General features: G+C 38.0%; 2 protein-coding genes and 5 pseudogenes across 2 annotated transcripts; 5 read left to right on the top strand and 2 right to left on the bottom strand.

The window, feature by feature from the left end:
• The first annotated feature begins 16,467 nt into the window (after positions 1 to 16,467).
• Positions 16,468 to 19,417, top strand: LOC133065740 (TP53-binding protein 1-like; annotated as a pseudogene).
• A 4,684-nt stretch (positions 19,418 to 24,101) lies between these two features.
• Positions 24,102 to 25,034, top strand: LOC133055754 (olfactory receptor 4C16-like). Its single transcript, XM_061140874.1, has one exon. It carries the CDS (start codon positions 24,102 to 24,104, stop codon positions 25,032 to 25,034), a length of 933 nt encoding a protein of 310 aa, XP_060996857.1.
• A 7,733-nt stretch (positions 25,035 to 32,767) lies between these two features.
• LOC133055745 (olfactory receptor 4C46-like) lies at positions 32,768 to 42,102 on the bottom strand. Its single transcript, XM_061140862.1, has 2 exons — positions 41,202 to 42,102; positions 32,768 to 32,796 (listed from the first exon to the last, which is right to left on the bottom strand). The coding sequence occupies exons 1-2, from the start codon at positions 42,100 to 42,102 to the stop codon at positions 32,768 to 32,770; spliced, it is 930 nt and encodes a 309-aa protein (XP_060996845.1).
• Positions 34,210 to 35,173, top strand: LOC133064555 (olfactory receptor 4P4-like; annotated as a pseudogene).
• A 6,178-nt stretch (positions 42,103 to 48,280) lies between the features above and the next one.
• LOC133055735 (olfactory receptor 4C11-like) lies at positions 48,281 to 49,196 on the bottom strand (annotated as a pseudogene).
• An 11,675-nt stretch (positions 49,197 to 60,871) lies between these two features.
• Positions 60,872 to 61,841, top strand: LOC133065604 (olfactory receptor 4C16-like; annotated as a pseudogene).
• Positions 61,842 to 68,616: 6,775 nt separating this feature from the next.
• On the top strand, positions 68,617 to 69,545 carry LOC133065500 (olfactory receptor 4C46-like; annotated as a pseudogene).
• The last annotated feature ends 2,544 nt before the right edge of the window (positions 69,546 to 72,089 follow it).

Here is a 72,089-nt window from a genome sequence, read left to right as displayed (position 1 = left end):
CCTGTCCATCACCAACTCCCAGAGTTCACTCAAACTCATGCCCATCAAGTCGGTGATGCCATCCGGCCATCTCATCCTCTGTCATCCCCTTCTCCTCCTGCCCCCAATCTCTCCCAGCATCAGGATTTTTTCCAATGAGTCAAGTCTTCGCATCAGGTGGCCAAAGTACTGGAGTTTCAGCTTCAGCATCAGTCCTTCCAGTGAACACCCAGGACTGATCTCCTTTAGGATGGACTGGTTGGATGACCTTGCAGTCCAAGGGACTCTCAAGAGTCTTCTCCAACACCACAGTTCAAAAGCATCAATTTTTCGCCCCTCAGCTTTCTTCACAGTCTAACTCTCACATCCATACATGACCACTGGAAAAACCATAGCCTTGACCAGACGGACCTTGGTTGGCAAAGTAATGTCCCTGCTTTTTAATATGCTATCTAGGTTGGTCATAACTTTTATTCCAAGGAGTAAGCATCTTTTAATTTCATGGCTGCAGTCACCATCAGCAGTGATTTTGGAGCCCCAAAAAATGAAGTCTGACACTGTTTTCCACTGTTTCCCCACATCTATTTCCCATGAAGTGATGGGACCAGATGCCATGATCTTAGTTTTCTGAATGTTGAGCTTTAAGCCAACATTTTCACTCTCCTCTTTCACTTTCATCAAGAGGCTTTTTAGTTCCTCTTCACTCTCTGCCATAAGGGTGGTGTCATCTGCATATCTGAGGTTATTGATCATTCTCCCAGCAATCTTGATCCCAGCTTGTGCTTCTTCCAGCCCAGCGTTTCTCATGATGTACTCTGCATAGAAGTTAAATAAGCAGGGTGAGAATATATAGCCTTGATGTACGCCTTTTGCTATTTGGAACCAGTCTGTTGTTCCGTGTCCAGTTCTAACTATTGCTTCCTGACCTGCATCCAGGTTTCTCAAGAGGCAGGTCAGGTGGTCTGGTATTTCCATTTCTTTCAGAATTTTCCACAGTTTATTGTGATTCACGCAGTCAAAGGCTTTCGCATAGTTAATTAAGCAGAAATAGATGTTTTTCTGGAACATCTTTTTTCTGAAACATGTTTTTTCTTGCTTTTTCGATGATCGAGCCGATGTTGACAATTTGATCTCTGGTTCCTCTGCCTTTTCTAAAACCAGCTTGAACATCTGGAAGTTCTCGGTTCATGTATTGCTGAAGCCTGGCTTGGAGTATTTTGAGCATTACTTTACTAGCGTGTGAGATGAGTGCAATTGTGTGGTAGTTTGAGCATTCTTTGGGATTGCCTTTCTTAGGGATTGGAATGAAAACTGACCTTTTCCAGTCCTGTGGCCACTGCTGAGTTTTCCAAATTTGCTGGCATATTGAGTGCAGCACTTTCACAGCATCATCTTTCAGGATTTGAAATAGCTCAACTGGAATTCCATCACCTTCACTAGCTTTGTTTGTTGTAATGCTTTCTAAGGCCCACTTGACTTCACTTTCCAGGTGGTCTGGCTCTAGGTGAGTGATCACACCATTGTGATTATCTGGCTCATGAAGATCTTTTTTGTACAGTTCCTCTGTGTATTCTTGCTACCTCTTCTTAATATCTTCTGCTTCTGTTGGGTCCATCATCAAAGAAACTCCTCGTAACTATTTTCAGTACATTACCCACTCCTTTCTTGTTACCTACAACTGCTGTTTTTTGAAACGCATTTTAGTTTGTTTAGCAAGTTTCATTTCTAAGAGAGACACTCATTTAATTTTCAAGCTTGCTCTAAAGGATACAAAAGCAGATCAAGCAAAATAACTTATTCTAACTCAAGTGAAAACTGAAGTCCCTAAACCAGAAAATAAATATTGCTTATAGATAAAGAAAAGAGATATTGAATGTGAATTATTTATGTACTTTAAGAGTGATAGATATCTATCTACTTTTTCACTGCAATTCATTTAATTAATGATTGCCATATGTTGAAAGTAATTTCTATGCTATAATTCTATGAAATAACTAAAACTCTACATATGAAATACTTAATAAATAAAGATGATTCTTAGGGCTTAGTTACAACAGTTGGTCAAAAAAGGAAAATTCTGTAAATAAAAGTTATAAGGTCATCTGAGATCTAACCTAAGATCTTACCAACTCAAGGTCCATTCACAAAAGGTAACTTTAGGGAGTCCAAGAACCAAGAGAAATTATTCCAACTTGATTTTTTTTTTTTCACAGTGAAGACAAGCTGTCTGGGATATAGGTGAAGTAAATATCATCCATTTATTACTTCTTTGTCAAATTTGCACAATTATACTTTTTATTTCTTTCAAAGAGAGATTTAAAAGAGAAGTCTTAAATATTTATGGTCTTAATGAAGAAATAAACTTTTTGGATTTACCAGGCTAGAATACTACAGTGGGTTGCTATTTCCTTCTCCACTTCTGGTTTACAAAAGGATTTACATTCTCTCTAATTAGGGATGACTGCTAAAAGTCACCCAGGTACAGTGCTTACAAAATCATTTAGATCCTTGTTTGCATCCTAGTTGAGTGTAGTCTGAGGTCAAAGTAGAAATATTTCTCTTTCAGCTTCTTAGAAATTATATTATGAATGTACTGTTCTCCTTGGGGAGATGAACCTGGACTACAAGAGTTCAGTGCCTGTTTGAGCAGCTGTGACGTGAAACAGACTAACTTCATTCTAGTTGACCCCTTGAGGCTGATTCTCCTCTGGTGGTGATGCTAATCCCTAACCCAGTGAATTTCCACCCACCTACCTTAATAACAGGTGTTCCCTGGGGCAAGGACATCACTGGGGCCCGATCAGCAAGCAGCTGTGCAAGCAGAAATATAGATCACAGCATTAAATGTTCAATCATCTGTTCCTGCACTGTCATCTCAATTACAGAGTGGCCACGCGTGATATCATCTAACAGAGTCATATGCTTCTTAGCATGCATTTTTCCCCTCCTTTCAGAACCCGCTTAATCTTTTATTTGGCGGTATTAAATTGATACCCTTGAGCAGTTTCTCAACAAAACTGGAAAGCAAAACATGGATCTTTCAAATAATTCCTAAGTATCAAGATTCTCTATTCTGAGATATTCAAACTGACTTACATTACCTCCGAGATTTCCAATAGATACTTCTTAATTTGCAATTACCATTTTTTCCCTTTTATCTCTCAATCATAATTATTTTAGCAACTCCCCCACTGAGCTCCAGATTTCTTGTAGGCTCCCATTCATTAGTTTGATACTATAAGGGGAGCATGTAATTTCCTCGGTTCTGTCCTGCCACGGCAAAAACTTGAAGCAACGGATGGACCAGTGTTACAGCTCAGTTTATTTGGCAAGCAAAGGAAAATACATCCTTGAGGAGTGAGGGCGGCCCAACTCAAAAGAAGTGAAGAGAAGAGACAAGAAGCCAGAGGCTCAATTTTGGCTCCTCTTTTTATGTTTTTGCTCTTGCCCCTGAGCCTGCCCTATATAAATTGGGCTAGCCAGGAGGGCTGTTTGCTTCACCTGAGGTTCTCACTCTGGTCCTCACACCTTCCTTTGTTCTATTTTCACAGGCTTTTTCCTTTCTTTGTCTTTTAGCCACTGCTATTTTAGACTCCTTTTTCCTATTCTAACTACCTAACAATACCATTTAAATATTTTCTTATGCCCTGCTGTGTGTGTTAGTTTCAGGGTCATGTCTGACTCTTTGAGACCCAAGGACTGTAGCCTGCCAGGTTCCTCTGTTTATGGAATTCTCCAGGCAAGAATACTTGGAGTGGGTAGCCATTTCCTTCTCAAGGGAATCTTCCTGACCCAGGGATTGAACCCTGGTCTCCTGCATTGGCAGGCAGATTCTTTACTATCTGAGCCACAAGGGAAGCCCCTAAGGCCAAGGAACCATAGACTGTAGCCTACCAGACTCCTCTGTTTATGGAATTCTCTAGGCCATAATACTGGAGTGAGTAGCCGTTCCCTTCTCCAGAGGATCTTCCCAACCCAGTGCTCAAACCCAGATCTCCCGCATTGCAGGCGGATTCTTTACTGACTGAGACATGATTTGCTTTTATGTTTGCTATTATGAGACATAATCTGCTTTATGTCCTGGTGTAAATGATATTACTTCAATGCTTCTCCAGTGCTGACCCTGACTTGTCCATGGTTATATTCTAGCCTCCCAGGTAGGAAATGACTATCAGATGATTTGCCAGAAATTTTACATTTTCACAGAAGAACATGATTGCCAAAATAGACAAATGATTAAGTACTTTGGTAACTTTGTGATGATTTTCTAACTAGTTAGTCAAATTAATTTTAATAGCTGAAGGTGTAATTGAAGTCTGATAATCAAATATTATCTACAGAAACTTATACACTAAGAAAGCTAAATTTTAGCACCCAGAGCATTGAGTTGAAGTTTAAAGATATGAATTGAAATACTTTAATGCTGCTCCTTACCAGCTGTGGAACTTTGGGCATAAAGCAAATTACTTATTTCTTGTTAGTATTTTCTGTGCATATACTGCCAAGAGTTGAATGCAGATGGACACTGCAGTATCACCATCCAAATTCCTCAACAGTGCATGTAAAGGGAAGGATATTATTTACAGATATCAAGATCTAGGGAGTGAAAGGAACAGGGCTTTTAGCATTCCAAAGACTCCCAAAGTGAAGGTAGGTGGAATAGAGGTCTAGAGAGCCAATGCAAAGTGTTAAGTACAAGTTTAAAAAATAGACTAGAATTATTCACAAGAATAAGTTTTTCATAAAGGAGTTATTTAATTTTTTTAAAAGTATTAAAGGGAAAAAAAGAAGGCAGAATAAGAAGTCCTTGATAACCAGAATTGTTTGCATCCTTAGTGTCTAGCATTGAATTCTGAGACATTTGGCTAAACATACAGTAACAAACTGATCATTTTCTCTAACTGTCAATTTTTCAAATTTATTAAATAACCAGTATTTTAAAAATGCATATGGTTTACAACTATTTATATACAATGGGCTGTTTTGAAAATATTTTGAAAAGTTTTGCAAATGTTTTGGTGACTCTTTGAAGTCTAGTAGATTTGTTTCCGTTTATTTTCACTGTGTTTGACTAAAGATCTGAGCCTACCGAATTTTTAAATGTTTTGGTTCTATACATTTTAGAAAAAAAATCAAAATCTTCCCACAAATATTTATTTATTAACTACTGTGTGCCAGACATATTTTAGGCGTTTGAGCTAAAACAGTGAACAGAACAGGGAAGATTCCTTCACCTTTGTGAATTTAGATTCTAGAAAAGGAGAGAGAAATTGTTAATTACAATTACAAACATGTAAGTGGATATTGGCAAATCCCCTGTAGGAGAAAGTGGCAACCCACTCCCATATTCTTGCCTGAAAAATCCCATGGACAGTCCATAGGGTCGCCAAGAGTCAGGCACGACTGAGTGACTAAACACACACACAAACAAGTGGATATCATGTTTCATTCCATTTATATGTATTATAGAAAAACAAAAAGCAGAATATTGTAAGGAAAATCATTAGTGCTAGGGAACAGTCAGCAATTTTAAATGCATGATCAAGATAGTCTCCATGAGGGGCATCTTAATTGAATAAATATTGCAAGAGGATAAGAGAGTCAGCCATGAGGACAACCACATGCAGTCATGTGTCCGGTGGGTTCAGGAGACAGTAAGCTGGCCAGTGAGGGGGAACTCAGGAAGTAGCAAGAGATGCAGTCCCTTCACATGCTGCCCGACAGGCTGCATTAATGACTCGTTGTTGATGAGAGTGAAACTGAGAACCATTAGAGCGCTCTGGTCATAGAGAAGAGCAAGCCTTGACTTATCTGTGACGGGATCACTCTGACTGCTCCAAAGGGCGTGACTGGGGTGAAGTAGGGGCAGAAATTACAGAATTAGGGAGACGGGTCAGGGAGTGAATTTCAGTGATCTAGGTGAGAACTAAATGTGACTTACTCGAATTAGTGTTGATAAAGAGCATGAGATGTTGAGCTCTGGATATATAGTGAAAGTAGAACCAACATAATTTTGTGTTAAACTGGATGCGGGTATGAAGAGAAAATTGCAGAGTTACTTAAAGTTTTTGGCCTAAGATATCAAATTCGTAAGACAGGACTTCCCTGGTGTCTCAGACAATAAAGGATCTTCCTGCAATGTGAGAGACCCAGGTTTGATTCTTGGGTCTGGAAGATACCCTGGAGAAGGGAATGGCTACCTATCCTGTATTCTTGCCTGGAGAATTCCATGGACAGAGGAGCCCTGGGGCTACGGTCCATGGGGTCACAGAGAGTCGGACATGACTGAGAGACTAACACTTTGACTTTTCACATGGATAGGATGGAGTCACCATCAGTTGAGAAGAGGCGTCCTTCTCTAAGAGTATAGCATGGTGGTGAGGATGGGGTGATGGTGAGTGGAAGTGGAAACAGGACTTCATTTCTTACATTTAAAATTTGAGATGATTATTAAACAGCAAAGTGGAGATTCGGACAGACAGGTACATATATGAGACTCAAATTAGGGACCATGGTCTGGGATGCTGATATATATATGTGAACAATTAGCAGTTAGATGACATTTAAAGCTATAGGGCTGGATGCATTTATTGAGGTAGTATACATTGACAGAGGGGAAAGGAGGACTTGGACTAAGCCCTAGGTAACTGAGAACTTATGTAGAGAAGAAAGACAGAATCAATAAAGGAGAATGAAGAGTGACCTGTTAAGTAGGAGGAACATCAAGAAAGGCAAGTCAATTGAAAACCAATGAAATAACTGTATCAAGAAAACAGCAATTAACTTAGCAATGGATTTAGCAAGGTAAAGGTCATTTGCAATATTACCAAAGAAAGTTTGTTAAGGTGGAGTGTTGGGAAAACCTGCTTAGGTTTGGTTTGAGATGGAGTGAGAGAAAATGAATAATATAGAGGAAGTATAAAAACTGTCCTGATACATTTCACTAGGAAGGGAAAGAAATGGATGGAAAAAGTATTTGGAAAGAGAGCAGAGTTTTAAAACGTGATATTTTGCAATGAAAAAAACAAAACAAAACAAGATGTTTCATGCCTACGGAAATGATCCTGCAAAGAGCAAATGTTGCTAAGGGGGAATGTTAGTCATTCAGTCATGTCCGACTCTTTGCAATCCCATGGACTGTAACCTGCCGGACACCTCGCTCCATTGAATTCTCCAGGCAAGAATACTGGATTGGTTGCAAGAGGAGAAATATCAGACCATTGCTCTTACATGGCAGGAGGAAATGAGGTCTGGTACACAAATGGGGGTATTGGCTTGAGAGAGTAGAGCTGGGAGTTCACAGGGAGCTGAATTCTGTAACAGGCAGGGAGGCTGACTATGTGGGTGCAGACACAGGAGGCGAGCAGACAGAGTGACGTAAATCTGCAAAACTTATTTCTAATTGTGTCAAGTTTTCCCTGAACTAAAAGGTAAAGCCACTGACTGGGACTCAAGAAAGGGAAGAAGGTTTTGGGGTTTTAAAGACAGAGGAAAAGGTGGGAATATTGCTCTAGCACATATAGCCCTTTATCACGACAGTCCTAATAGTCCTGTAAGCACTTTAGAACAGTGAGAGAAGAGATGGGTAGTGAAACTGCCGTGTGACGGTTTAGCAGCTTCGACTTACTTGACATCCAGGTCAAGAATTTAAAGAGAGATTGGTCAGTGTGGTCTGAAATACTACTCACAAGATGAACCACAATTCAGTGAAAAATCCATGCAGTCTGCTAGCATTTATCTGAAGACAGGCAAATCTACAAAATTTCTAGGTGAAGTCTGCAGTTGGATTTAGCTCACTATTTGAGTTGAGCACCACCCTGTGGGCAGATAGCGTAGGTGTCAGATTAACCGAAGGGCTGTAGAAGCTGCAGAAACATCAGTGAACAGGTTACCCTAGTCTGTGCAGAGCTCGGATTGTGTGATTTGTCCCCCTGTCTGTTTAGGAAATAATGCTGGGAACTGATCTTTATCTGAGCATTTAGCATAGTATTGTCTTAGCTTATTTGTCCTCAGGTGTGACAAGTTCTCCACTTAAAAAATTGTGTAGAGAACTCTGTAGTAATAAGCCTTTCCTTTTCCCTCCAGGTTAAAAGTCTTTGTCTCTATTTTTTTTCCCTAAAGAGTCTGAACAGAAATGTTGTGCTTCAGTTAACAATTCTGTGAATACTGTATCTGGCAAATTCTCCAGATTTCAAAACAACTTACATTTGGCAGAAAGCTATTATTACTCCCCTGATAATAAATAATAAATAAACACTATGTATTCCTGATTTTATCCCACATATGTGTTGCTAACTATTCTTATAATGGCGGGGTGGGGGAGCTTCCTTGGTGGATCAGATGGTAGAGAATCTGCCTGCAATGCAGGAAACCAGGGTTCCATCCCTGGGTCGGGAAGATCCCTTGGAGAAGGGAAAGGCTACCCACTCCAGTATTCTGGCCTGGAGAATTCCATGGACTGTGTAGTCCAGGGGTCGCAAAGCATCAGACACGACTGAGCAACTTTCGCTTTCACTTCACTTTAGGACCCCACTTGCATCAATGGACAGATCATCCAGAATTTATGGTTAGATTATGGTGAACTTTTCCTCACTACAGAAACAACACATTTCTGGACACTGTACCCGGTGCCCAGTGACAGGCAGCTTTCTATTCTGATGGGGAACCCAGAACTATTACAGGTCCTGTGTGAGTTCTGAGGATTACTTCCTCTGGGAACTAAGCTTGCCTGATATCCTAAAGATACTCAACATCCTTAGGATCTTAGCTCTCCACAGTGTTACTCACACATTAAAGTGTTGTTCTCCAGTAAAATAATTAATAATAAATTTTTTAGTCAAATAAGTTTATTCATGTTGAAAAATAAATATCCAAAATATAGGCTGGTAACTTTGGACAAAAAATGAGGGGAAAACCTACCAGATATCAAAAATATAGCAGACAGCTACAACGACTATAAAAATGTGGTATTAACAATAGAATAGGCATATCATTTAAACTGAAGACAAACCCCTGAAATTGAACATAATGGATAAAGGACTTACCTGATGGCTCTGAGGTTAAGACTTCACTTTCCCATGCAGGGGGTGTGAGTTTAATCCCTGGTTGGAGAGCTGAGATCCCATATACCTTACAGCCAAAACAAACGAACAAACAAAAAAACCAAACATAAAACAGAAGAAATACTGGAACAAGGTTCAATAAAGACTTTAGAAAATGGTCTGTATCAAAAAAAAAAAAAAAAAAAACCTTAAAAAAAAAAGGGACACAGTCGATAAGAGATTTTGGAATAAGGTTAAAGTGGTATCTAAAATTACTGGAAAAATATAAACTATTCAAAAAAATTGCCAGGACAATGTGTAGCTATCTGAAACACATTCTTTTTTACCATGGTAAACAAAAATAGATAAAACTTTATTTATTTATTTATTTGAAAATAGATAAAACTTTAAATGAAAAGTATCTGGAAAAGTAGCAGAGAAAACTATGGCAAAATTATTTTATGACTGTGCAGTCTAGAAAGTTTTCCTAATAATGATGAAAAGGAAGGTGGTATTGTAAGGGTTACTTATCAGTTTTCATTCCAACCCAAAGAAAAGCAATGCCAAAGAATGCTCAAACTACCACACAATTGCACTCATCTCACACGCTAGTAAAGTAATGCTCAAAATTCTCCAAGTGAGGCTTCAGCAGTACGTGAACCGTGAACTTCCACATGTTCAAGCTGGTTTTAGAAAAGGCAGAGGAACCAGAGATCAAATTGACAACATCTGCTGGATCATCAAAACAGCAAGAGAGTTTCAGAAAAACATCTGTTTCTGCTCTATTGACTATGCCAAAGCCTTTGCCTGTGTGGATCACAATAAACTCTGGAAAATTCTGAAGGAGATGGGAATACTGGACCACCTGACCTGCCTCTTGAGAAATCTATATGCAGGTCAGGAAGCAATGGTTAGAACTGGACATGAAACAACAGACTGGTTCCAGATAGGAAAAGGAGTATGTCAGGCTGTATATTGTCACCCTGCTTATTTAACTTATTTGCAGAGTACATCATGAGAAATGCTGGGCTGGAGGAAGCACAAACTGGAATCAAGATTGCCGGGAGAAATATCAATAACCTCAGATATACAGATGACACCACCCTTATGGCAGAAAGTGAAGAAGAACTAAAGAGCCTCTTGATGAAAGTGAAAGAGGAGAGTGAAAAAGTTGGCTTAAAGCTCAACATTCAGAAAACTAAGATCATGGTATCTGGTCCCATCACTTCATGGCAAATAGATGGGGAAACAGTGTCAGACTTCATTTTTTGGGGCTCCAAAATCACTGCAGATGGTGATTGCAGCTATGAAATTAAAAGACAGTTACTTCTTGGAAGGAAAGTTATGACCAACCTAGATGGCAGATTATAAAGCAGAGACATTACTTTGTCCACAAAGGTCCATCTAGTCAAGGCCATGGTTTTTCCAGTAGTCATGTATGGATGTGAGCATTGGACTATAAAGAAAGCTGAGTGCTGAAGAATTGATGCTTTTGAACTGTGGTGTTGGAGAAGAGTCTTGAAAGTCCCTTGGACTGCAAGGAGATCAAACCAATCAATCCTCAAGGAAATTAGTGCTGAATATTCATTTGAAGGACTGATGCTCAAGCTGAAACTCCAATACTTTGGCCACCTGATGAGAAGAACTGACTCATTGGAAAAGACCCTGATGCTGGGAAAGATTGAAGGTGGGAGGAGAAGGGGACGACAGGGGATGAGATGGTTGGATGGTATCACTGACTTGGTGGACGTGAGTTTGACCAAGCTCCAGGAGTTGGTGATGGACAGGTAAGCCTGGAAAGCTGCAGCTCATGGGGTCACAATGAGTCAGACTCAACTGAGTGACTGAACTGAACCTATCAAGAACAGTAATTTTAACAACTTATCCTATGAATACTGACTTGAACCACATTTTCAATTATAAGTCCTGAATCTAGCTATTCAGTAGAATCTGGCTATTGTAGGAATGAAAGTGAAAGTGTTAGTTGCTCATTTTTGTCCGACTCCTTGCAACCTCACAGATTGTAGCCCGCCAGGCTCCTCTATCTATGGAATTTTCCAGGCAAGAATACTGGAGTGAGTTGCCATTCTCCTCTCCAGGGCATCTTCCCAACCCAAGGATCAAACCCTGGTATCTTGCATTGCAGGCAGATTCTTTACCATCTGGTCTACCAAGAAATCCCTCATTATAAGAATAGTTAGCAACAAATATTTGGGATAAAATCAGGAATAAATAGTGTTCTTGGGACTGCTTTTAGGGGAGAAATTCTGCCATATTTAAGTTGTTTCGAAATCTGGAGATACACAAAATGGAAAAGTTTAAGCAATGAGAACAAGTGAGAAGGAAAGAAGAATGGTAAATGTAGTCATTTTCTTAAACCTATAGTGAGAAGAAGGACCTGTGCCTTATATTTAGGGAACTCCTAGCTGTGTGAGTATTCAGGGAAAGGTGTGGATGATCAAGGATCCTAGCCTCATGCTCGCAGGAGTGCTCAGCTCCCTATGGTCCAATGTTATGAGGATTTCACGGAGCACAGAAGCTCTTCTTGTCTTAGCTTGTTCAAAGCGGGGTAGGGTGGTGGATGGAGATGGGGACATTTGTGGCAATTGCTGCTCTGATTTCCCATTAGGTTTGTTACATTCAGCAAGTAGAGAAAGACAGCAATTGGGAAAGTTTTGGGAAAATGAGCCTTCGTGCATCTTCTGTGTGGTTGTTTTATTTGCAGTATCCATCATGAAAATGCTAGTCACTCAGTTGTGTCCGACTCTTTGCTACCCCAGGGACTGTAGCCCACCAGGCTCCTCTGTCCATGGAATTCTCCAGGCACGAATATTGGAGTGAATAGCCGTTTCCTTCTCCAGGGGATCTTCCTGACACAGGGATTGAGCTGGGGTCCCCCAGGTTCCTCCACAGACAGAGTAGCTTGACAGGCTACAGTGCATGGTAAAAAGTCAGCCGGGACTGAGCGACTGACACTTTCACTTTGGGGTAGATGTGTGTATTTATCTTTGCAAGAGCAAAATTCTCCAAGATGAGTGGCAGTCATGAAAACACTGAGAATTAAATAGCTCAAAGAAAATTATGATCTTCCAAATAATTAAATAAATTGGAAAATAGACTGATCATTCATATGAATATTTAGAGAGTTTGCTGTTATTGCTTTTTTGAGGTAAGCAATGTTCTCAAAAATTTAAATCATTTTAAAATCAGGAAGAATATTAATGGTTAGAGTATGTCAGAATTCTAGTCATATGAGAGTTTGATTTCTAGCATTTACAACAGCGACACAAGTAAGTTTTAAGAACATTAACTCGTTTAAATCAGGGATCCTTCAAGAAAAAACAAACAGAAAAAGCACTCTGGAAATTCTTCACTTGGATAGCAGCAAATTAAACAGCAACAAAAAGAAATGTCTTCTGGGCCAGCTCAAATATCAGGAGGAGGAAATTTCCCAAAATGTACAATAGCATACATGGTAAACCATAGTTTTAAAAATGAAGACACAGTAAATAATACAAAGAGTATAAGAAAAAGATGTTAAAGAAAATAAGGTAGCTAAGGTCATTGATCAGATTTACGTCCAGCCAGCCTTTGACAACTGATATGGGAACAGAAATGCCAAAATATGTTGAACTTGCAGACCCTGAGGTTAGAGTTTGCTGGGGATAACATTGAAATGACCAAAAGTCAACTCCGGAAGACTTCAAATCTAATCAAAAGCCACTATAATCTGAGGGCACACTTTACTGGATTTTTATGACCCAGTTCGGGGAAGGAGCTCTCATCACATGTTCCCAGAAGGCTGGGTCACCACCAAATGTTCCTCAGTTCTGGTTCAGATGATCACCCATGATGAGTTAGCTTTACTGCACACCACTGATATTACAGTGGTCTCCCTGCATACTCAGATGGGCCAGCATCCCTCTCCAACACCCCACAGCAAGAATGGAAATCTTGGCAGCTGTCAGTTCTTCAGTCACATTTCAGTAGCTGGGAACACCAGGCCAATTTCTGTTACAGAATGCCCTGGTGAGAAACAGTGCAGAAAGATCATTCTCAAAATATTTGTAGGTACCAGATGTTGTACCTAGAGCATCTGCCATCCTCAGTTAGTTCCAAGAAGAACTTATTTTCCTTCCCTGTTAAAGGCCATGCATTTTTAACCTGATCAATCCTATATCCTAGGTTTTCTTTCTCCTCTTCCTGCCTAATTCTGGTAGCTATTTTCCAATATCTCAATAGAAGAATTCACAGACACCCCTTCCAATGATCATCATTATATAAAAATCTCCAAACCAAACAAAAAGTAAATTTTTAGAGATAAATGTCATATATTTTAGAGGATTTTCTGTGTGTGTGTGTGTGTGTGTGTGTGTATGCACACACACCCAATTAAGTATCACAGAACTGTGAAAGTCGTATTGAGTAATTTTGTTGATTAATTTGCAGCAAGAAACTGAAGTGAAAAAAAATGAAATGAATAAGGAGATATTGTCTCCGAGTCATACCTAAAATATTCACCAATATTTGAGAGTAAATGTTCTCTTAGGGCTTCCTGGGAGCACAGTGATAAAGAATCTGCCTGCTTATGAAGGAGACAAGAGACACGGTTCTGATCCCTGGGTCAGGAGAACCCCTGAGGTAGAACATGGCAGCTCACTCTAGTATTTTTGCCCGAAGAATTCCACGGACAGAGGAGTCTGGTGGACTGGAGTCCATGGGGGCAAAGAGTCGGACATGCCTGACAGACTGAGCACCCATACGTGTGTATAACAATAAATCTGAATCCCGTGACTGGGTTGTGGACGCATCATTACGGAGATTGTACGTGGCAGTAAATTATGCTGTCATGTCCCAGAGGGGCAGAGAGGTCACAAATGATACTAATGTAGGCATTTAGCTCTTCTACCTTTCAAATGCTGAATTCTAAGGTGATAAATAGTTTTGGCTGAAAACCAAGCATGAAACTGAAGTTCATAAAGTCCCTATTTAACAATCTTTTGAAAGATACTCAAATATGAGAAATAATTGACTACACATTGAAAAGGTACCTTTAGGTGCCATGTATGTAGACAGAGAACACTTCACAAAGGGACACCATGTCTTGAAGGTGAAGATGGCTCTGTGCCCATGCCCTGAGGGACAGGAAGTGGGAGAAGAGTGATCTTAGGAAGATGCGCTGCGTGAAAGCAGAGAGTTGGCATGAACTTATAGATGGGGAGAAAGGAAAGGGGGCTTGGGCTCCATCCCTGACTGCGCAGGGCATTAGAGACAGAGGCACCATTCAAGGTGGCTGATGTAATGTCTTCAGAGAACCTTTTATCATGTTGGGGGAATTGCAGCCTGCTAACGGGAGCCATTTTCAGTAGCTTGATAGTAGGATTCAGCTCTAAAGCTTTTTTCCAAGAAACCACTGTTGCTAAAAGAAGTTGTCATTGGGGAGTTGATAAACCAAAGTGTCTATTAGTGTGGTTAAAGTTTTGGCACCAAGTGTTCTGAATAATTAAAGCACTGCATCATCCATGGACACCGAGAGACTGCATTGGAAGGGGGCAGTGACCGCAGTTTGCCATATACCTCAGAGAATGCACTATTTCCTGACCTGCTTCATGAGCCAAAGGCAGGAACTGGAGCCCCAAGGCATCTCTAAGTAAGGCAGATCTAAAGAATATGTCATAGTCCTTGCCTCAATGTAGCTCATGACTTCAAGAAATTACACTCTAGAGAAACACCTGGTATTTTCATGTAGAAGTCTCTACATCAGAGAGTAAATACATTGGATTAAATTTAATAAACACTTTTTTTTAAAAGCAGTTTTAGGTTCACAGTTTAGTTGGAAGGAATGCACAGGTTTCTCATATACCCCTACCCTTACTCATATATAGTATCTCCCATTATCAACTAGAGTTGATTGTTCCAAATTTATTACAAATGATGAACTTACACATAATAACCCAAAATCTATAGTTTATCTTAGGGTTCTCTCCTGTTGTTGTACATTTCATGAATTTGGAGAAAAGTATAATGATATACTTTTGATATACATCCATCATTATATCAATAGTGTCATAAAGAGTGTTTTCACTGCCCTAAAGAGCCTCTACACTTCACCTATTCATCTCCCTCCCACTGATTCATGTTGAATTTCTGATTTATGTAACAGAATAAAGGTAATCTATCTTTCTGAGTCCTTCACTCATTGTAAGGAATCTGTCATAGGTTAAAGTACTTGCAGACAGTGCTCGCCATTATATGGTACCAGGTACTGGGTTTACTTAGGACTCAAGGTCCTGGAAGTTAATCTATTATAGATCTCTTTAACAAATCAACGGGAAAGTAAATATGATACATCTCATCATTTAAACAACAGAATATATTATTCTACTTGGTTAGGGTTTTGAATCCAGGCCATATTCAGTTGAACAAAGAACTATGATATCATGCAATACTCTAATAAAGATCCTTCATTATAATGCCTCTTCTCCTGAATTCTAAAGTGGTCTTTAACTGAGGTATGCACGCAGGAGTATGGAAATACTTTTATAAGTATTTTCCATATTGATAGAAACATCATAAACCTCTAATCTAATTGTATAGATCACATATTTTAATGATATTTAATAAATAAGAATAAGTCTTTCTACCTCAAAGAGATTTTCTTTCCTTCACGGAACTCTGGTCCACATTAGTGTTGAAAAAATTGTCTTACAAATGACAAGGAAAAAGAGGTTAAGAATTGACATTTGTAAACTGACATTGAAAGCTATGAACTCAGGTTTTTTTGAGGATTATAATTTTATCCATGTTCTTAACTGAAACAACAACAACAAAAGAGAACATACTTTTCTTTAATTCTTTGCTAATCTTGTGAAAGTTTTCAGCTCTGGTCACAAATACACTATTTGTGTTCTTTTTTGGCAGATAACTAGATTGCATCTCCTTACTCCTTATTGAAATTTATGATATTATTTTGTAAATCTGAATACTGGCACATCCTGAAACCTATCAATTACACTCTTAGGAAACATATTTTTATGTTCATAATTGCTGTTCATAGTAGTCAAATATCTATTGACTGGATATTGAATAAACACATTTTGAAATAATCCCATAATGGAGTGTGATATAGCCATGGAAATGAATTTACAACTAAATTCAACAACCAAAATGAAATACAGTAAGGTTGGATGAAAAAAATGAAAGCAATTCCAAGAAGTCTGCATATAGAATGATAAGCTCTGTAAAATTCAAAGCCAGGGAAAATATATGTAGATAAAAATGTTTTATTTTTAGGACAAAATTAAAATATTTGTTACTTTTAAGAAGAGGTGGACAACAGATAGGAAAGTGTTTAAAATGTTTAATTATGGGTAATACTTTAGTTCTTGAGATGGTAGTAAGTTTACTAGAATTTATTTTATTATTTACATGAATGCCAAAAAGCAGTATGGAGTAGGAAATGGCAACCCACTCCAGTATTCTTGCTTGGAAAATTCTATGGACAGAAGAGTGGCAGGCTACAGTCCACAGGGGTTGCAAAGAATCAGACATGTCTGAGTAGACACACCTGAGCAACTGTGCATGCACAAAAAGGCAATAATATAAAATGAACAAATGAAAGATGGTCAAATTTTTTGGAAATGGATGAATTCTACTGTTGAAAATTTATTATAAAAATGGGTCTCTTCTATTGGTTGGATCTGCTTCCTTTTTTGTTGACTTCATTTTTAATCAGGCTGTCTCCATTATGGTAAAATTAGGCAGGAGTTCCCAGTCTCCATTTTTGGTAATTCTATTAGGAAAAAAAAAAAAAGATAGTGACTTTTCTCAATAGTGAAGAAAAATTATTTTAATAAGATGTTTTCCTTAATAAGTGTCTCTTTATTAGTTATCAAAACAAATGGAAATGAATTAGAAAAAGATGAGATTTCTACTCATTGTTCGTATACATTTTAATCCTCAGACTACTTGTTGCAAATCTGTGGTTTCTTGGTGAAGGAAAGCTCTAGCACACAAAACAAAATCTTGTTTGAAGCACCCTGGTGCCTTCCCTAGACTGTAATTACAGATTACAAGAGATAGCGAGTAAGAACAAAGGGGCACCCTCCGGATCGTAGAGAGTCAGGAGTGCGAACCGGAAGTCTCCCCTTCACAGACTGGCGGCTCCTGAGGTGACCTGGGGGACACCAGCTCCTTCTCCTCCAAGGCCTCCAGCTCACACGCACGTCAAGCGGGCCGAGCCTGTCCGCCACGCACAGCAGCGGCAGCTCCGGGAGAGGAGCCGCACAACCCAGAGGGAAAACCAGCGGGACAGAACCTGCCGAGTTTGCCTTGCCCAGCTCCCGAGGAGGCCCAGGAAAGCTGAGTCCTAGAAAAGGGGTCAGTCAGACAGGGACGCCAGTGTGTGAGGGGGATGGTGATGCGGGCCTTGGCATCAGACAGGCAGGCAAGGCTCCAGTCACGCCTCGTGGGCGTGGGCCAAGGGGCCGCCCGCCCTCTCGGACCACTGCAACCAGGGAGACAGCTGTGCCTGGCCCCTTGGGCATAGAGGGCATTTCACCTAGCATGTCGCCGGACGATAAATCCTTCACCCGTGTCAGGCCTCGAGCGCCAGGCTCCAGCAGACGGGCAGCCACGGGTGCTGGTGCTTTGCGTCGACGCGACTCTCCCGAGATTCCATTCCAGACTGCTGCTGGCCCTTCAGATGGCTTAGATGCGTCCCCTCCAGGGAACAGCTTTGTCGGGCTCCGTGTTGTAGCCAAGTGGTCATCCAATGGCTATTTTTACTCTGGAAAAATCACACAGGATGTCGGAACCGGGAAGTATAAGTTGCTCTCTGATGACGGGCACGAGTGAGACGTGTTGGGCAGAGACACCCTGCTGTGTGGCCCCATCCCCCTGGACACGGACGTGACCGCCTCTCGAGGACGGGTATCTCAGTGCAGGAGTGGTAAGAGGGCACAGGAGGAGTCTGGAGAGCGGTGCTACAGCCTTGGGAAAGAAGGCCAAAGGAAGCGGTACACGCGGATGGCTGTCATCCTGTCCTTGGAGCAAGGAAACAGACTGCGAGAGCGGTATGGCCTGGGCCCATAGGAGGCGGTAACGCCCCTCACCAAGGCAGCAGATAGCAGCTTGGACAATGTGGTGGACGGGAAACGGAGACGGCGAAGTAATGTCAACTCCCCAGCCACGCCACCACTTCCAGCAGCAGCAGTACCACCCCTACCCGAAAGGTCCCAGAGAGTCCTCGTGCCACCGCGGGGGGCCCCTCGGGCCAAAGGAAGCTCGTCACTCCTGAAGAGGAGCGGTCCCCTGCCAAGCGAGGCCGGAAATCTGCCACTGTGAAGCCTGGTGCCGTGGGGGCAGGAGAGTTGGTGAGCCCCTGTGAGAGTGGCGACAAGCAGGGTGACCTCTGCCCTGGAAGAGCAGAGAGGGCCTCTGCCCCTCAACAAGACCTTGTTTCTGGCTATGCCTTTCTCCTCACCATGGCCACAGCAAGCGACAAGTTGGCTAGCCGCTCCAAATCGCCAGATGGTCCTACAGGAAGCAGCGAGGAAGAGGAGGAATTTGTAGAAGTTCCTCCTTTCAACAAGCAATACACAGAATGCCAGCTTCGAGCAGGAGCCGGCTACACTCTGGAAGACGTCGGTGAAGCCCAGTGTAACACAGGCTACCAGTGTCTCCTAACTGCGGATCCGCGCTGTCGGACCCGGAAGTACTTCCTGTGCCAGTGGGATTCCTTCTGTGCCTCAGGTCTGGGTCCATGCCAGCTGCCATGCCAGCCAGCTCCAGAATTACCGCAGTTACCTGCTGCCAGCTGGGTACAGCCTTGAGGAGCAAAGGATTCTGGATTGGCAACCCCGTGAAAACCCTTTCCAGAATCTGAAGGTACTCTTGGTATCAGACCAACAGCAGAATTTCCTGGAGCTCTGGTCCGAGATTCTCATGACTGTGTGTGTGTGTGGGGGGGGGGGGGGGGGGGGGGGGAGGGCAGCCTCTGTGAAGCAGCACCATTCAAGTGCCCATAACAAAGGCATTGCTTTAGGGGGTGTTTGACATGGTGGTGACGGACCCCTCATGCCCAGCCTCGGTGCTGAAGTGTGCTGAAGCATTGCAGCTGCCTGTGGTGTCACAAGAGTGGGTGATCCAGTGCCTCATTGTTGGGGAGAGAATTGGATTCAAGCAGCATCCAAAATATAAACACGATTATGTTTCTCACTAAGGATACTTGGTCTCACCGGTTTTATTCCCTGCTGTTGTGGCGATTGTATTTTAACCAGGTTTTAAATGTGTCTTGTGTGTAACTGGATTCCTTGCATGGATTTTGTATATAGTTTTATTTGCTGGACTTTTATGATAAAATAAATGTTGAATCTCTTTGGTTGTAGTAAAAAAAAAAAAAAAAAAATAAGAACAAAGGGGCACCCTAGAGCACTGGGTGGAGCAGAGTAGCTTTTTTGTGATCCACTGGTTTGTTGGTTTGTTTGTTTGTTTTAACTAAAGTCAATGTTGTTTTCTTCCTCTCCTCTGTCACTCTCCCTGCCATCCATTTGAATTTTCCTCTTTTTCCCTGGTAACTTTGGTCAGCCCAAGGCACCTAATGCCTTCAAATCCTTTTACATACTTGGTTCCTGAGTATAAGGAAGGGTAATTCATTTTTCTATTGGCTAAGTGGACAAACCAAAAGTTAAACCTATTACAACATTGGGGATGTTTGTCATGAACAAAGGAAGGGAAACTTTAGGGAATACTACTCTCTGTGATGCTAATACCTAGCATCATTATGTCTTAAAATATTCCCTTTAGCATACAGAAAGTTTATTTTTTTTCTCAGCATTCCATGAGAAGGCTGTTTTGAAAAAAGGATGGAAAGACAACTAATTTAGGGGGTTCTAACAGGTAAGTGAGAGATTACTTACATGATTGTACTGAGAAAGGCATCATGCAGAATAATTTAACAAATTTTAAAAATATATTTCCATATGGCTTTTTCCCTTGAAGTAGGAAATAGAAACTAATACAGATAATGACTGTGACATAAGCTTCTTGGAGAATGCCAGCCTCTCCACATCCAAGAGATAGCTTTAAATAGAATGCTGTATATCACAGATTAAAAGTATTACTCTTTGCATGTTTCTAAAATGATATTTTAAGAATATAACTTGTAGTTGATATGCATCTGGATTTCTTTTGAAACAGCAAATAACTACACCTGATGGAAGATTCAGAGGAAACATAAAGTGAAAGGTAATAATTGCATAATGAAGGTGAAGGGTAATGTGCCATATATGTGGGGGGGAAATTTCCATCTTTCTCTAATTTAGGCTTTTGAGGGATAAAGAACCTTGGGCAGATCTGTTCTCCTTCCCACAGGGAAAGGTACATTTTTCATAGAAATTAAATGAATATAGAGATTTTCCTAAAGATAGAGGTGAAAGATAAACAAATCAGAGAGGGCAGTATAGTTTAAGAGAGTCCTAAGGAAACCAAAGTTTTCACTGTGGCTTCTGCAATAAAACAGATTTGTCAGGTAGAAGGGCTTCTCTGGGGGCTCAGACGGTAAAGAATCTGCCTGCAATGTGGGAGACCGAAGTTCGATTCCTGGTTTGGGAAGATCCCTCGGAGGAGGGCATGGCAACTTACTCCAATTTCCTGTCTGGAGAATCCCGTGGACAGAGGAGGCTGGCGGGCTGCAGTCCACGGGGTCGCAAAGACTTGGACATGACTGAACAATTAAGCACACACAACCCTGTCAGGTAGAAGGATCAACATGACACCTCGGGCTTCACTTTCTTTTGTTCATCACCTTTTCTGTGTGATTTTCTCTCAGCTCATCTCTTTTAGCTCCCAGCTCAACATACTATCTCTTTATTACTGTTTTGAGAAATTTAGCTGTTCTAAAACTGGCCAAACTTGTTTGAAGAGTTAAAGTACAGTAGTTAGTAGAAAGTAATGCTGTTTTATCAGTGCAGTTTTGTCTCTAGATTATTACAACCCATTTTTGTGTCAGATACCTTTGAGGATCTGATTTAAGATGTCAACACTTCTGGGAAAAGTCGACATATGGTCATACGGAGAAACATATAGAAAAATACCCATTGATGCTAGAAGGATAGGAAAAATATCAAGGCTGTCCTTGCATTCTTGAAGGGCCAAGGATTCATGTAAAAAGTGTAGAAAACTCATGATGATCATCTTAGGCATGCCAAAGTCCTAAAATCTTACATGGCCAAGTGGTGGTGTTCTGAGTACAACATGTTTTACTCCGGGTTGTGGAGCTGATTAAATTATTTAAAATTTATGCCAATTTGTTTTTTCAAATATATAAGTTGGCAGCACATTTATCTGTTTACCGTACCATACATACTATACAGATGGCCACAGTAAATTAATAATGTGAATGTGTTTTTAATCAGAATAGTACTAAAACAATCAGATGTTTATTACAAGAAGTAACTAAGAAGGTTCAGCTTAAAAATACTTATTAAGCATGTACATTGTGCAAGGCATCAGGTTTGGATCTGGGGAAAGCAAAATCCTGAAAACTTCAAAAATTCTACTTCTATGAAAGAAGCTAAAGGAAGTTCACACAGTTTTGATTTTAAGTATAATATGTGATAGTATAAGATAAGCTATAAAAGAAACTCAGAGAACTGGAGAATTTCCTTCATCTCAAAGTGATTGCTGATGGCTTTCAGAAGAGATTATTTTTCTTTTTTTAATTAGTTTATCTTTTTTAATTGAAGGATAATTGCTTTACAAAATTGTGTTGTCTTCTGTCAAACCTCAACATGAATCAGCCATAGGTGCTCTTAGCAGTTGGGTCCTGAGTTTTGAGACAGCATAACTAGAAATAAAATTACAATTAAGGAAGGAAGGAGACTACTGAATACACTATTGAGTGAATATTTGATAAAAACTCACAATTATTTGCAAGTTAATGATTAATCATGTGTATTTATGGGCTTCCCTGGTGGCTCAGATGGTAAAGAATCTGCCTGCAAGGCAGGAGACCCGTGTTTGATCATTAGGTTGGGAAGGTCCTCCAGAGAAGGGTATGACAACCCACTGCAGTATTCTTGACTGGAAAATTCCATGGACAGAGGCGCCAGTCCATGGACTTGCAAAGAGTCAGACATGACTGAGTGACTAACACACACACACACATATAATATATACTATAATGTTAAAAAGCATGTGTATTTATGATTCTTAATTAATCTTACAAGTGTATGTCCTAATGTATAAATAAAATTGTTCTAGAAATAGACAATTTAAAGAGATTGATAACATACAAAACAAAAGCCATATACTCAAAAGAGTGGCCACAATCACAGGCCATATTTTCAAGTACAAATACTTCATGATGGATCACTCATCCAGATGCATATGGAAAGGATGAGTTTATTGCACTGACTGAAGTACCAAGACACAGTTCCTTGACCATTTAAGATCTTTGCCAAAGATTGCACGGTCTAAAGAGATTATTTTCTAAAATATCAGAAATATTAAATAACTTCGACACTTTCACAGCAGGGGTTTTTAATTTGCAGGAAGATAATATGTGATTCAACTACTTTGAGGAGAAGAAAATTTATTGAGGGGGAGAAAAGCAATAAGTAAGGATCATTGTCTATTTGGTTTATCAGTTTGTGTTTTGGTGGCTCACAGCTTTCAAGATGATGCACTGAAGATGCGGGTGGGACTGAGGATGGATACAGTGGGGTACGTTTTCCAAATTATATTTAAATCTGTCACACTCAGTTTATATTTTTACTTGCAAATAGTGTTCTTTTCAGCATCACATTAACAATAAAAACCTGGAGGAAAGATTTTGTTCTATCTATGAAGTGAAGTCAGTGATAATATTTCTTTCCACACATGAAAAAATACTAACTTTTCATTGAAGGAAATGACGTTTCAAAGTTGAATAATCATTGATTTTCAAAGACAGAAAACAATTTGAATATAGGTAGTTACTGACTATCTGCTGTTCCTCTTGACTAAAATTATATGTTCCTTTCTCTCTTCTGAATATTTGTTCTGTTACAATAATGTGGAGATTCTGGGTACCCAGATAAAACAAATTATACTCGGGATTACAACCATGATTAGACCTGAAAAGAACTACCTGCTGACATCTCTTCAAAGGACCTCAGTTCTAAAATGCTTAAGCAAAGCACTTAAAGTTTAAACATATAAACTATTGAGTGAACACCCCTTGTAATTTACAAGTAATTCTGGAACTTTGCATGTTTTGAAGGGTGTTTCCAGAAATGAGAAAAAAGAAAACAGGGATTGGAAATATTTGTGATATTATCAACCATTGAAGAACATTCACTTCTCTCCATTGAAGAACATTCACTTCTCTCCATTAGTGTATTTCAAGTACTGAGTATCATAAAGTTGTTTCAAAGTAAGGACGTTATAATTGAAAGATAATAAGTGCTTTATCTTCCTCTTTTCAAGCTGCCACATATGGAAGGGAATGCACAGTGAAGTGGATCATATTATAGACTAATAAAAATAAACATTTCTATAAGTAAGTATAACAAGCATAATATATATATATATCTCATTGATATATGGAGACATATTTAGGGGATGGGACTGGGCTGTAATTTTTACATTTACATAATGAACTTCCATAAGCAGTAAAATACATCCAAAATGCCAACTGATACACTCTCCAAACATGCTTCCTCCCCCCACCCCGATTAAATGAACATGGAAAATTATTAAGTTAATAAAATGGAAACTGTATTTCTTAACTTAATATTCATTAAGCAAAATTAATGAGAATCATGTAAAATTAACAAACAGTTGCATTTGAAGAGTGCTACAGAAAAGTCTACTTTTCACAATCTTATATGGGACTCATAATGACCCCATGAATTTGTCATTACAAATTAAGTGTTGAGGTGACTTGTTAAGAAACCACAACTAAAATGTCCGTGATGAAGAATATGTATTTCACTTAAAATATTCCTAAAAATCACACATCACATCACAAATTAATTCTTTTCTATTTTTTGCAGATTAAGCATTTAACACTCACACCTTCCCCTCACTGATGAAATCATGCAACTGAATAATAATGTGACTGAGTTTATTCTGCTTGGGTTGACACAAGATCCTGTTAGGAAGAAAATAGTGTTTGCCACTTTCTTGATTTTCTATTTGGGGACCTTGTTGGGGAACTTTCTGATTACTACTACCATCAAGACCAGCAGGGCACTTGGGAGTCCAATGTATTTTTTCCTTTTCCATTTATCTTTATCTGATACCTGCTTCTCTACATGCATAGCCCCTAGGATGATTGCTGATGCCCTTTTGAAGAATGCCACTATCTCTTTCAGTGAGTGCATGATCCAAGTCTTTACATCCCATTTCTTTGGCTGCCTAGAGATCTTCATCCTTGTCCTCATGGCTGTTGACCGCTATGTGGCCATCTGTAAGCCTCTACACTACACGACCATCATAAGTCATCAAGTCTGTGGTGTGCTAATGTCCCTGGCCTGGTTGGGGTCCTGCGTGCATTCATCAGCTCAGATTTTTCTAGCCTTGAGTCTGCCTTTCTGTGGTCCCAATGTAATTGATCACTACTTCTGTGACTTGCAGCCTTTGTTGAAACTTGCCTGTGCAGACACCTATGTGACCAACTTCCTCTTGGTGTCCAACAGCGGGGCCATCTGTGCAGTGAGTTTTCTCATGCTGATGTTATCCTATGCTATCATCTTGCACTCTCTGAGAAACCACAGTGCTGAAGGGAGGAAAAAAGCCCTCTCCACCTGCATCTCCCACATCATCGTGGTCATCTTGTTCTTCGGTCCTTGCATATTTATATATACTCGCCCTGCAACCACCTTCTCCATAGATAAGATGATAGCTGTGTTTTATACACTTGCAACACCTTTGATCAACCCTCTGATTTATACCCTGAGGAATGCAGAAGTGAAAAATGCCATGTGGAAGTTATGGAGCAAGAAGTTGGTCTCAGATGACAAAAGATGAATGGAAGTTTCAAAGTTTTCTTCAGAGTTTGGATTGATCTTAAAGAAGCCCATAGACAATAATATCCTCTTATTGTGGAGTTAGTATAATCCTAACTCAGAGCATGAAGATTACTTCCTTTAATAAAATAGGCAATGTGACCACACATGCTAGTTAGCACTGAGTCAAATATTTGTAGACCCGGCAGCATCAGGTACACACAGTCATGTAAGATCATGGTCTTGGTTATTCACTGCTGTCTCTGCCTCTCTTGTCTGTCTAATATCACTGTGGTTTTCATCTACTGTTTTCCTCCCTTGTGTTGACTTCTGGATTCCTCTGTTTAGCATTACACTCTATGCTTTTATCTACAGCCTGACATATTTTTGTCTCAAAGAGTTTATTTCTTAGATACTGTGATCAAATGTCTGATCATGGACCTTCAACTTGGTTGTTCTTACTAACTTGGGTTACAGTTAAAATCTTTTTTTTTTTTGTATATTTGCCTAAATGTTCTAGAAAAGTGACAGAACATTATGAGAAAATTCACCCTTTTGTAGTATTTTTCCTAAGGGAGGTTCTGACTGTTGGGGTTTACCTCATATTAACATTTTTTCTGTAAAAACAACAACAACAACAAAAACTTTTTGCTATTAAAATGATTCCTTCTGTTTTGAGGGATCTATTAAGTTTTCTCTTGAATCATACCAATTATAATAGTATGTTTAAATATTAGTTTATTATGATTATAGCATAGAAGCTGCAAATTAAAGAAGATATATTTATTGAGCTTTAAAGAAATCTGGTGCACTGGGAAGACCCAGAGGGATGGGATGGGGAGGGAGGTGGGAGGGGGGGTTCAGGATAGGGAACACATGTAAATCCATGGCTGATTCATGTCAATGTACGGCAAAAACCACTATGATATTGTAAAGTAATTAGCCCCCAACTAATAAAAATAAATGGGGAAAAAAAAAAAAAAGAAATGTGTACATGTAGTCAATGGTAGGGAATTTATAAATAAGAGTTAATTGAATAAAGAACATTCTAATCCAGGGGAGGGTATTTAGGCTTTGAAACATAGTTATACCACATATATGAATTGTTTTAGTGAGTTTTAAAACAATATAGAAAGTAGAGTAACTTAAGAAAGACTAAGCTATTTAGATGAAAATTAAATGTATCCAGTGGAGATGGATATCATCTTTCACCATTCATTATCACTGAAGTCTCTAATTACATAGTCATTAAGAAATTTTATGATTTGTCTGATTTCTTATTTGCATTTTTATCCATACAGAAAATTCAGTATGAGTATTTTTGTTTATTTGGAGCTTCTATTTCTATTTACAAGTTAATAATTTTATTATGAACACAAAATTTGTTTTACTTTCATTGTACCCAGAAGTTTATCTTCTCTATCTTGAGAAAAAGATCAGTGTGGAAATGGAAACCTGTGAATTCTGCAATGAGCTCTAGACCCTTTCTATACATATCTTTTTCTTTTTTTTTAGATTGTGAGAATTTCAAGGCTAATCCTTCAGTTTTTATTAATCACATCTGCTACAGTAAATAAGTCATCTGTGCTATGACACAGATGCTAGCTAGTTTGGTGTTGCAGAATTCTCTTAGCTTTTGCTTGTCAGTAAAGCTTTTGATTTCTCTGTCAAATCTGAGATCCTTGCTGGGCAAAGTAATGTTGTTTGTAGAATTTTCTCTTTCATCACTTTAAATAGATCCTATCACTCCCTTCTGGCCTGCAGAGTTTCTGCTGAAAACTCAGCTGATAGCCTTATGGGGGTTTCTTGTAGACTGTTTTTTTGCTTTTCCCTTTCAGTTTTAATATTTTTTCTTTGCATTTGCTTTTTATTACTTTGACTAATATTGTTTTGGTGTGTTTCTCCTACAGTTTATCCTGTATGGGAGGAAGTGTCAGAGCTTCCTAGACTTGAGTGGCCATTTCCTTTCCCACATTAAAGAAGTTTTCAAGTATCATCTTTTCAAATATCTTCTCAGGCTCTTTCTTTTTTCCTTCTTCTTCCTGAAACCCCTAAAGTTTGAATGTTAGTGTGTTTACTGTTGTCTCAGAGTTCTCTGAGATTGTCTTCAATTTTTTTTTTTTCATTTTGTGTTTATTCTGCTCCTCAGGAGTCATTTCCACCATTCTATCTTCCAGCTCAATTATTCCTTTTTTAAGCCTCAGTTATTGTGCTATTGATTCTTTTCATCTCAGTTATTGTGCCATGCATCTCCACATGTTTTCCTTAGTCCTTCTATGTTTTTACTGAACATTTCTTGTATTTTCTCAATCTTTGTTTGCACTCTGTTGTGATTTTGGAGCATCTTTACTGTCATTACTCTAAATTCTTTTCTCATGTAGTTTAAAAAATATAAGACTATATTTTCTCTTCATATATTTGGTTTTGTAGGTTTTTACCTTGCTTCTTTGTCTGTAATATATATATTTTTTCTTGCCTCTTTTTTTTCCTTCTTTTGAATGGGACTATGTTCCTGTCTTACTGATTATTTGGCCCAAGGTTTCCAGCACTGGGGTTTGCAGAGAGTTGGGTAGAACCAGGTCTTGGTGTTGAAATGTGGACCTCCAGGAGATCTCACTCGAGTTAATATTCTCCAGTACTCAGAGGTTCCTCCCATCTGCTTGGGTGTTGACATCCCCACCACTGTCATCTAGGTTCCCTACAGTGGGGAGATGCAGACTCTACATTCTCCTTGGCTCCACCTCAATAAGTCGATTACCTTTTGCTATTATTGTCACTGTATGTCTTCTCTAATAAACTTTATGTGCGGGTGAGATGTGTGTATTTTGTATAATGTGGTACCCTTAGCAGCAGTTATAATGTTTGTTTCATTTGGAAACATCAATATATATTTATTGACTAGATGAATGACTTTTGAAATACATAAATAACTTGAAAAAGTTGTATGTTTCAGGTATACTAACTTGCCCCTCTAAACGATCAAACCCACAGAAGCAATGGGACGTGAAAATGTCACAGAATTTATCCTCCTGGGGCTCTTTACTGATGAGAATGCGGAAGTCGCCGGCTTTGTGCTGTTTTTACTTTGCTGTATTGAGATCCTCTCAGGAAATCTGCTCGTTCTTCTCACCATCAGGGGCAGGCGCCTCAGTGAACAGCTCATATATTTTTTCTCAGCTATTTGGACTTGATGGGGGTCTGCTCCACCTCCACGGTGGCACCCAAGTTGATCACTGACTTGCTGGCCCAGCAGAAGGCCATCTCCTACAGCAGCTGCATGGCCCAGGTGTTTTATGCCCACTTCTTTGGAGCCACTGAGCTCTTCATCTTGGGGGCCATGGCCTGTGACCGCTATGCCGCCATCTGCAGACCTCTTCACTGCATGGTCATCATGAGCCGACAGGTGTGCTCTGTCCTCATGATGGCTTCTGCTACGGGAGCCTTTAGCCATTCTCATGCAAGTATTATCATTGGACTTCCTTCCTGTGGCCCCAATCAAATAGACCACTATTTCTGAGATGCATTCCCTTTGCTGAAGCTGGCCTGCACGGACACTAGACTGCGGGTGATTGCAATCATTACCACCACAGGGGTGTTGTCCATTTTGACCTTTGTTGCCTTGGTGATTTCTTACATCATCATCCTGGCCACCCTGAGGACTGGCTCATTGGAGGGCCGCCGCAAAGCCCTCTCCACCTGTGGTTCACACATCACTGTGGTCTTCAAGTTCTTCTTGTCTCTCATCGTTACCTATGTCCCCACGGCTGATTCTGTCAGGAACGACAAGGTCTTTGCCCTGTTTTACACCATGATTGCCCCCATGTTCAACCCTTTCATCTCCACCCTGAGAAACGCAGACATGAAGAATGCCATGAGGAAAGTGTGGGGCCGAGATAAACACTCTGCGGAAAAATGAACATCTGGCTGTCCTGCCCTTTGCCGGATCTATTTTATCCACACAATCGTTAATGTTGACAAGTGCAACAGATACGGAAGGAGCGTGTGCTGTCATTCAAAGGGGCAACCCTGAAGAGTGAAGCCCCCTCAGCCACTCTCCCCTGTCACTTGACTGAGACTGCCCACAAGGGGAGTGGATCAGATGCCCTTCGGGTCCTTTCCAGCTCTGACATTCGGGAACATTCTGTCCTTTGTATTCCCTGACATGACGAGTGCATTTCAGCACTTTTTTTCGGGGAAAGTTGTGAAGACTGCATGATTGGCTTTTCTGACCTCTTTCAGGAAACAGATAATCTTGAGTGAGACATCGCTCATAGAGCTTTCTTAAAACACTTTTTTTTTTTTTTTTTTTGAGGTTTCCACTGCAATAATTTCCAAAAAGCAATGCCAAAGGTTTTACAAGTGTTGTATATTTTTTTTTACATTAACAAATCCTGCATCTAAAACAATGTATTGGATATAATTATCCTACTTACACTACAGTTACAGAAATTGTAAGTAAAACTTAGTACCTTATTTCAGGTAATTAAAAGTCTTGAAAAATGAGCAATTCTTTTCATTTTTATACATGCATTTCTATGACCATATTTATCACTGTATTTAAAGAACCTGCATGAGTATATAAAACTAATGTTTTTTGTAAAAGTGCAACATGGAATATCTCCCATTCTGTGAAATGTCATGAGCTTAAGAAGGCATATAGCTGAAGAAATGGATGCTCCTGGGAAGCATTTTGTTAATCCTCACTCTCATTATGCTAATAATGTGTTTTGATGGTGTCTTCTATTAGTCAAACTAGGTAAATCTGTCTCATTTTCCCTCAGACAGGTTTTCATTCTATGGAGAAATAAAGGTGATTAGACTAAGAAACAGGTATAGCCAGCTGACAACTAGGGCTTAAACTAAAATCTTTTTTGGCACATTCAGGTGTTTCCTTAATTTAGACAAGAATCTTCAATCTTCATGAAGTTTGAAGAGAATTCTGAGGTCAGGATTCTGATCTCAGACATCTCTTAAATGTCTAAGTGACTTAGTGAAGTCGCTTGGTCTTGTCCGACTCTTTGTGACCCGGGTTGCATGCCCTCCTCCAGAGGATCTTCCCAACTCAGGGACTGAACTCAGATCTCCCGCATTGCAGGTGGATTCTTTACTTTGAGCCACCAGCTACACAGTGGGACCTTGATTGTCCACGTGTTTGATTCTTTAAATGCACATGACTGGTTCTCTTTGTCCTATGTCATCTCAGGTTTTCCTGAAAGCTACTTTAGTTTCCCTCCCAGCCTTTAGAAAACTGGATGAAGACAGAGTTTTCTGAAATGCCTTGTCTACAGCCTTTGTGAGCCCCCAAGTGAATACTATCTGAGGCAAGATAAGATAAATTTGGAAAGTAAACAACCAGAGGAACAGGGACATTACCCTGGACAGTGGCTTGACAATCTTTGCTTTGGATATGTTTACAAATACCTTTGGGAATATAATTACTTAGAGCTTTCAAAGACATTCATTTTTGCTTAGTTACTGTAGTTTATATTCTGTCCTTCCCAACCAAATTTTCTTCAGGCATAGGTATAAAAGAGATGATACCCAGGACCTAAATATGTTTTCCTGAGGGATAAAGACACACTTCTTTCATTACTGATAATGTTAGTGAATATTTTAATCCTGCTTCCCTTGTAAACCTGTGGAAAATTTAAGATGTATTGATTTTACAAAATATTTGAGAGATATGTTTGATTTACTGGTTTTTATTCTCTGTATTTTTCATACAAGGAGCAAATTGACAGAGTAAGTATCTGGGGGAGGAGTTTTCTAGATGCGTCCTAGAACTCCCCTGACAGCCCCTCAGCCCTGAGGTCTGTGGCCCTGGTTTGGGTCATGTCCCCCAGCCTTGTGCTAGCTTGAGTCAGTGCTGTGTGTTTGTTTGATGTAGTTTCTTTCTCAAAGCTATTACTTCTCTTGTAACGTGATAATTTAATTACTATACTAATGTCACAGCATGTTTAATTTTAATCATGTATCATTTAAAAGGAAAATTCTGTTTAATAACGGAATTAACGCATTCTCGAGTTGGCAATCCATTTCATTGCACCTCATCACCTACTTGTGTGCATTTTCCCTTGTTACTTTTAAGATAAGACCAAATTTCAGCTTGAATATCCATAAATATGAGTAATTCTCCATTTAAAGCATCTGCCATTTTAACATAGACTAGTTTCATCTAGATCAATAAAAATAAGTTTGTAACATGCAATGTTTTAATAAAACAGGAGAAAATTTAAGTATATTTTGGAGAATGTAAGTTAAATATGAGAGGGCCTATTCTTATGCTGACAGCATAGTGAACAGCAAAGATATTTTCAAAATGAAGAAATAAGATAATTTCGGAGAATTTTTTTCATGATGCAAGGAAAATCAGACAATTGATATGGGTTAAAATTGCCTTAAAATAACCAACAAAAATTTCAAAAATAATTGAAAGTTTTTCATCACCATATTGTTGAAATTGATGCTTATGTGATTGCACTTGTTAAAATTATGTGGGATTTTTTCTTTTTGTTAAACTTTTATGTAGGCATAACAGTTTCTTTGACAGCTAAATGACTTACTCAAACAAAAATGAGTGTTAAAAAGAAGTATATTATGAACCATATATATCACTGGGTATTTTATATTCTTCATCAAATTTCTGAATTAGGTAATAATATCGTAATTCTAAGATAAATGCAATGAGACTTTCAAACATGTTAATCCATTAGCCTGAGAATCACACTGATTAGTTAGGTTAGCACTCCTCAACTTTCCCAGAACTTTGCTGTCGTCACCTGAACCATCTGTTTAGCGGTTGCCTGGTATTCTTTATTTCATCCATTGTGTCTTCAGATTTTGTATAGATTTCCTTACTATCTCATGTTCAAAATGTTGTTTTATGACAATGTTTTCTCCTCACCTGACTTTTCACATTTCCTTTTACCTCTGTTAGCACCATTCGCTACATTATAATAACTCAGAATATAGGATATTGTTTTAATCTATTATTGATTAAATGTGTTTCTTTTAAATACATAATATTTTTACAAGCTCAAATACTCAGAAAGACACACTGGACGTTCATTAACCCGATATTTGCGTGTTGCTTTCTGCTCAGATAAAGATTCTGAATTGAGATTTCATTATTTTCATTGCTGCCCTTTGTGATACCTTCTTCCCCATTCACCTCAACTCCTGTTTAACCTCAGATTAAAAAAGAGTCAGGGTTTTGTCTGTTCTCATTTTATTGAATTACTTTCCAATTGTCAGGAATTATTTTGACTCTCTATCTAGGGCTCTTCTATAGTCAGAGATTCAGGTTAATGAAGTTATTTCTCTCTAATTTATTTATTTATTTTTGTCTACTTATATAATACATTTCTTTAAATCAATTTTATATAAATGCTTTTATTTGACATATCAATATTATTCCACTTCACAAACAAAAAAATCTATGTATCAATTGCAATTATGTAGAAGACATTATTCTACAATGTCTGCAACCCCTCCCCCCCAAAAAAAAGCCTTTAAATGTACTGCAACCCCTCCAAAAAAACCTTTTAAATACTTTTGAGTTAATGCTAATTGATGAACACTGTGTGACTGATACTTTGTTCTGGTAGTTACAGAAAAACAGGTTGGAAGCTTTATAGTGAGAGTGAAAACAAAGTAGGATAATGAGAAAATTTAACCTCTGTGACATTGCAGTTTTGAATAATAGCTTAAAATAGAAATGGTGTCATACAGGCCATTTAAAATGCTATCTGTTAACTATTTGCCATCTGAAATCATCATCAAGACTATAAATAACATTAATAATAATTTTGTGAAGCCCTAGACTTCATGGTTTTTAAATATGAAAATCATGCACTTGCTATAAAAACATTCATTCTCTGTTTGCTTTTTTATTCTTTTAAATAGACATTTGAGGGCCTGGATATGACTGTCTAACCCTAAAAGTGTGCTAACTTTTGCAAACCCACTGTGGACAAATAATTCCTCATTGATGGTTAAAATAGCATCTAGAAGTGAACTTGTTCTATCTTGCACTTATTTTACACTGATTAAATAGTGTCTAAAGATTTCCCTTAGTTACAAAAGATGAAAATCTATAAACATTTCTTTAATTCTTTACTGCAACACATGCCACTGAGGGATAACTGGACCAAAAGTTGTTATATCATCTTTTTTATTAACAGTAGCTTTTTTTTGCATGAAGTTTCCAGCAACAAACACTTGAGCAACTTCACAACATTTATTTTTCTTTACCAATATCCAAAACAAACTTCAATATCAGTATGTATTTTTTAATTGTCTTAACACATGAAATATAAATATGAGAAATAAGATTGTTTTGCAATTTAAATCATAGTGTATAAATAAAATATAAATTATAATGTAAATCTTATTGTATATTTCTCAAGAGTTCTTTGCCTTTTGAAGTAACAACAATCACATTGATTTACCACGACCCATTAACTATGTTTGATCACAGAGTATGTGTACACGCTGACTTGTGTCCAACTCTTTGAGACACTATGGGCTGTTGCCTTCCAGGCTCCTCTGTCCATGGGATTTTCCAGGCAAGAATACTGGAGTGGCTGCCATTCCCTCTTCTAGGCGATCTTCCCAACTCAGTGATCAAACCAGTGTCTCCTGCTTTGAGGCAGATTCTTTACCACTTGAGCCATCACAGAAACCTTAGGATGCTCTATTTAAGTTAATGTTCAGTAGTTCAAGTTGGGATTTTAAATAAATTTGTGTTTCTTTGGGATTCATGCCGGATAATTCAGGGAATTTGGTTAGATAATTTTAAAAGAAGGCAAGTTGCCTTCATGTATATGGCCACAAGAATTGAAAAATATACAAAAGAATATTTTCTTGCCTTGGGATAATTAGCCTTCTTTGTTTTGTAAAATATTTTATTAACAACAATTAACTTTTTTATTTTCAAAATAATGTTTAAATATTTAAAATCTTTACAAGTAATTGGGTAAATCATATAATCATTTTCATTATAAATTGTTTTGCAATAGATTTATAAAGTAAGTTAGATTAAAAACATTTACTAAATCAATAATTAATATCAAAGTTTTATTCATGTAAATGTATTTATGGTAAATTTTATATTATTGTGCTCATATTCACCCAAGCATATGTTTTCTTTTTTTCAGAAACATAAGTCATTTGTGTATAACCTACACTAAACTCAAATGGAAAACCAGAGAAACATATCAGAATTCATTCTTCTAGGACTTGCATGTGACCAGGACATACAAATACATGCTTTGTGTTTTTCTTATTCTGTTACCTTGTCCTGTTGGTGGGAAACCTTCTGCTCCTCCTCTCCATTCAGTGCAGTCCTCTTTGTAACCGGCCAGTGTGCTGTTTCCTCAGCCACTTCTCCCTCATAGACTTCTGCTATACCTCCAGCGTGACACCCAGATTAATTGCAGATCTGCTAGTGGAGAGAAGACTATTTCCTATGGTGACTGCATGCTACAGGTCCTTATCATGCACTTCTTTGGAGGTGCTGAGATCTTTATTCTTACTGCCATGGCTTTTGACCGCTATGTTGCCATCTGCAAGCCTCTCCACTACGTGGTTATCATGAACAGAACAAGATGCAATCTTCTCCTCTTAGCTGCCTGGGCTGGTGGAGCCGTCCATTCCTTTCCTCAATTTTTTATGGCAATCGGCTTGCCTTTCTGTGGTCCTAATGAAATTGATCACTATTTCTGTGATATTTTTCCATTGCTAAAAATTGCATGTACTGACACCTACATCACTGGTGTGCTTGTGATTGCCTTTTCAGGAATGGTTGCCTTAGTTACATTTGCTGTCTTGTTTGTTTCTTATGGCATTATATTATTCACTTTAAAAAATCATTCAGCTGAAGGAAGACACAAAGCCCTCTCTACCTGTGGGTCTCATATCACTGTGGTCATCTTATTTTTTGTACCTGTTATCTTTATCTATCTTAGACCTCCCACTACTTTCCCTGAGGATAAGGTATTTGCACTATTTTACACCATCATTGCCCCCATGTTCAATCCCTTAATCTATACTCTAAGAAATGCAGAGATGAAAAATACTTTGAAAAAATTTAGTATCAAACTTTGTTTTCAAAGGAAGCACACCTTTAAGGAAGAATTTGTGCAGCAAAGAGATATTTAGAGCAGCAACTATTTTAATGTGGTTCCTGTGAGTCAACTCTCTTGGTGCCCTACAGAAAGTAATAATAATAATACAAAGATAGAATCAATAATTCAGATCACTGTAAACAAATTTACTTGCTTTTCACCTAATGACATAATTTTAACACCATTTCCAATATTAATTAAAGAGTTGTATAATAAAATTATTTACCTAAATTGATAAGTAAGTGGCTAGTCATTGTATTCAGAATCAAAGCCCACTCCTGTAAAAATGAAAAGTTCAAGTCACTCAGTTGTGTCTGACTCTTTGCAACCCCATGGACTATACAGTCCATAGAATTCTCCAGGCCAGAATACTAGAGTGGGTAGCCTTTCCCTTCTCCAGGGGATCTTCCCAACCCAGGGATCGAACCCAGGTCTCCTGCACTGCAGGTGGGACTCTTTACCAGCTGAGCCACAAGGGAAGCCTAAGAATACTGGATTGCATAATCTATCCCTTCTCCAGGGGATCGTCCCAACCTAGGAATCAAACCGGGGTCTCCTGTATTACAGGCAGATTCTTTACCAACTGAGCTGTTAAAATAAAGGGGGAAAAAATAACAAGACAAAACAAAACAAAAACTAGTAAAAAGACAAAATGTGGCCTATAAACAGATTCACACACACACACACACACACACACACACACACACGAAGAAAGCAGTTTTGCTGCACATGGATTTTTTTAGCAGCTTTACTCATGATTACCAAATCTTGGAAGCAACCAAGATGTCCCTCAATAAGACATAAATAGATAAATAAGTTGTAGTACATCCAAACAATGGAATACTATTCAGAGTTAAAAATAAATGAGCTATTAAACTGTGCAAACTCATTCAGGAAACGTGAATGCATATTACCAAATGAAAGAAACAAGACTGAAAGGACTACCTGCTACATAATTTCAACTATATGACATTCTGAAAAAGGCAAAACTATGGAGACAGAAAGAGTATAAATGAATGAAAAGGATTAGGGAAGGGAGAAGGATGAATAGGTGGAGCACCAAGGATATTTAAGGCAGTGAAATTCTTCTGCTTGTTTCTATAATTTTGAATCTTATCAATGTATAAGTCAAAACCCTCAAAATATACAGTACTTAGAGTGAACCCTAATGTAAACTATAAATTTGGGGTGATAATGATGCTTATGAACTGTGGTGTTGGAGAAGACTCTTGAGAGGCCCTTGGACTGCAAGGAGATCCAACCAGTCCATCCTAAAGGAGATCAGTCCTGGGTGTTCATTGGAAGGACTGATGCTGAAGCTGAAACTCCAGTACTTTGGCCACCTCGTGTGAAGAGTTGACTCATTGGAAAAGACCCTGATGCTGGGAGAGATTGGGGGCAGGAGGAGAAGGGGGCGACAGAGGATGAGATGACTGGATGGCATCATCAACTCGATGGGCATGAGTTTGAGTAAACTCTGGGAGTTGGTGATGGACACGGAGGCCTGGCATGCTACTATTCATGGGGTCGCAAAGAGTCGGACACGACTGAGTGACTGAACTGAACTGAACTGAACTGAACAATGCATCATTGTAGGTTCCTTTGATTTTAACAAGTGTATCCCTATGGGGGGAGAGTGTCCCATTGTGGGGACAGGAGGTATATGGGATCTTTGTACTTTAATCTCAGTTTAGCCATGAACCTAAAACCTCTCTAAAAATAAAGTTTTACTGATTAGCAAATACATTGTGGTACAATACTTAAAGGAAATCTTATAAGTAAGTGAAGAAGAGACTCTCAGAAAGATTTTCTTAAATTAAGGGGGAAAAAACCCACACTTTTCCCTTTTTATGAAAAGATCTTTTGTGCAAGTTTAATAGTTTTTAAAAATAAGATCATTTAAGATGATCTGAAATATCACTGAAAATATCACAATAGAGAAGGAACTGGATAATGGGATTTTGTGAAAAGAAATACAGTTAAAATAATGGAAGGATTTTAGAATATATAAATGCAAGAGTTATTATCATTAGGAGGCACTGTACAAAGATGATTAAAGAGCAGAAAACAGTAAAAAGGGAGATAAAATTAAGTGGAGCTGTTTTAGCAAAGAGGAATGATTGTGCCTTCAATAATCACCTAATTTGTTCATTTTCTTTGCCTGGTGGGATGGCATAGACCTTCATTGCTGAAAATTCTTGGTCATTAGTAACTGTAAATGGATTGCGTAGTTGCACTTTTTTATTGATCTTAATCATCAGATTTGGTAACTCAGGAGGGGCCTTTGGGAGCTACTCTATTCCAGACATACTTTTCTTCTCTCCTTTAAGGAGGAGTCCAATTCTCCTTAGCAGTCAGGGTCACACTACCTTACATTTTTGCTTGTTGGTTCAGAGCATGAGGAGCCCAAAGTGATCAGGCAGGAGTCTTAACTCTCAGATCAATATAGCATTGTTGTGTCTCCCGGTGACTCATTTCTGCCTTTGGAAATAAGACCTTTAAGCAGGCGAAACCTAAGTTAATGGCAATAGAAAGCACAGATTTGGCTAATAGATTTCTAAAGGTAGTAGCGAGTGGTGTCACTCCAATCTTTACATTGTGGCATGTGGCACACATATTTTTTTTTAAATAATTCTAAAAAAGTACATAAAGATATCTATTCCTTTAATTCTCTTGTTGCTTATCTTCCAACCATGTTCCTTCCAAGTCTCTTGACCATCTGGCCAAACCATTGATTAAAATCATGAATCAGTATACAGTACACATGTGGATATTTTTCCTTCCAAGCAAAGTAAAAAACCATGTACACTGCTTGAAGTTTTATCGATTGACAGGAGTTACCTTCCTTCTGACTTTAGGGATTTCCCAGAATGGGGCTGTAGCACTGCACTTTCCACTTTTGAGTTTATGGAGCCCTGGTAAAGAATGGGAATTTGCTGTGACTCATGGAACTCAAACAGGGGCTCTGTGACAATCTAGAAGGGTGGGATGGGGAGGGAGATGGGAGGGAGGTTCTGGAAGTGGGGGTACATGGGCCCACCTATGGCTGATTCTTGTTGACGTTTGACAGAAAACAGAAAAATTCTGTAAAGCAATTTTCCTTCAGTTAAAAAATAAATCAACTAAAATATGATTAACAAAAAAAATAAAGAATCTACCTACCAATGCAGGAGATGCAAAAGACAACGGTTTGATCCCTGGATTAGGAAGACCTCCTGGAGTAGGACACTGCAACCCATTCCAGTTTTCTTGAAAATTCCATGGACAGAGGAACCTGGTGTGCTACAGTCCTTGGGGCCAAAGTCAGTGACTGACTGACTGAACACACACACATATCAACTCAGCCCGATTACATATACTGTGCTTCCATTTGATGAAATTAATGACTAATGAGCTATTACTGGGTATACCCAAGCAATATGTCCTTGATGGGTCCAGCACCAAGTTCATGATGAGCAACCCAGGTTGCTTAGTAACTTGGTGGCCCATGGTTTAGTATTCAGTCACTGTTAAGCAACCAAGAGCTATTTCTCAAAATGAGCGTAGTTATCTGAAAAGGATCACAAGATTTTGCTCCACAATCCTAAGTGCCTGCATGGCAGCTCACATGTGGAGGCCTGCCAAAGGCTCCCGCAGCCCTATCTCCACTGACACATCAAGGACCATGGATCTACTGGATCGTTTGTCTCTAGTGGCTGAGAAGCTTGAATGCCAGTCTAACCTGTGGCAGAGCTGTTTCTTTTCTGGACCTCACTCAGGACCAGCAGCTCTTTGAGTTCCTTTATAAATGGGTCATTGAAGTACACCCACACAAAATATGTGCTTTCTCCAAAGAACACTGAGGTCCACTGAGCACGGTGCATTTTCTTTGTTTATGGGAGAGGACAGAGGGAACAAATTAACTTTCACGTTAAAAGGAATATCTTGATATGCCCCATACCACTGTGCCTATAAATGATCACTGAGTTTGGTACTCTGAATTTTATTTGGATTTATTCTAACATCTGACACAGAAATGTCTTACAAAAAAATCTAAAGCAATTGTTGCTTCTTGATCAGAAGATGCAGTCAGCATAATATCAATGAATGTAATGGATCAACAAAGTGGATTATGGTACAATGAACAACAATAAGAATCTGTTGGTTGCTCTTTGTCTATTTCAACTATAGATCTGAGAAAATAACCACATGGGTTCAGTCCCTGGGACCTGAGCTAAAATTCCATAATCAAGTAGACAGTGCCATACACATGCTAAATTGCTCAGTCGTGTCTGACTCTTTGCAACCCCATGGACTGTAGCCTCCCAGGCTTCCGTTTCCATGGGATTCTCCAGGCAAGAATACTGGAGTGAGTTGCCATGCCCTTCTCCAGGGGATCTTCCCCAACCAGGGAAGACAACATTCTAGGTGCTTGTTATTCTGCTTGCTGTAAATACTTATATTTATTCACTTGATATTTATTATAAACCATACATCATGTTACTTGTAGAAACAATTTCTATCAAGTAAGCAAATGTTTTAAGGAGTATGACAGTTTATTTAATAAATTGAAATTTCTGTTTGACTTCAAAAGATTCTTTGATTTGAATCATTACTCTTTGTGATGGATCATAAACATAAGAAGGTCACATGGACAATGCAGAAGGATTCTGAATGCTAAAGGGAAATTTGGACACATGATGTGATATTCATTACTTGCCCTTTAGAGATTGAATGCCCTGTTGATTTTATGAGGGCTTCCCTGGTAGCTCAGCTGGTAAAGAATTTGCCTGCAATGCAGGAGACCCCAGTTTGATTCCTGGGCTGGGAAGATCCATGGAGAAGGAATAGGCTATCCACTCCAGTATTCCAGGGCTTTGCTGGTGGCTCATCTGATAAAGAATCTGCTGCAATGTGGGAGACCTGGGTGTGATCCCTGGGTTTAAAAGATACCCTGGAGAAGGGTTAGCTACTGCGATTACATATCACAGTGATAAGTCAATGTCTAATAATCTACTATGATGTATATAAATATGCATAATTATTAATAAAATTATTAGTATTTAGTTATATGCAATAACCTATTATATAATAGCATACATACTAGGGCTTCTCAGGTGGTGCTAGTGGTGAAGAATCTGTCTGCAAATGCAGAAGGCACAAAAATGCAGTTTCGTTACCTGGGTCAGGAGGATCCCTTGAGGAGGGAATGGCAACCCACTCCAGGATTCTTGCTTGGAAAAATTGCGTGGGCAGAGGAGCCTAGTGGGTTGCAGTCATAGGATCACGGGATTGTACATAACTGGGAACACACACACATACATACTAACATGATAATATGTTATATAACTAATTGTATATGTAACTATATATATTACTATACATGCAATATAGCTGATTATATAATAATAGCATATACTATATTAATAATATGTAATATTATCATGTAATAATATATGGCATGTAGTATAACACACACATAGATATATATGTGTGTGTGTGTATATGTATATAAATATGTATATATATAGAGAGTCTGAAACAGTCCCAGTCCCTTTGCATGGTAACTAGGTTACCCTTCTGTCATTGTTTTCTGACAGTTAACAGCATGCTTTGAGAGATCAGCTAGATTCTGTTTTTTAGCTCTTTGATATTTTCATTTTGGAATTTACTTCTTTCTGTTTAGTCTCTCACTTGCTAACAGGAAAAATAGCGGTGCCTATGTCTATGGATTGTCACTGAGATTATTAATAAGAAAGAATACACTTTATGGCTTTTGTTTTTACTAGAATAAACATTTTGAATCCATATAAAGTGATGAATTCAGTTATATCAAGTCCCAATTTGGTAAAATTTTCTACATATTCAAAGAATGGTCCTGGGTTTGGCTTTTCCCATTTTCTTGCACCAATTTCTACTCCCCTCTTACAAAATCTAAGTTTGGTAATTTTGTTGTTGTTGCTCTTTATTTCACTAGGTATTCTTTGCAGAGATTATCAGCAATGTCCCTTTGACAGTTATCTCTGTTCAATCAATTCTGAGTTCTGGCCACATTTATATTTCATCTGAAATAGCTTTCCTACTAAACCATTTCCTAATGGCAGTTTTCAACTGGGCATTCCTCAAGGTATAGATTAAAGGATTTAACATGGGGGTTATCATCGTGTAGAATACAGCAACTGATTTATCGACAGGCAAAATAACTGCAGGTCTCATGTATACAAATATGCAGGGCACAAAGAATATGGCAACGGCTGTCATGTGGGAGACACAAGTGGAGAGCGCTTTGCATCTGGCCTCCGAGCTCTTGGTCCTCAGGGAGCGCAGAATGACCACATAGGAGCCAGCCAAGAGAAGGAAGTTTAGCAGACAGAGGACACCGCTGTTGGCAGCGACAAAGAGCCCTAGAGTGTGGGTGTCAGTGCAGGCAAGTTTGAGCAAAGGGGTCAGGTCACACAGAAAGTGATCTATGACATTAGGGCCGCAGAAGGGCAACCTGAAGATGAAGAGGATCTGGATGAGTCCATGAAGAAAGCCTCCCATCCATGCCACTCCCACTAGCAGCCAGCATAACCTGCGATTCATGATGGTTGTATAGTGCAGGGGCTTGCAGATGGCCACATAGCGGTCATAGGCCATTACAGTGAGCAGGATAATATCAATACCTGCCAGGAAATGTTCCCAAAAGATTTGATTTGTGCATCCTTTGAAAGTACTGGTTTTCTTTTCATAGAGTGAATCTATGACCAGTTTAGGGGTATCAACACAGGAATAGCAGGCATCAATAAAAGAGAGATGAGCCAGAAAGAAGTACATTGGGGACCCCAGTAATGAGCTGGTAGTGATGGCGACCATAGTGAATACATTTCCTGCCATAGAGATGATGTAGACAACCAAAAACACAACAAATATGATTTTCTGCATCTTTGGATTTTGTGTGAGTCCCAGTAGAATAAACTCTGTCACATTGTTCCTATTTTCCATGTTTTTCGTGTTCTTGTTTATCACAGTACCTTAAAAAGTCACTTTTTTTAAAACACAGTCTTGAATTTATTGTTTTTCATCTAGTAAATAGCAATTGCCTAGATTCTATAGATATCTAAATTCTAATAAGATTTTTTAAGATGGAAGATATTCTGATATCTTAAAGATTTTTCAACTATGAGTGCATGAGGATTTGAGTGTAAATATTAGAATATAAGTGTAAGAATATGAGCACATGAGTGTAGGTATGAAGGCAAATTTAAGAAAGAGTGACTTTTGCATATAACTCTCATAAAGATGTGTTTTTGTGACTTGGACCAAGTGGACTTGGATGAGGTTCAGTAAGGAGATGGAGATCAAAGTGTTATGCGCAACAGAGTCATTAAGCATTCACATAAGTGTTACGGGGCATCCATAATAGGAAAGGAATGAATATGGGGGACTCTGGATACTGTAATAGAACTGAAAAGCCATGTTGCCTAAATCCAATAACTTAACCGTAGCTAATAGTGATTGATAGCAATGTGTATGACATGGTAGTAACCTGTACATGGTATTATTTCATCCATTTTCATAAGGTAAAGGATATCAGAGACTAATGTTAATAGTAAGACTAATAATGATAACAACAAAATCTAATTATAGCAAAATCTAATCACTAGCAAAAATAAAACTAGTTTTAAAATCATGATGAACACTTACTATGCTCTAAATGTTTTTTTTCAGACATTTGATTATTTAATTATCACTGCAGACCTCTGAAATGATTACTACTATCATTTTTATACTTATTTTTCACACTAGTGAGTAGAATCTTAGAGAAAGCAAGGATCTTGACAAAAATCAAGCAACTAATAGCAGATCTAAGACTAGTTCAGATTCTACTTCTTTTTGTTTCCTCCAAATTCTTAAATACTGTTCTATCTTGTTAGGTTAAAATAAACCATGTTGATCTAATAAAGACTTTTATATATCATCACAATAATTATAATTAGTGTGACTCCAGAGGCAAGTGTCTATGAGGCAATGTCACTGAAGAAATACAAATATACATATACATACACAGACTCAGACACATACACACAGTAAAACTTACTGAAATTCTTAATTTTGAATAACCGTGTGGTACTACTTTCACTGAAGGTCCATTTTAGTTTTGTCTCTTCCTCACCCCTATTTCCTTTCTCCACAATTTCCCTACAAAGCATTAACCCACAGACTCTTCTGCAAAATGTTGAAATGATGATTCCAGCAGTTAAACATACTGATTTGAGAATCAAAAAAGAAAACAAAAAAACAAACCCACAACAGACAAGGATCTTGTCTTTCTCCACTTGCAGCTGCTTGATTCTGGGGTATATTTCTTGGCAACTTACATCCTAGTTTCTCTCTCTCTCTCTCTCGTATCAAATGAGAACAATGATGTCCACCTCACAGGCTGTTATGAGAATTGATTGAGGAAACATATATGAATATATCCACCACACAGCAGAGGGCACACAGAAGACCTTCACTTATTTTTATGACTGTCTATGCACCTAGGAGACAGAAAGAATTGGTATTTTGATCAATAATACAAATAAATATTTAACCATGAAATAAACTGAGGAATAATTGCCTGGGATTTTATTTAAAAAAAGAACCACAGAGACCTCACATTATCCATAATGATTGATTACAGGAAGAGTTCTTCCTATTCATGTTTGGATTAAACAGATGACATTTTACATCCTTTAGTATTGACATTGCTAAATGTAAAAGTCTTGAGTGTGAAGTGTGTTTCAAATTTGTTTTCATTCTCATGATTAGTCTTAATTATTAAAAGACATGTCTCTTGGCAAAAGAAGAGCATCTAGTGTTAGAGAATTGAGTCCTACAAATTTCTTAATCTCTATGAGCCTCAATTATTTCTGCTAAATTAGGTTAATTATATTCATTAACCCTCTTTAGAGGAATGGGGTGAAGATTAAATGCTCTATTACCCTATTTGAAAAGCGATGAAACATAGTCATTACTAGATATGGAAACTAACAATCTTTAATAAGAATCAGCACTATTGAAGAACTTACCTTCAGGTTTTCTATGATCTTAGTGATATTTGGGGGTATTCAGAACTAATCCCATTTGCAAACAGACCTCCTCTTGGGATAAATAGCCTTCAGTACAAAAACTATGACACACTCAGAAAGACAGTATTCATACAATTCAGTACCACATCCACAGTGGATAAGAAGGTCATTTTATAAGGCTTAAATCTTCACTTCTAGCCTAAAGCATCAAAAAGCTTTCACGGCAAACCTGGAACTTCACTTCGTAATGGATTCAGCTGGAACACTATGGAGAAATGTTCTTCCATAGAGGGCTCTCATCTCAGGGACAGGAGGAATAATGTGTGGTGGAAACACACCAAAGGATTCATTTCACCCTTGGTGAATCTTGCTCTGTAGATGTGAACAAGCTAAGGAGACATTTTTGCCTGCAATGCATGGATATTTAAAGAGTTTTCCACTAAGATTCAAGTACTTTGTCTTATAGACTCTTTTTCTCTCCAAGGAATTAATTATCTTCTTTGATGGAAAGGCTTTGTCTGAAGGGACATATTTGAAAAACACCTATTCTTGAGTAGGGACTTGTATCCCCTGCACATGCAACCTAAGCATGTGAATTCCCTTTCTCTATCGGAACCTGAGTTTCTATGTGAATAGCAACAGTGGCATAATTCTAATGTGGGATCTGCAATATAGTTAATTTGTACACTTATGTCAGAGAGAGAACTTCTCTCTTCTTTTCAATATTAAACCTTTTCTGGAAACCTAGTATTGACTGGGCTTCCCAGGTAGAGCTAGTGTTAAAAAATCTGGCTGCCAATGCATGAGACATGAGTCACAGACTGCAGTGCAAGCGTAAAATTGAAGGAAGCCACGTCAAAGTACTTGAATTCAAAATCTGTTTCATACATTAGAGGGTTCCATGGGCTTCCCATGGGGGCACAGAGGTAAAGAATCCACCTGCCAATGCAGGAGACACAGGAGACATGGTTTGACTCTTGAGTTGGAAGATCCCATGGAAGAGGAAACGGCAACCCATTCCAGAATTCCTGAAAAATTCATGGACGGAGGAGGCTGGTGGTCATTAGTACATGGAGTTGCAAAGAGTCAGACACGACTGAGCTACTGAGCACACACATAGAGGGCTGTGGAAGTGACTCACACGGTAAAGAGTCTACCTGCCATGCGGAGGCCCAGGTTCAGTTCCTGGGTTGGGAAGATCCTGTGGAGAAGGGAATGGCTACCCACTGCAGTATTCTGTCCTGGAGAATTCTATGGACAGAGGAACCTGGGCTTCCCAGGTGAGTCGGGGTACAGACTGCAGCTGACAGTGCAGGAGATGAAGGTTCAACCCCTGGCGGGCAGGGAAGATCTCCCGGAGGAGAAAATGGCAACTACTCCAGGGTTCTTGCTTGGGAAAGCTCATGGTCAGAGCAGCCTGGCGGACACAGTCCACGGCGGAGCAGAGGAGTTCAGCCCTTAGCAACAACAGCAATAAATTGTGAAATGACTTCTCCCGTCTGGTTCAGTAACACATCCATACCCTCAGCTTTCTTTTCTTTCTCTTGGTGAGAGTGTTTAAGTTCTATGCTCTTACATTTCAGTGATGCAATACAGTCACCATGCTTTCAACTGTCGTCATCCTATGCTGCGTTATATCTTCAAGACTTTTTCGTCTTGTCCCTGAAAGTTTGTAGAGCTTCATCAGCCTATTTCTATTTCCTCAAGCCCTCAGCCCCTAGCACACACTCTTCTATTTTCTGTTTCTATGAGGTGACTATTTTTCATTCATGTATTTTGAATTGAAGGATAATTGCTTTACAATATGGGTTTGATTTCCGCCAAACAGAGACATGAATCAGCCATAGGTGTACATACATTCCTCCCTCCCACGTTCACCCTGTCCCAGCCCTTTGGGTTGTTACGGAGCCCCAGTCTGAGTCCCCTGAGCCAAAGGCAAACCCCACTGACCCTGTGCTACATGCGGTGGCGTCTGTGTCTGCAGGCCGCTCTCTCCACGCCTCTCACCCTCTCCCTCCTCCCCACCCCCACTTTCCTCCCTAAGTCTGTTCTCCGTGTCTGTCTCCATTGCAGCTCTGCAAATAGGTTCATCGGTACCATCTTTCTAGATTCCATGTATACACGTGTTCATATACAATGTTTGTTTTTCTCTTTTTGACTTCTCTCTGTGTAGGCTCTAGTTTCATCCACCTCCTTAGAATTGACTCAGATACGTCCCTTTTTATTACTGAGTATTGTTCCGTTGCGTGTATGTACCACAGCTTCTTAATCCATTCATCTGTGAGTTGACTATTATTTGTTATTCTTTTGGTTTTTATTTAGATTCCACATTAACTCTATTTAAAGTTGATGACACAAAATGTAAAAAGCTTGACGCTTGTGCCCTAAAGATTTCTTTATGTCTTAAGCAATAGCAATGTGTTTAACATTCTCTTAGATTTATATTTAATAGTGTTAACAATACTAGACTGATATATTTACTGAACATTTATCTATTTATTTTTTTAATAATTTTTTCTTTTTTTTTTTTACCCCATGATGCAGGCCTCCAGGCTACTCCGTCCATGGGATTTTCCAGGCAAGAGTACTGAAGTGGGTTGTCATTGCCTTCTCCATTACTGAACATTTGTAATTATAAAGTGCCTTCACTGAGTGAAATAAAACTATTATTGGTAAATATATATGATGGCTATTATTAAAATTTATACATTTTAGTAGATTTTTTAAAAAAATCCACTTTATGATGAAAATAGACTTACTAAATTGTCATGTTTATTCAGAGCTCTTTATGTATACTACTTGTTTAATCCTCACAGCAAGCCTATAATACAGGAATTATTTTCATTTTCAATCTACACACAAAAATGAGGCCCAGCATTCCATCTCTTTTCCTTGAAAGTAAAGGACCATAAGATGGTAGAGACAGGATTTAGATTCATAAAGTCTGAGTTCAAAGCATATACTCTTAATCATAATATTCTACTATTCATTTCTAAGCTAGAATAAAAACAGTTCATGACCACTTCATCAATTCCTGACTTTTCCTGTGTTGTAGGTCACGTTGAAGATGTGTGAATTAAGGGATAAAGCGGATTAGAGGCCTTTATTTCTTATAGAGAATACATATGGATCTGGTTTAAAGCCTTGCTTCTGGTACTTCTTAGAACAACCTCAAGGGTATGTTCACTTCTCTGAACTTCAGATTTTCTGTTTGTATATTTTCAATAGACATATGGAACTTTGTAATATTTTTTGAGACATAGCATGAAAACAAAAAAGCACTGGATATATATCGGGAATTCTACTTCTTCCTGAGAGAAGTGAAAGTATGCTTAGAGTTCATAGTTTCTCTTTTCTCTGAATCACTTTTGAGGGCAGGTAAATATTCAAAATTATGCATCGTGTGTATATGATGTTCTAAAAATTGTTTAAAGATTGCATTATTTCCAAATTTTAACTACAAATACTTTTGAAACACATAAAAAATCCTAAATTTTCTTTCCTTGTACAACTTCTTATTCTATTATCTTAACTTTATTTTTCACCTGCATGTTAACTCATTTTATTTTCTTCTTCATCTCTTTAACTTCATCACTCTTTCATCTAAAATACAAATAACCATGACAACCTGTACAGCATCTGTATGTATATGTGTGTGCTGGTTTTATACAGGAGTAAATTAGATGATTTTATGATGGAGCCATTATTGTTTTATATATATATATATATATATATATATATATATATATATTTAATTTTTATATTTTAAAAATATTTTTTTTACTATATGGCCCTCCTTATGCATGACATGTAGTCAGTGAACTTTGCATTGACTCGGAAATTTAAAAAAAAAAAATGAGAAAAAGAAAACTCATATTATTTTACTGAATTTATTTCAAAATAAACAGGAGAACAAGGTTAGAATTTGTCAGTTTGGTCCATGTAAGAATGAAAAACTTTGGCATTCATCTTACTTGTGAACTAGAAAAAGGAGCAACTCATAACCCTTTATGAGAGAATATATCATTCCCACAATAAACACGTACTCTCATATGTCTGTACAGACAGTCAAACCATGACTCAATAAGTAATCAAGCAAGGCCCTCCGTTCATCTCTCACTTTCTGAAGTAATTCTGACACGCCATACCTTTCTCACGGCATGTTTCACTTCTGCATTCCTCAGTGTGGAGATGAGCGAATTGAGGAAGGGGATTCCAATCATGTAAAATACCGTCACCATCTTGTCCGTGGGAAACGTGGTCGGGGGATGGGAATAGATAAATATACATGGCCCGAAAAATAAGACAACTACAATGACGTGGGAAGGGCAAGTGGAGAGAGCCTTTTTCTTCCCTTCTGCCCTGTGAATGCAGGATAACAATATATGAGGTTATCAGAATTATAGAACTGCGTGTGCAAATGAACCCACTATTAAACGCCACCAGTAGGTTCATCACATGAATATCCATGCAGGCAAGTTTCAACAAGGGCTGCATATCACAGCAAGAGTGATCAATCAAATTGGATCCACAGAAGGGCAATCTCAAGGCCAGGATAATCTGGGCCATAGAATGTATAAAAGATACTATCCATGCAAGAACAATCAAGATGATGCAGGTTTTCCGGCTCATAATGGTTGGATAATGCAAAGGCTTGCAAATGGCTGCGTAGCAATCAATGGCCGTGAGGACAGGACAAAGATCTCCATGGAGCCAAAAAAGTGCAGTGCAAAGACGTGAGTCAGGCACTCATTGTATGATATGATTTTCTTTGCAGACAGAGCATCTACAATTAATCTGGGAGCCATGGAAGTTGAAAAGCAGGTATCAACCAAGGACAAATAAAATAGGAAGTACATGGGGCTCCCAAGTGTCCGGCTAGACTTGATGGTCACGATAATAAGCAAATTCCCCACCACGGTTCTGAAATAGAAAATGAGGAAGATTGCAAACACCATTTTCTGTCTCAGGATCCTCTGTCCATCCTAACAGTATGAACTCAGTTACACTGTTATTTTGCAGCATTGTTTCACTTGATGAGAGGAAAACACTGGTTAGAAAAATATTCTGCAAAGGAGAACAGGAAAGGTATTTATGATTACAAGGGTCAGAGCCCAAATAAGTGAGGAACTGCCACTATTCAATGGGCACTCATTTATCCGCTATGTATTACTTTTATCTGAATGAAAAGGAATGTATAACACTTTATTTCCTTGATTGCATATGAAAATAATAATACAAGAAATGGGAAAACAATGAAAAATAAATTATTCTTCAGACATAATAAGTACACACACAGGCTAGAGGGTGAGACAGAGAGAAAGAAAAAATAAACATAAAATTTTAGTAATGAATACACAGTAATTTGGTCCAGGTCATCATGTCACTTATTTTAATAGGTTGCTTTTGACAAAGTTTACTTTTTATTCTACTTCTCAAACATTTCGAGTTGTTTACAGTTTTAAAGACAGCTCCTGTTATTAACATGTAAAATCTTTAATCTATAATATGCTGTCCACTTCATTATTTTTTTTTCTTTCAATATGCTTTCTTAAGACACAGAGTCTCAGTGAATCTAAAATGAAGGAAAAATATAAATAGAACACTTCCCATAAATCAGAACACTGTTTCAATTTTCAGGTTTAAAATCAAACATCAGGAAATTATAAAATGAACCCAAGAAGCTCCAAGTCATACCTGAAACATTTCATTAACATTTTTGTGATATATGTCTTAAAAGTCTTGTCCTCTCATCTTAAGTAAGAAAATATGGAAATTAAAAGGCAATTATTATTTATCATATCTAGCTAAATGCCAAACACTAGACAAATTGGTTTATGTCCCCTATATTAGGGCTTCCTGTGTAGCTCAATGGTAAAAAAAAATCTGCCTGCCAATTCAGGAGATGCAGGAGAAGTGGGTTTAATCCCTGTGTTGGGAAGATCCCCTGGAGAAGGGAATGGCAACCCACTCCAGTATTCCTACCTGGAAAATTCCATGGACAGAAGAGCCTGGTGAGTTGCAGATCATGGGTCACAGAGTAGGACACGACTAAGTGAAGGAGCATGCATTCACACCTTTATTTTATTCAAATAGAAGGTAATAGCAGATTAAAAATGTCAAACTGGAAAAGGATGTTTATACTTATATGCTAGAAAGATCATAATTTTCAAATATAAATGGATTTCACTTTAAAGCTTAAAATATGGCAAAATAAATAATAGGCAAAATAATCCATGTTAAAAGACTCTTTTCTCCTTATTAAATATATTTAGGGGCTTCCCCGGTGGCTCAGATGTTAAAGAACCTGCCTTTATGCAGGAGACCAGCGTTCAATCCCTTGGTCGGGAAGATCCTCTGAAGAAGGGAATGGCTCCCAACTCCAGTATTCTTGCCTGGGAAATCCCATGGACAGAGGAGTCTGATGGGCCACAGTCCATGGGGTCACAACAATCAGATAATTAACCCCATGAAAATGTGCTCATTTGTATTCACTAGTTAATACATTCAAATTTAATGTCCATTTAGATGATATTTTCATCTATCTTTTTTATAAAGTGTCCTTTGTGGTGCAAGTCTGCTGACATAGAGCACTGATGAGTTGTGGGTGTTAGTCAGCCTCACTTTTGTAGGAGTGTAATTGGGCACAATCTCCTAAGAGGTAATTTTCACCATCTATAATATTACAACTGCACAGAGACATGGATCTAGTGATTCCATTCCCTACAGATACTCTTGCTCACAAGGACAATAGCTATCATTGCAACACTTTCTAAGGCAGCAAAAGATAAAAAATGACTTAAAACACATCTGAAAGGAGTTTAATGAATAAGGATGCTTACAGTAATGCCATCCATTGACAGAACCATTCATAAAACCAAAGCAGATACATAATCAATGCTATCTAAAGTCTTTTAAAGTGAAAAGTAAGAGCATAGAATTGTATGCTAGAATGATAAGTCAATTAAAAATAGGATAATACATATTACATGTATATACTCATATATTAACAATGTATATTTAGAAGGATGTCAACAAGAGCATAGATTTGTATTCTCTGTGTGAGGAAACATTTGCTGGCATCAGCTACATGAGCCATGCCTAATTTTTAAGATGTACTCTTTGGTAAATTTGAAATACATCATTATCATGTGTTGTACTAAACAATATTTCTTTTAACCAGATTTATTCTAGAAAACATGATACTTCAATTATCATAGTTAGGTATCATTTCTTATTCTGATGTTGAAAAAATTTATTGTATAAATCTCTATTGAATGCCCAAGACTCTGAATCTTCTCACAAAAATCAAACTTATTCTGCTAAAAAAAAATTAATGTTGTTTGAAACCTCATCTTAGTTGATGGGTTATTATTAACAATTGCACATCCTTGAGCCATAACAATTGTCTTCTGATTTAGGCAGGAGGGACAGTGATATTTTGGAGAGAATATAAGACTTGAGAGCATGAGTAAGATGCTGAGGCAAGAACAGAGGTAGTTATAGAACCAAACGCTTTGTAATCACATCGGACAGCAGCAGCTACATTTAACTAAAGGTGTACTTGTCTAATTATGCGTTTTCCAAGTATACTCTTGTCTAGACTTCAACAATCAAATAAAAAATTGTTTGCTGTTTATATATATGAAGAATATTATATAAATATACCTCATCTATATTTATGTTCACATACATATATATATATATACACATCAATAATAGCCACATGTGAATCATTCACATAACACACTTATATCTGTATAACTATGTAGACATATAGATATACATATATTAAAATTGCATGTATACAAATCACACTAGTTGGAAGGAAGCAACAAGGATCAGAGTTTTTACCCATAAACTACTGAATTTGAGCCCCTAGAAAATAGTAGGTGCTTTTTTTGACCAATGTCTGTTGAATGGATGGAAGCTTTAAGGAAACCTTCTATGCTTACAGTTTAGCGTGTTTCTCACTTCACTATGCACAGATGCCATTGAGGAAAAGGGAAGTCTGCATTCTAATACATCCACCACGAACTCTCATATCTGCGGAATATATCCTGAAACTCACAAGAAGATATTATTTCTATCTGTTGATCTCCCGCATCCTCAGTTCCAGCACTCCCACCAAGCAGGGCTCATTTCATCAGAAGCTGCTGTGCAAGTCGTTTATCTCTATCATCTGACTTTAGAGTGCAAACACACCTAAAAATGTTCTAAGCTTTCTATTTCTCCATAGCTGGGCGATATGTGTCAGACACTCACAGTGTCATTAATCAGACTCTCTTTCTCCAAGTGTCATATAAACTGTTACTCTTCAATAAAAGGCATGTTAGCTCTTTAAGAGTTCATGCAGAGGTTAGGATGTTCAGTTGCCCTCTTTTCAGCCCAAGGAAAATTTGAACACTGTTTACTCGGCTGAGAATAAAACAAGTAATCCTAAAATTCTGTTTATCTGGAACCAGGGATTCTTTGATCTCATGAAGAGGCTTATGTCCTCACCTGCATATCAGAAGACAGATATGATTCCAACTTCACCCCACACTTTCTGAAATCCTTGACTGTGCAAGTGTATCTCTTTTGCCTTTGTATTTACCTGTGGATGATGCAAATTATAGAATTCTGGAGAAGGCCATTCCCTTAAGTGTCCCCTCCCTTCACACACACTGATGAAGATAATTCAAAGGGACACAGGGGCCAAACAAGAACGCCCCCAATGCCCAGTGCTAGGGAAAAGGTCAGCAAGAAAACAAAGAACATAAAACTGTGATATACCTGAAAGTACAAGATAAATATCTGTGAGTCATAATGATGCAAATAATTGAATAACTAAATAATTAGGGGAAAATAGACAGAAGAACTCCAAATAATTTATATAGATATTCTGCCCTCAAATTCTCCACCACGTCAGTGTGAGCTGTGCACACACTTAAGTGACTTCTTTCCAAAGAACGCAGTGTGGAATGAGGGAAAACAGTAAATTTATGGGGGGGAGGGGTCGGTGGGAGCAATTATGACAGATAGTACCTCGGGTAGGTGGTCAGAATTAAGAGCCCAGTGATAAATCACACTGAGAGTACTTACCCGCTGATATGATATGATGAAAATAGCACTTTATCTCTGTGGTTGGTTCTCCAATAACCTATAACCTTGGTCTAATTGTGAGTAAAATATCAGACAAGCCCCCAGGGAGAGTTTTAAGGCAAAGCGTCTAACTAGTCCTCTTCAAAGCTATCAAGGTCTAGGTCATTCAAGAAAAGTCAGAGAAATCATCACTGTCTGGAGGAGCTGAAAAAAACGAAAAGTGAATATAATGTGGTTGCTTGGATCACATTCTGGAGGAGAAGCAATGGCATTAGTAAAAAAGGAGTCAAATTAAAGTATGGACTTTAGTTAAAATATGTGATATGGTCATTAATTAGCTGTGACATATGTACTGTAATAATATAATCTGATAAAGGGGAAATTGAATGTGAGGTGTATGAAAACTGTATGCTTTTACAAACTACCTATAAATATGAGTTCCTCTAGTGGCTCAGGCAGTAATGGATCTGCCTGCAATGTGGGAGGCTTGGGTTTGATCCCTGGGTTGGGAAGATCCCCTAAAGAAGGGAACGGCTACCCACTCCAGTATTCTGGCCTGGAAAATTCCATGGACTATACATTCCATGGGGTCGCGAAGAGTCAGACACAACTCACTGACTTTCACTTCACTTCACGTGTAAATATAAACCTATTAGAGAAGATAAAGTTTATGAGAAATGACTGACTTATTTAACAATCCTCACAATTTACCTGTGCTGTACCATGAGTCATACACTTGCTCCTTTTTAGATGTTGAATAATGTCCTATTGACCATATACCACATACTGTTTATTTATTCATGAAGAAATGAATACTTTGGTTGCTTAAACATCTGATTCTTTTGAATAATACTGTAAAGAACATGGTTATACACATTTGGAATAAAAGTTCCTTTCAACTTACTTGCCCATTTATTAATTGGGTTGTTATTAGTCACTGATTTGTAGAAATTCCTTATATATTCTGGATATGAACTCCTTATCAGATATGTCTTTGTTCCCTTCCATTTTGTGGGTTGCCTTTTCTCTCTGTTGATTGCATCCTTTGATACATAGAAGTTTTAAATTATGATACAGTCCTATTTACCTACTTTTTCTTCTTGTGCCTTTGTTTTTGGTGTCATTGAAAAAAAAAATCATTGCCTACTTTAATGGCCTGAATCTTTTCCTCTCTATTTTTTCTAAATGTTTCAAGATTTTGGCTCTTATGTTAAGGTTTTTGATCCATTTGAGTATATTTTGATATGATGTAAGCTAAGGATCTACCTACATTCTTTTACACATAGACATGTAGTTTTGCCAAAAAAATTTGTTGAAAACCTCTTTTGCCTTTGGATGATGTTAGCAAACTTGTAAAAAATCATTTAACCATTCATGTGATGGTATATTGCTGGCTCCCTTTTCTACTGCTCTATATGTTTGTCTTTATGCTAGTACCACACTGTTTTGATTATTGTGGCTTTACAGTAAGTTTTAAGATCAGGAAGTGTGAGATATCCAAATTTTCCTCACTTTTCTTGCACCCATTTCTTCTTCCCTTGCAGAATCTATGAAGTATACTGGCGATCTATTTTTCTTTTATCTCATAGATATTCTTTGATGGAAACATCAGTAATGCACTTTTGACATTTGCATCAGTGGAATCCATGGTGGGCTCCATGCATCTTTTTTTTTTTTTTAATCACTTTTCTATTACACATCCCTAATGGTATTTTTCATATGGGCATTTCTCAAGGTATAGATGAAGGGAGTTAACATGGAAGTTATTAAAATGCAGAATATAACAACTGCTTTATCAATAGGTAAAGTAACTGGTGGTCTCGGGTACACAAATGTGCAGGGCACAAAGGATATGATAACAACTGTGATTTGGGAGACACAAATGGAGAGGGCCTAGCGCCTTGCCTCCAAACTGTGGTTCCTTAGGGAGCGCAGAATGACCACATAGGAGCCCATCAAGAGGAGGAAGTTTAACAGACAGAGGAATCCACTGTTGGCAACAACAAAGAATCCTGGAGTGTGAGTATCAGTGCAGGCAATGTCGAGCAAAGGGGTCAGATCACACAAAAAGTGGTCTATGACATTAAGGCCACAGAAGGGTAATCTGAAGATGAAGAAGATCTGTATGATTCCATGAAGAAAACCTCAGACTTATGTCACTCCAATTAGCAGCCCACACACCTGCCAGTTCATGACATTTGTATAGTGCAAGGGTTTGCAAATGGCCACACCATGATCATAGGCCATCTCATAAGCAGGATGACTTCAGTACCTCCAAAGAAATGTTCCCCAAAGATTTGGATTAGGCATCCATTGAATAGGAAGGTTTCTTTTCACGGAGTGAATCTGTGATCAATTTAGGAATATTCTCAGAGGAATAGGAAGTATCAATAAAAGAGAGATAGGCCAGGAAAAAGTACATGGAAGAACTTGGTAATGGACTGACTATGATGGTCACCATGATGAGCACATTTCCTACAACATTTCCTGGATGACAGAAAACAACAAATACAATTTATTTTCTGCATCTTTGGATTCTGTGTGGGCTCCAGGAGAACAAACTCAGTCATGTTCCTATTCTCCATGTGTCTTATATCATGATTAATTAAATTACCTGAAAAACTACTTTTTTATTAGCTCAACTGTGAGTTCACTAAGTCTCTACATGTAATAAAAAGATAAATGCCTTGATTCTATTGAGTTCCAAATTCTTTTCAGTTTTTCTTTTGATATAGGAAGAAAAGTTTCTGATCTCTTAAATCATCTCAAGGGCAGGAGTTAGACACATGAGGAATTCTGTGAACACACAGGCAGGAGATTGTCTGAGCACATTTAATCATGTGAGATGCTCAGAATCTAATATGAATTAATAGATCTCACACATAGTTGCAGTCAACCTGAAATGAAAGGTAGAAATTGGGTATAAAGGCCATGAATGTAAAGCCAAGGGATTTCCCCTTTATTCTTAGGAAATTGGGAACCGTGCAAGGTAACAGAATATGAGAGGATAAGGATGAAGACAGATTTGAGAAAGAGTGAATGTGGATGTTATTCTAGGAACGACCTTTGAGTGATCTGTATGAAGTGTACTGAGTTTAAGTAGGGGGATGGAAAACACAAAGAATCACTGGAATCAGACTATTTATAATAATTGACATAATGTGTAACAGAGCATCGGTAATGGGAAAGTAATGAAAAGATACAGAAGCTACTGTAATACAATTAATACATTTTTAAATATAATAACTTTATAATAACTAATATATATACTTTTTTAATATTTTATTTTATTTTTCATTTATTTTTATTAGTTGGAGGCTAATTACTTTAAAATATTGTAGTGGGTTTTGTCATACATTGACATGAATCAGCCATGGAGTTACATGTATTCCCCATCCCGATCCCCCCTCCCACCTCCCTCTCCACCCGATTCCTCTGGGTCTTCCCAGTGCACCAGGCCTGAGCACTTGTCTCATGCATCCAACCTGGGCTGGTGATCTGTTTCACCCTAGATAATATACATGTTTTGATGCTGTTCTCTCAAAACATCCCACCCTCGCCTTAATGCTTGCTGTATGCATGGCGTGATTGCAACCTATGTAAGTGGTATTATTTCATGCATAAAACAGGTGAGAAACAATCTTATTATATAGCACTAATAATATAATAATAATATTAGCTAAAGTTAATTGTAAAGGAAAGATACTTTGTCATTTAGGCTTCATTAAAAACACATAAGGTGTGCTAGCTTATGGTGAACGGTGTCGGATTCGTGATCTCTGAAGAAGAAGATTGAGCTTCAGGACCGGGGACCAGACTTGATCCCTAAAGAGCTTTCGTGTAGCAGAGTTTTATTAAAGCAGGAAAAGAGACAGAGAAAGCTTCTGACATAGACTTCAGGAGGGGGACGGAGAGTGCCCCCCTCGCTAGTCTTAGAAAAGGGAGTTAGGTACTTTTTCAGTTGATTATTACAAAAAATCAAAATGATGTCTCAAGGTTGTAAAGATCTTACTAGACCCACTCCCACAATTTACATTTTAAGATGACAGGATTAGAACTAACAGTAGAAAGATATTACCAGACCCACTCCCATAATATACATTTACTCCCATAATATACATTTTAAGATAACAAGATTTGTCAGAAATTTCTTCTTAAGGAGAAACAAGCAAGATGCATTGTTATATTGACTAAGACATATAGAAAAAAAAACATTTGTCCTTTTCTCCTTGATAGCACCAGACCCCTTTCTCCTCCTTGGGGACCCCAGACTTCTTATCAATCTGCCTAGGGATTGGCTGTCTCTGTAGTTACTACTATCATTTTTATACTTATTTTACACTTTAAGAAGTAGAAGTGTAGAGTGCCTACCTCAAATCAGGCAGCTAAAAAGGGCAGAGCTAAGATTAGTTTAGATTATGCTTTTTTTACTTCAAATACTTAATTCATGCCCTATGTCATTATTATCATGTCCATTGAGTCCGTGATCCTATCTAAATATCTCATTTCATTGACTATATTATAACACACTTTTCTGATCTGCAAGTTAGAACACCAGGAAGGATAATTTAGGTACTAACAGGTAGCAGAGTTGTTTCTGGATGACCCACTTTCTTTTTAATGAATAACTTTTTAAAAATACATTCCATAATTTATTTAACTCATCCTCTTTTTTTTCCTTTTTTTTCCATTTATTTTTATTAGTTGGAGGCTAATTACTTTACAATATTGTAGTGGTTTTTGTCATACATTGACATGAATCAGCCATGGATTTACATGACTATTTTTATTCTTTCTTTCTTTTTTTTTTTTTACCTATTCTCTCTATCATTCATTTGTTTTATTCCTCTTTTTCCCTGGTAAGGTTGTTCAGTGTGAAGAAGCTAAGAATTCCAAATACTTGTTTATGTGTGATTAAAGGGCATGAGAAAAATTAACTTGTTTTCCTAATAAGCTAAATAGACAAATGAAAGCTGTTTATTACATATGAGATGTTTCTGACTAGCATAGTGGGGAAAACTTTAGGGAGAACACTATGAAGCCAAAACCTTATGTCATTATTTCTTAAAATATTCCCCCTGGGATTCAGAGAAGAGCATTTTTTTCACTGCTCTGTGAAAAGGTTGCTATCAAAAGGGATGGTCAGAATCGACACTTACTCACTGTCCTCTAACAGGTAGGTGAAAAACAGTTTCCATGTTTTACTCTAGAGGTGTAATTAAAAATTAGCCATCACAATTTTCTAATATATTTCCATATCTATTTTGAATGCACTTTTTAACCACAAAACTCTGCAAAAGAAATAGTTCTTTTTTTTTTTTTAAGATTTACTGCTAATATAAGAAATAAATGAACACAAACAAGGAAAAATGATTTTATGAACTCAATGAATCTTGACATGTTAAAACTCATTATTGTCATTAAATAATAGAGGAATGTATTTCATGCATTATTGTTTTCATTACAAATTCTAGAGACAGCAGAGTGTAAGAAAGTTCATACATACTGTGGATGTAGGTAGTGTGACAAGATAAACCCTCATTGGAGCTAGGAGTCCCAGAAATAAGCATAAGGTTCATGGAGACAGTGACCTTCACATAGCTTTGGGAGAACAGCAACTCTTCAATCTCCATGTGACAACATTGCACAGAGTATTGTATATCACAGTACAGAATCATTACTCCTTATATTCTCCCAAATAGCATCATAAGTTTTTAATTGGCACTTTCCACATTTCAAAGGTTTAATTTGAAAAGGTGAATACCTAATTCTCAGAAAACTTTTGGAAGAAACATGGCCATGAAGAGCCTGAAAAGTATAATTAAGGTGAAAGGTAATGTGCCATTTATGTGGGATGAGCACTGCTGAGAAACATTGGGTAGAAATATTTCCTTTTCATCAATACTTGTACCTGTCAGTATTCTTCCACATTTGGTCTTATTTACCCTGACCCCTCCACCATGCACCAGTTCTATGTCTAATAAGATTTGAAAAGAAAAGAAGTATTAATTTATCAATATATCTATAAATAAATAAATAAATATATATATATGGCATGAATAATGAGCACCTTGGGGGCACTTTTTGACTTGCAGGCCAGCTGTTTTCTAAGGTGTCTGTGGGTCAGATAATCAGGAATCGTGGGGACAGAGTGAGGAGCTCAACGAGGGTAGATTATATACTCTTTTACTTGGACTATTGAGTGATAAATAATCTTCGGACAATCTGTTAAACTTTTCACAAAGAATGGCAAGTTCTGCAAAGAAATAAAGTGAGTGTAGAATTTCCTCTAAAGATGGACACATAGGGAAACTGAGTCAGGGGGAAGTGGACAAAGAGTCTCCTTAAATTAAGCGATTCTTCTCCCTGTGGCCTCTGCCGTAAGATAGCTCTTTAAGCATGGAAGAATCTGCCTAATGCTAACTAGATAATGTTTCACCCTTATCCATTTTTCAGCTTTGCCTGCCTGCTTTTCTTTTAGCTCTTTTCTCCTAGCTCCCATGTCAAAAGATTATCTCTTTATTTTTAACAAATATAGTCATTTTAAATTTGTAACATCCATTTGAAGAGTAGAAGTGAAGACCGTATCTATTGAAAACCAGCATTGCTTCTTTTTAAAAGTACATCTTCCAGTTTCTCCTTCTTTGGTTTTTTCTGAGACTTGCAAATTTCCAGACACTTGAACAATACAAACTCTCCTGGGAATATAACCATGATTGGATCCTATACCAACCATCTGATGACACACAGCTGTCTCCCAAAATTATTCCAGATTTAAGATACTTAAGAGAAAAATACTAACTTTTGAGTAATAACCCACCATCCTTCATTTAATATTGTAACTTCAGGAATTCTGAGTATTCTAAATAGTGTTTTTAGAAGTTGGAAGAAAAGATAAACTGGGATATATGAGATAATGGCATATGAAATAATGTTTATTTCTGATTGTTAGTATTTGTCTAATACAAAATTTCACATTCAAGATGTTAACAGCAGATAATTTAAAGGGTATATTTCCTGTTCCATTGCTCAAGCTGCAATAATTGGAATAAGAGTTCAAGGAAGAGGTAGAACATATTAAATATATGTATACACATATATGATTGTATATTTCTATGTATAGCAATTATGTGATACATAAGTGTTTATGTATGATGTTTTTAACAGAGTTAAAGGTGTAGTGTGACTTTATATCATGAACCTCCATAGGCAGTCATGTATATCCTAAATCCCAAGTGATATACCATGAAAAACACGTGCCATAAAATTTTTGAAAATGACAAATGAAAAAAATTACAAAGACATATCTCTTAATTATACATTCAACAAATTGGAAAATTTAGTCAATAATGATATCAAACTTAGCAAGCTTTCTAAAAAGAAAATCTTACAGGAAATTATTACTTTCAGAAGCTTGTTTGAAACTCACAGTAAACCTTTGCAGTGACCATTAAAAATTATCACACAAAGTGTTAACATGAGTCATAAAGAAATCACAGGTACAATGGCTTCCAAAAGCAATATTTCATAATATCATGTAACATCCTATGAATTATTTCCTTATTTTTTGCAGATTAATCATTTTGCACTCATCTCTTCTCCTCTTTCATGAAATCATGCAGCTGAAAAATAATGTGACTGAGTTTATTCTGCTTGGGTTGACACAAGATCCTGTTAGGAAGAAAAATAGTGTTTGTCATTTTCTTGATTTTCTACTTGGGGATATTGCTGGGTAACTTGCTGATTATTGTTACCATCAAGACCAGCAGGGCACTTGGGAGTCCAATGTATTTCTTCCTTTTCCACTTATCCTAATATGATGCCTGCTTCTCTACTTCCATAGCTCCTAGGATGATTGCTGATGCCCTTTTGAAGAATGCCACTATCTCTTTCAGTGAGTGCATGATCCAAGTCTTTACATTCCATTTCTTTGGCTGCCTAGAGATCTTCATCCTTGTCCTCATGGCTGTTGACCGCTATGTGGCCATCTGTAAGCCTCTACACTACACGACCATCATAAGTCATCGAGTCTGTGGTGTGCTAATGTCCCTGAACTGGTTGGGGTCCTGCGTGCATTCATCAGCTCAGATTTTTCTAGTCTTGAGTCTGCCTTTCTGTGGTCCCAATGTAATTGATCACTACTTCTGTGACTTGCAGCCTTTGTTGAAACTTGCCTGTACAGACACCTATGTGACCAGCTTACTCTTGGTGTCCAACAGCGGGGCCATCTGTACAGTGAGTTTTCTCATGCTGGTGTTATCCTATGTCGTCATCCTGCACTCTCTGAGAAACCACAGTGCTGAAGGGAGGGAAAAAGCCCTCTCCACCTGCATCTCCCACATCATCGTGGTCATCTTGTTCTTTGGTCCATGCATATTTATATATACTCGCCCTGCAACCACCTTCTCCATGGATAAGACGATAGCTGTGTTTTATACAATTGGGACACCTTTGATCAACCCTCTGATTTATACCCTGAGGAATGCAGAAGTGAAAAATGCCCTGAGGATGTTATGGAGTAAGAAGTTGATGTCAGATGACAAAAGATCGATAGAAATTTCAAGATTTATTCAGTGTTTGAACTGACCTAGAAAAAGTCCATAGAGACCATTCTCTTCTCGTTGTGAAGTCATGTAATTCTATCTTCGTGCGTGACAGCCACTGCCCTTAAGGTTGAAACCATGTGTGCAGGCATATACTCGTTAGCGTTGAGTCAGTCTTACGTAGAGGACGAGAGGACAGTAGGTATAAGCAGGCTCTAAAGCCCAGTAGCTTAGATGCTGCGTCTCTATGTCTCTCACTTGCCTGGGATCAATATCCATGTGGTTCTCATCTAATGTGTTCCCCACCCTTCTTCACCTTGCTGTCTACTGTTTGCTCCTATGTAACCTTGCCTTATATTCTTATATACACAACTTAGTATGTCTTTTGTTTTCTCAACATTTATTAAAAGCTTCTCTTTCATCATATCTATTCCATGCCCTTCAATTAGCCTTTTTCCCCCTGATTAATACTAGATTCAAATAACTGCAGTAGCTTCATGTAGTAAGAGACAGTATATAATCTAGCATTTTTTTTCTTTCAATTATTTATTGTTCACTCCAAATTCTTACCATATGTTTAACCAGATCGTTCCTTCTCAGATGGAAAGTTAACATTCTGAGGTCAGTTTTTTCAGTCTTAAGAAGGCTTTAATTGTTAAGTTTCTTCTCAGTTTAACATTTTAAATAAAATCTACACTGTGCTCCTCACATGACTGAAGTGACTTAGCTCACGTGCACATTGTGCTCCTAGTATGATTTCTTCTAATTTGGGGACAATATTAAGGTTTCTCTTGAATCATACCAATCATGGTATTGAAAAAATAATGGTGGACTATTATAAATATAGCATATATATTATAAAATAAATAGATTTATGTGGGGTTGGAGATAGAGTGTAGACAGTTGATGTTAGTGAATTTCAAAATATTAATATATTGAATATGCTGAATGAGATAAGTCAGAACTTATTTATGCTTGAGGAAGAATTATTTATGTACACATATATGAATTATGAATTTCCTTTCTTGAAAACGAAAAACTAGAATCAGGAAAAAGTATAGTGGTTTCTGGAAATTCCAAAGGAGAATTAATGGGATGAATAGGTAGCACTCAAACCAGTTTTAGTGAAGGAAAATAATCCTGTTTTAGATACTTCAAAGACAACATACAAATGAACAACAGGCATATTAAACATGCTCAATATTACTAAGTATTAAAGAAATGCAAATTGAAGCTGCAATAAGATATCACCTCACAGCTTTCAGAAGGGCCATCATTAAAAACGTCTATAAATGATAAATGCTGGAGAAGGTAGGGGGAAATAGGAATTCTTCTACGTTGCTGGTGTGAATGTAAAATGATACAATAGCTAAGGAGAACAACATAGAGGTTCCTTAGAAAACTCAATACTGTGTGACCCAGCATACGCATCCGGGATACACATTAGGAGAAAACCATGGTTCAAAAGGTTACATGCCACCTGAGGTTCATCACACTGCTGTTTACAACAGCCAAGGCTTGGAAGCAACGTAAATGTCATAACAGAGAATGGAGAAACAGGACATAGTATATATATACAGTGAAATATTACCCAGCAATTAAAAAGAATGAAATATGCCAGTTACAGCAACAAGGCTGGACCTGAGATTATCATACTAAGTGAAGTAAGTCAGACAGAGAAAAACAAATATCATATGATATGGCTTGTATGCCAGAATCTGAAAAGATACAAATAGACTTATTTATAAAACAGGAACACTCAGAGACTTAGAGAACATGATTACGATAACCCAGGGAAAAAGAGGGGAGGGGAGGGATAGACTGTGAGTTTGGGATTGACATGTACATGCTGCTATATTTAAAATAGATAATCAAGACCTACTGTATAGCACAGGGGTCTCTGGTTAATATTCTGTAATAATCTAAATGGGAAAATAATTTAAGAAACAAAGGATGCTTGTATGGGTATAACTGAATCACTTTGCTGCTGTTAATGCAATTAACACATTATTGCTAATCAATTATATTTTAATATAAAATAAAAATATAAAAACAACTAAATGAACAAAACAAGGTTGTGAAGTATTGATATAAGAATAAACATAAAAATCATTGAAACATAATAGAAAGTCCATAAATAGACTTAAATAGAGGAAAAGTTTTACAAAGATATCAAAGTAATTAAAGCAGAAATAATATATTTTTCAACAAATTATACCACATCAATTGGATATCATTATATGAAAGAAAGGAACCTCAACCACTATTTCATGCTATAGACGAAAATTAGCTCAAAATGAGTCATAGATCAAGAAGTCAAAGCTAAACCTATAAAAATTCTGTAAAAAACTACAATCAAGAACTATAAAGAAACTAAAAAGTTGAACATTGCTAATATTTTAAATCTTCTAATCACTAGAGATCATACATTTCAAAAATAAAAAGGCAATTCACAGAGTAGGAAAAAGTTGTATCTACATTCACATGTACAAAATTTTACATTATATATAAATTTATGTGTAAAATTGTATATGTAAATTCATTTTATATATGATGCATATATATGAAAGAAGAACTATATCTAGAATATATATATATATGTATACATATATATATATATAAATCACCTACAATTTAGTGATGAGAAACCCAGAACTCCTATTTTAAATTGCACAGAGGTCTTAAAAAAAAAGGTATAGAAATTGCCTATAACATTAAAAATTATCAGCTTCAGTAGTTATCAAGAAAGCAAAGTAATACCTCAATAGTTGATGCTTCCTACATGCTTCCTACAAGGGCCAAAATGATACCAAGTGGCAGAGATGTCAAATAATTAACTTTGAAATCAGAACTAACTTCCTGTGTTTTATGTATCTATCCAGATGTGTAATGTCACTTAGTATTCCATAATGTCTGTCACAGCTGTCCCAGACGTAACTTATTGAAAAACTTCTCAGCGTTTCTCTGTATGGTTATAGCCTTCTAATGATTGTGAAAAACAAGCTTTGTATTCCAATACTTTTAAGTGGCTGCCGTTAGTTTCATGGCCTCACCGCTCCAGCTCTCGAGAAATCAGTACTGGGTTTCCAGGAACGTTGATACTGATAATCAGAAAGAAGTCCTCTCTCTGACATGAGTGCACAGATTAACCACATCGCAGGTCCCAAGGCTGGAATGCTGCTCTCCTTGTCATTCACATGGCATTTGTCCTTCTTAGAAAACCAAACTCCTATGAAGGGGATTCACCGATTTTAGCTGCAAGTGCAGGGAATACAACTCCCCACTCAAGAATGAGTGTTTCTCAAGCATGTCTCTTCAGAATACCTGCTTCTAAGAAAAAGCCTTTCCATCAAAGCAGATAATTAGTTCCTGGGAGAGAAAAGAGCAGCTATAAGACAAAGTCCTTAAACCTGTATTGGAACCTTGTTAAATAGCCACACATGCAACTGAAAATGACTTTACTTGTTATTTACATTTCCAGAGAAAGACTTATCAAGAGTTGAAAGATCCATTTGAAGGTGTTTCCACCACATTTTCTGCCTGCTGACTTTTGGAGTAGACCATCCATGGATGATCATTTCTCCATGGTTTTCTATATCAATTTATTCTAAGTTCAAGTTCCAGGTTTTCTGTGAAATTTCATTGACTCTTTAGGCTAGAAGGAATATGTAAACATATACAACGATTTATCTCATATTGATTTGATATTGAGTTCTCTGAATAGCTTCTTTCTGAATGTGTCACATCATTCTTATTGAAAGTTCCTTATCCTAAGAGGAGGTCAGTTTGAAGTTGGGATTAATTCTGAACACCCTCAAATATCATTAACATCATCTAAGACCAGAAGGTAAGTTCTTCAATAGTGGTGATGCTTAGTAAAGATTGTTATTTATGCATATTGTTGTTCAGTTTCTCACTTGTGTCCGACTTTTTGCCACCCCATGGACTGCAGCATGCCAGGCTTCCCTGTCCTTCACCATCTCCTGGAGCTTGCTCAGACTCATGTCCATTGATATGAGTTTATGTATATAGTAATTATGTTTTAACACTTTTCAAAAACAATAGCAATTTTAAAGAATTAAATTTTAAAATTTATTTTTAATTGTAAAAGAAAGAATTCACCTCATTCTTCTGCAAAATGTTGAAAATGACAATCCCAGTGACTGAGCGTCTTAGTTTGGGAATTAGAAACCCAGATTAGAATCTTGCCTTTTCCCACCTGCAGCTTCTTGATCTGGGTGCATTTCTTGCAACCTTATATTCTTATTTCTTCTAATATCAGTGAGAAGACTAATCCCCCTCACAAGCTGTTATGTGAATATAAACGTATCTAGCACACTGCTGAAGACACAGAGGAACTTTACCTATTTTTATGACTATTTCTCACAGAGGATTAGGAAGAATTGACTTTTATGGCAATAATACAGAAAAAAAAAAATAACCCTACATTAAACTGAGGAACAGTCATCTCCAATTTTAAAGAAGCCAAAGAGACCCATATTATGCATAGCAGTTCCTCCAAAGAAGAGTTCTACATATCCATGTTTGGACTAAACAAGTCATTGTTTGTATCAATTAATAATCATGTTGATATATTTTTGTGTGTGAGGTGTATTTAAATTTTGTTTCCAATGTCATGATTAGTCTTAATTATTAAAAAAGGTATATGATGGCAAAATAAATGTAGGTTAGAGAATTGGGTCTTACAAATTTCTTAATCTTGATGAGATTCAATTTTTTCACCTGTCAAATTAAGTTAATGACATAATTATTGCTATTGTGTGCTATGATTATTTCTGCTATATGAATGGAATGATGCCATTCACATAGATTTATCCCAGATCACTTCTCTACATGGATGACTCCTCACAGGCAGCTCTGTGTTTGAAAGCTGAATGGTCCATTCCTAATGTACATATTTATTTGTGCACCATTTGCAAACACTTTTTCTTCGCAGTTTACTAATATCACACATTATTTGTGTGTGCCTCTGATTATTTGCGACTTCATATACTAACAGTCCAGAAGTGTACTTGTTGGAAAGGAACCGTCCTTTTTTTTTTGACCCCTCCCCAACTCCCCCATCATTCTCTCCAGAAATAGTGAACTGCAGTTAATGACTGGATGTGAATTTTTCTAGATGGTTTGTATGCATGAATGTGTTTTTTGAAACGGCAGTGGGTCAAAAGGTACAGCTGATTTGTTGAGTGTTACTGAACAGTGTGTGTGTGTATTTCTGCCTCATCCTTTTCCTGTTGTCTGTCTGGTCTATCTGTCTGTGTTCATCACTTTGATAGCTGCCTCCTATTCTGTGAGCCATTTAATCCAGTCCTCATGATGGGACATTTGCTGATCTTGTAAATAGCTCTACAGCCAGCATCTTTGCACACAGGTGTTTGTCCCTTTATCTGCTTCCTCAGGATAAACTCCTAGAAATGGGGTTGTTAGAGCAAAGGTAGGCCATTACGTGGAGGGCCCAGGAAGCTTTGCCAGCCTGAAAGTCTCATTGGCAAAGTTGAGAATCCATTTCCTCCCAGCCGTCCCCAGTGGTCACTGCCCAGATGGACCCGCCCACCAGTATTAACAGCCACACATCTTAGGCTGAGGCTTTAAGCTTAAATTTGCATTGATCTCTGTTTACTTGGCATGTCCACTTTTTTTCTATCACTGCACGGTATGAAGTAGCACTAGTGGCAAAGAACCCACATGCCAAAGCAGGAGACATGAGACCTGGGTTTGATCGCTGGGTCAGGGCGATTGCCTGGAGAAGGAAATGGCAAGTCACTCCAGTATTCTTGCCTGGAAAGTCCCATGAAGAAGGGAGCCTGTTGGGTTATAGTCTATGGGGTCGCAAAGAGTCAGACATGACTGAGGCGACTTAGCATGAACTCAACCATGCCATGAATATAGTAATCTATTGTTAAAGGTATATCTATAAAAGATTGGATTAGGGAAATTTATAAGACAGATGTTAATTTTGTTACTGTCACTCCTGTATCTTTTCATTACTTTCCGATACCAATGCCAATGCTCTGCTACAATTTGTGTAAACTCATATATAGTCTGATTCTTGTATTCCTTTCAGTCTTGCATCCTCCTATCATAAATATCACACAAATATCTTTACTGGAATTTTATGCAACATTCCCTGTTTTTCAAATCTCTATTCATCGTTATACTCACATTCTTAATTCCCTTACATGGTTTCCCATTTCCGAAGAGCAGCGAGAAAATCCATCAGTTATTCATAACTTTTACATCCCTTTTCAACCTCTTGGGCTTAGCTACTACTACATGCTTACTCAGTCATGTCCAACTCTTTATGACCCCATGGACTGTAGACCATCAGACTGCTCTGTCCATGGGATTTTCCAAGCAAGAAATGGAGTGTGTTGTCATTCTCTTTTCCAGGGAATCTTTCTAACCCAGGGATCGAAGCTGCCTCTCCTGTTTTTCTTGCATCGTCTGGCAAATTCTTTCTCACTGAACCACCTGGGAAGCTTTGCTTGTGTAAGACCTGATGATTCACATTAGGCTCTGGGTCAACTCAAATGATCAAATGAGCACAGATGGTCTACTGCTGTGTGTGCATGGGCTCCTCATGTCTCCAACTATAAACACATCCTAGGAGAGGATTTGAGTTAACTTCAAGAGATCAGAAATATTTTCTTCCTTTATCAAAAGAAAAAAAAATACTCTTCAGAATTCAGAACTCAATAGAATTTGTCATTTATTACATGGAAAGGATAATGAATTCAAGATTGAGCTAATACAATGTATTTTTTTCAGGTTATGTAATTAACCATAATATAATATACATGGAGAATAGGAATAATGTGACAGAGTTTGTTCTACTGGGACTCACACAGAATCCAAAGATGCAGAAAGTCATATTTGCTGTGTTTCTGGTCATCTACATTGTCTCTATGGTAGGGAATGTGCTCATCTTGGTCACCATCACAGTCAGCCCATTATCGGGGTCCCCAATGTACTTCTTCCTGGCTCATCTCTCTTTTATTGATGCTTGTTACTCCTCTGTCAATAACCCGAAATTGATTGTAGATTCCCTCCATGAAACAAAAACCAGCCCTTTCAATGAATGCATGACTCAGATCTTTGGGGAACATTTGTTTGGAGGTGCTGACATCATCCTGCTCACTGTGATGGCCTATGACCGCTGTGTGGCCATCTGCAAGCCGTTGCACTACACAACCATGATGAACGGGCGGGTGTGTTGGCTGCTGACTGGAGTGGTGTGGGCGGGAAGCGTTCTTCATGCCGCCATTCGGATCCTCTTCATCTTCCGGTTTCCCTTCTGCGGCCCTGACGTCATAGACCACTTTCTGTGTGACCTGACCCCTGTGCCGAACCGTGCCTGACGGACACTCACACTCCAGGGCTCTTTGTTGCTGCCAACAGCGGCTTCCTCTGTCTGTCAAACTTCCTCCTCTTGTTGGGCTCCTACGTGGTCATCGCGTGCTCCCTAAGGACACACAGTTGGGAGGCGAGGCGCAAGGCCCTCTCCACCTGTGTCTCCCACATCACAGCCGTCATCATATTCCTTGTGCCCTGCATTTTTGTGTACCTGAGACCAGCAACTACTCTTCCGATTGATAAAGCAGTTACTGTGTTTTACACCATGATAACTCCCATGTTAAATCCTTTAATCTATACCTTAAGAAATGCCCAGATGAAAAATGCCATTAGGAATTTGTGTAATAGAAAAGTGATTTCAGGTGATGGATAGATAAAATGTACAGGAAGCCCAGCATTGATTCTACTAATGCAAAGGCCAAACGGACATTGCTGATGCTTCCAGCAGAGAATACCTGTGAGATAACAGGAAAATAAATAGCCAGTATACATCATAGATCCTGCAGGGGGGGAGAAGAAATGGGTACAAGAAAAGTCAGGAAAAACTTAGCAGGGGACTACTTTTTCATGTTTGGGACATTCTACCAGGTTGGCGCTTAGGTTTTCTAGTTTCATCAGTGTATGTGGATCAATAAACTCATTCTAATAAAACAAAATAAAGTAAAAAAACAAAAAACAAAAAAAAAACCCTCATATTTATCAGTAATCTCTGTAACAATCCAATGAAGTCGACATGGCTACTACCCTCATTTTATAGGTGGGAAAGCAAGCAAAAAGAGGAAAATTCTCAAACAGAAATATTGAAGATTATTTAGCTGTATTTAGCTGACTTCTCAGATTATGTTCTCAGCTGCTGAGCTGTGTTGCCAGGCAATGATAACAGAAAGGACACATGACTACTTTATTGCTTCCATTTTTGAGACAGGCACTGTGCTGAAACACACACACATATATACATATATATAATTTTATATATGGTATATAACTAGTTTAGGGGTTCAAACTAATAGGCCATTTAACCTCTAAGGGGTATGTAAGTTATATTATACCATATTTCCAAATTTTCTTGTTGCTTTCAGAATCATTTGGCTTTGCTTATGTCATGATCTTATCCTGATAATCCATCAAAAAGAGTGATGATTCAAGTAAAAGTATAGTTTAATGTCAGACAGAAATTTTGCTTTATTAAATAAATTAAATGTCATACTCTCTGTAATACTTACCTACTTGCTAACAATAGTTTCTGCAAGTAGCACAACATCTGGTTTATGATAAATACTGAATCAGCTCAGTTCAGTCTCTCAGTCATGTCTGACTCTTTGCGACCCCATGGACTGCAGCACGCCAGGCCTCCCTGTCCACCACCAACTCCTGGAGTTTGCTCATACTCATGCCCATTGAGTTGGTGATGCCATCCAACCATGTCATCCTCTGTCATCCCCTTCACCTCTCAACTTCAATCTCTCCCAGCAGATACTGAATAAATCTGTAAATATAAGGGAAGATGAAAAACTCACATAAAATATACAGCAGCATGTAGCATTGCACACCAGGATTTATATTCAATGTTACAGCTGGGGCAAGTAAGAAAGGCTCTAATAATTTGTATTATAAATCCAGGAAATGTATTTGGGAATGGATAAAATTAGAAAGTCACTAACTTTGATAAGCCTGATTTACTGATATGGACTCACCAGGCAGTGGTGATAGTTTAGTCGCTAAGTTGTGTCCGAGTATTTGCGACCCCATGAACTGTAGACCAGTAGGCTCCTCTGTCAGTGGGATTTCCCAGGCAAGAATACTGGAGTGGGTTGCCATTTCCTTCTTCAGGGGACCTTCCCCTCTCAGGGATGGAATCCAGGTCTTCTGCACTGCAGACGATCTCTTGAATTGCAGGCAGATTCTTTGCTGACTTAGCCACCAGGGAAACCTCCACGAAGCAGAGATCCTGCATTTAATGTAGCAACTGGAAGAGGTAAGAAAGGCTTTCACAGGTTTTTCTTTTGGTGTCTAAGATATGAACCAAATGGTAACCCACAGTGAGCAGCTTAGAAATACTCCAACTGCTTTGGTTTAATACAGAGGATTAATTCATTCCTGGTTAATCAACAGAAATAGACTGTAACATAAGCAAATTCATTATTGAAGATCCACTCAACCTCCCTGGAAAGGTACAGAGCACAAAACTTTCATCACAACTGTGAAAGTAAATTTGAAGGGGGGTGTTTGGCATCCTTGAGAAGCTCTGAGATGGCTCTATCTATATGCCAGCCCTCTGGTTTCTGGTTTGCAAATTCAAATGTGTTACAAGTGATTTGATCCTGGGGAACAGGAGCCAAGTAGTGGCACTCAACCCCAATGGCAAGGTAGGCTTAGTTACTGTAATGGGCAGTAGAGTGTAGTGCTATTGTTAATAATTCAATATTACTCCCCATTTGATTGCCATTTTGATGATGCATGCACCAGATGGTGACCTGATGTACTGTGTTCATCGCTTGTCCCCAGACAACTTGTGTACTTAAACTTTACTTTTATATAAACAACTTATGTACTTAAAACACAGTGAAGAATGGGGATCATGAAAACATTAACCAAGAAAGGGGGAAAACTTGAAGAGTAGATAAAGATAAGGAAGAGTAAGGGTTTTGGGAATACTCTGTTTTCCTCCTTTGATCTGGCCAATCAGGGGGGACCAGGTTGTTTTCCACTTCTCTCGTGCACAAACTCCTCAAATCCCTTTGTGAACAAAGAACTTTGTAAAATATAAAATGGTGGGCTCCCAGACTCATGGTGAGGTCGCCTCCATGCATGGATGCATGGATGGCGGTCTCTCTGGGACTCAGGCGTGCTGATTACTGGACTTAACAGCTGCTAAGAGCCAGATGAAGGTGCTTTACCCCTGACTGTTGAGATTCAT

Source organism: Dama dama, chromosome 1 (assembly GCF_033118175.1).
Source record: "Dama dama isolate Ldn47 chromosome 1, ASM3311817v1, whole genome shotgun sequence".
Lineage (NCBI taxonomy): Eukaryota > Metazoa > Chordata > Mammalia > Artiodactyla > Cervidae > Dama > Dama dama.
Note: the sequence above shows the minus strand (reverse complement) of the source record. Positions and strands in the feature narration are given on the sequence as shown.

Coding starts and splice junctions, on each gene's coding strand:
- LOC133055754 (XM_061140874.1), top strand. CDS start 24,102: ATGCAACTGAATAATAATGTGACTGAGTTTATTCTGCTTGGGTTGACA.
- LOC133055745 (XM_061140862.1), bottom strand. CDS start 42,102: ATGGAAAATAGGAACAATGTGACAGAGTTTATTCTACTGGGACTCACA. Junction 32,797..41,201: donor TGCCATTAGGAAATGGTTTA/GTAGGAAAGCTA, acceptor TGTTATTTATAG/TCTTGATGATGATTTCAGAT.